Below are 71,793 nucleotides of genomic sequence, written 5' to 3'. Positions count from 1 at the left end.
TAGTCACATATGGTTGCATTCATGGTGGGTTGTTTGCACTTTCAGAAGTCATTACTGACTCATGCACAAGACACTGTACACAGAAACACTTTTTCCTCTGTTTTAGATAGGCGTGAAAATGGGTGGCTGTTTTGCCTGTGTTAGATTGCATGGTCTTGTTTTAAGGCCTTTACTGTGAGACAGAATTGCTCAGAAAATTGCCAGCTAAAAGGAGCTGAAGAAAGGATGCTGTATTACCTCCCACAAACTCTCTCACAGTGTTCATTTGCATTTTTTCAGCTGACAGAGGAGGCAAAAAGGGTGAAGTAGGATGAAAATGCAAGTGTTGCAGTATCCGTAAGGTTTTCCAGGACTCTTGCATAAATACACATTTCTTTTCTAACTAATACATTTTAACTATTAAACTGCTAAATCATCACTTCCAGTTGGAGGACATAAGAAAACAGTTCCCACAAGTTCCTGAATATGTTCACTGATCTAGCTTGATGTCATTTAACCTGCTGTTCCTTCTGTCTCTATTTCTGATTTTATGATAGGGGTCTTCCAGCTTTCAACTGCTCTCCCTCTAGAGTCAAACGTTTGTTAAGTTGACATTGCATCCATGATAATTCTATGATCTGGATTTCTTATTTTAATGAAAAAAGATTTGCAGTTATAAAAATTACTTATGCTTTAACTTTTGCTTTATGTTAAAGAAAAATATAAAGAAAAATAAGACAATATTTGGGACCAGCTTAGCTGTTTGGTTGCAATTAAATCATTTCCTAAAAGCATTCAAAAGTGATTCCTAATAAAAACGCCTGTTCTGAACAAAGTATTTTGCAGCCCGTGGAGAAACCTTGGGGAGAGTGCTGCTGCTCAGCATCACAAGGATTCTATTCTTGTGCTAAGGCTTTGAGATTGCTCAGGAGATGCAGAAGACATTTTGTGGTTGTAATGGCTGGAATTGCACATTCTCCATCAGTTTTTTCTGATCAATGAAATTTTTCTAATTCTGGCATTTCTGAGGAACTATATTTACTAGTTGTATTGGTAAAGACACTAAGGTACTCTAGTTCTGTCTGACACAAGGAAAAATAAATACCTCAGAAACAAAAACAGTTGCAGTTGTACCCACATAAAGTTTTGCTACCTTCTACCTCAGGGAAGTAAAGTGTTTGCATACTGTGGTCTCGGACTACTAAAAAGTACTGCTTAAAAGACCAGACAAAGTCGGGTTCCTCAAAAAAAAAAAACCAACCCATTACAGTGGCTCTGCTATGGAAGCTTATTGCCTTACAGGAGCTGTATACTGGTTTGCTTCCAACTCTGAGTTACATTTTTTTTCTTTGTAAAAATGTCATGAAATTGGCTGTTACATGATTAAGCAGTGAGTCCTAAAGATGTAGGCATCCTGTAGAGAACAAGTCTCTTCTTGCGATACATCCAGTGCCCTGCAGGCTGGGCATACACCCAATCTGCTTGCATAAAGTCACAGCACTTGTAATACTACTTCAGGAAAAACACCTGAGCAAGGCTAAAGGAGGAGTGAGATGACAGCATGGGCATGGTACCACCACACTTTGCTGCGGCCATCAGGTCCCCTCTGAGCCCTTAGCCTGGTGAATGCTGCCAGCTGCTGGATGGTAACTGTCAGCAGCTCCTCAAGCAAGGCTTTGGAGGTCAGCTGAGGTGCTCCTCTTCCAAGCTAGACCTTGCTTTTCCAAGCTGTGTGCTATACCTCTGTGCCTTCTCTAAACTCCCCAAGAAAAGAGTTGGAGCTAAAACACCAAGCTAGGTACAAAGATACAGGCACAGCTTTGCTGTCTCTTCATTTTTTCTCAGGCAGCTGACTGTGTACAAGAAGAATAATACAGTTGACAGGTCTTCCAAAGCAAATGGAAACCCTTTGGCATAAGGAAGAAAAGAGACATAACATAAAACAGAAAATGTAGTGCAGTGGCTAGAAGGGAGCAGAAGTCATAGAGCAGAAAAGAATGTTGAAAAGTCAACAGAAAGATAGATGGGTTTGATGGGTCAGTGGAAACAAAAGTAAAGATGGAAATTCTTTAAACAAAAGGGCCGGGGTGGCATCAGCACTGCCAGCCAGGTGAGGTAAGTGGTTGTCCCACTCAGCTCTATGCAGTCTGACCTCACCTCCAGCACTGGATGCAGGCTTTGGTGCCACCATACATGAAAGACGTAAAAATATTAGAGAGCATCCAAAGGAGAGCTATGAAGAAAGTGAAAGGTCTGGAGGATATGATGTGAAGTGCAGCCAAGGTCCCCTGTCTTGCTGGAGCTGTGTCAGGGGATGGCCAGGTGTTAGGAAAAGGTTCTTCGCTAGAGGGTGGTGGGCATGGAACAGGCTGCCCAGGGCAGTGGTCAGGGCCCCAAGCTGCCAGAGTTCAAGAAGCATTTGAACCGTGCTCTCAGATATGGGGTTTCAATTTTGGGTGGTGCTGTGTGGAGCCAGGGGTTGGACATGGCGATCCCTTTGGGTCTCTTTCAACTCCCAACAAACCTGTACTCTATGATTCTATGACCTCCTTAGGCCTACCTGAGGAAAATTCTTGATACAAGACTGCAAGGGAAGCTCTGCTGGACTGGAGACAATCTTTTGTGTGGGAGAAGTTGCACCACAACCATTTACTACTTATGACCAATGCGGTTGCTATTACTGAGGATAAGACACTGTAAAGTATTGGCTTCTGCTTCAGTCCTGAGTGTCATCAGTGACATTTCCTTTGCTCCTTGTGTAGTACAAGTTGAATTACAAGCAAAGGGAAGGCTATTTATTATGTAATTAGCAAATGATTTAACCTGAAATATTACCGATGTAGTAAGAGGTTCTATTGCAGCATAAACAAGCAGCCATGTTTCACGTAAAAGACACCAAGCTTTCTGTTCCTTCCACAGTTTTTGGCTTTAAAGCTGTTGGTTTTAAAGCTTTTCCAAGCTCCCCTGGACCAAAGGTCAGACGGAATGGCCAACGGCTCCATAACTGCAAATCTTGCAGCCATCAAGCAGTCAAAGAGAAAGTAGGGAAAAGAACAAATAACACGCTCAAAACAAGATTCTTCATTCCACTTCAGCAAGTTAATGTTCACATGCATTTTTGTCTACTCCTACCTGATTATTCTTGAAATCTTTAGATGGCAGAAATTCAGGATAGCTCATTCTTCCACAGTGCAAAGAAAGCTTTTGCTAGGTATGCTAGGGAACGAAGACCATGAATTCTCATGCAAAAGATAAAACAAATTAGGTATTACTTTTTTCAAGAAATTCTGAGTGATTGTGGGTTGGACTCAATGGTCCCTGTGGGTCCCTTCCAACATGATATATTCTGTGATTCAAAGAAGATAGGTGCTTTAGAAAGTTGAATAAATCAAAACTCTTGTTTTATTGTCAGCCTAATGGTGCTGGTCAAGCTGCTAATCAGTACTTCTAATGTCAGAAGTATGAACAGCACTGATGGAGTATGTACTGAGAATGTGAATTGGCAGTGTTTGGCACATTCAGTACAGTCTTCTGATTGAAGCAGTCAGCTTAGTAGGTTTTTGAATACTAGAAATTTCAAGGAACTTGGTTTCATAACTAATCTTTAGTGAAGAATGAACACCACATTTGAGTTATAACAATCACCAGGTTTGTTTGGGCTGTGGTAATTTTACAGCCTTAATGTTATATGCATTTGATTAGAAGCAAATACCCTGCAAACACATAGTGTAGGTGAGGGGTGAAGTCCATAAATGCCCAGCAGAATTTAACTGCTTATTCTATTTACATACACAATTTTAGAAGTGTCAAAGTAGGCTTGGTACAATTAAGAGGCACTTGGATCTTTTTGAGCAGTCGTCACCCCTCAAGATGTAAAATATTGAATAAATAGTATTTTTTTCAGTTGTTATTCCAGAGCCATGTGCTTAGCTCTGACATGTTGTGACATAAATATATATAAGTTGAAAACGAGGTTATTTCTATCCTGAACAGGTTTTTCAAAATAGAACAGTTCTAATGTTGGAACAAAAGGAGAGGTTGAAGTTTTCTACAAAACAGACTAAAAATCCTTAGGTTCTCAGAGTTAGATGAAGGATAAAAGGGCAGAAATTTCTGAATCTTGATATTTATGGTGTATTGCCATACTTATAGATTTGCGTGCCAGAGTGATAGTGCTTGTATTTATTTTTTTAATGAAGAACGTAATTAATTTCCGGGATGGTCTAACTCTCCTGGTTCGTGCAGAATGCTGCTGGTTTTACAGCATCTGCTGAGGTAATGATATTTATTCTTGGAGTGTCCACTATTTAATCTCTACAGTCAGTTTTTGCTTAATTCTTAATGGATAAACCTTAATAGGAAGCGTATATACAAGCCCCATTTCTTTCTGTAGGAGAGGTCAAAGATGGTGTGCTTATAGACTTTGTGCTTTTTGAATGATTTCTGTTGGGTCTAAAATGTTCATCTCCAAGAGGAAAGAAAGTTTCCATGCTTTTCCTCTTGGGACTTCCTTTTTGTGTTTGTTTAAAATTAGCATTTCATTATAGGCCAGAGAAAAACACATCTTTTTTTTCATTCTAATATGCTTTCCTTCTGATTTCAGCTTGGGGAAGAGCTGCAGCTGCCACATACCTTGTTGGCTTCATTCTCCTTGTCATCTGTTTTGCTCTGGCCATCATAGCGTTTGCCATTGATACACTTCGGTTCAACTTCATAAGAGGGATTGGAGGCTTGCTTTTTGTTGCTGGTAAGACAATATGTGAAGCAAAGTTTAGCTCATGCAGATATACTAGAACTGATATTTTCCTTATCTGCTTCTATGCTCAGTTCTCTGTCAGTATGCATTTGAACTCTCAATGAAAGATAACATAAAATCAGCCGTGGCAGTGGATCAATTTCCAAATCCTCCAAAACATGGGTGGATTTAGCTGCAACTATTATGGAGGTGAGCAGTGTGATTGGTGTAAGCTTAATCCACTTTTTCCCTCCTGTTTCTTCAGCTGTGTTCTCCATCATGGGCCTGGTCATTTATCCAGTGAAGTTCTCCAGTGAAATTGAAATGACAGGAATCAATATGTTCAGCTGGGCCTACGGCTTTGGCTGGACCACTGCCATTATGGAAATATGCTTGGGATTCTTCTTCTGCTGCCTTCCTAACTATGAAGATCAAATCTTGGGTAATGTGAAGCCCACGTATTTTTACTCTTCCCCATAAACACCAGGAAAAATATATTTGTATTCAAGAGATATCTGACTGACCATCTACATTTTCCAGAATAGTATCATCAGATGGAGTAGAAAAGGTTGGAAACTTTTAAAATACATACAGAAAAAAACAGTACTGGCATTTTACAATAAAGTTATTTACTATTTTTCTGAACCTTCGTATCTGATGTGGATTGCTTAGAAGATTAATTCTAAAAATTAAAAAATCCTTGTGTTTCCTCATTCATTCCCATGAATGTGGGTGCATATGGATTCCATTAAATCTTATATGCTTTTACATTTCCAATTAAATTCAGAAAAGAAACTATCAGTAAAGAAAACAACACATACCGTCTTTCTGAACAAAATTAGCTCACAGAAATCCCATTTTGTATGTTTCAATTTTCTCTAACCTGAAGATTTTTCAAGAAACCAAATGCCTTAATCTACTGACTGTCAGAGCAGCAAATTAGTCAGCCAGCACTCCATGACTTTCCTTCCAGTTTTGCATTCATTCACTTAAACTGTAGGGCTACAGGTCAAGAGAGACCCCCACTACCAAAGGCAGCATCCTGATTTTCACCCATCCATTTAGAATGTAAGTATTTATTTCTGAATGTTAGCATCAGTAAGCTAAGACCACCAGTAATCCAAGCACCCTCAAAAATTCTGGCATTCTGTTGTCGATGCCAGCACAGAGCAGGCAAAAGAAAGGGGATTTCCAGACATTTCTACAACCTACAGATCTGGTTTGAAGAGGCTCCTCATTCAACTTTTTTTTCATGGGCCTCTGCCAAAAGGCCCTTTTCATTAATTTGATGCTTACAAGTATTCTAAAAGTAGAGATTGCATACTGTAATGTGTATAAATACCAACTAATACTAAGACTGTCACATATAAGATACCTTTCAGTATCTTATATTCAACAGCGCTGCAAGCCTGGGTATATTGAAAGCAATGAGGTATACTCAATAAACTGCTGGCTTCTGTATTGCTAACCCTAGCTTTATAATACTCAATGTCTTGCTTTCTGTAAAGAGAACTCCTACTGAAATCTTTAACTAGATAGAATTATTATCTTGTAATACATGTGCAATTTTGTAACTGTACTTTGGAAAGTGTCCTGCCAAATGTTCTTCACTGCAAAGAATGAGAGAATTTTTTTTTTAGTAAAGCCTTTAAGTAGCTAAAATTAATAAAGACACAGGCTTTTATCTTCTTTTTTCTTTTTTTTTTAAAATATATTTTATTCATCCTCTTTTTTTTTTTTTTTAATGCAATTAACTCCATTTAATTTTATGGGGTGACTCCTGACTTAGATCAATAAATATGAGAGATGTATCAGGCTCATATGGAGTGCCTTTGTGACAGGGATAGGCTAGAAAAAAGCTTGCAAATACAATAAGAAGATATTTCCTAGTTGTAAAAAAAAGAAAATAAAATAAACACAGTTGGGATAACAGTTTGAATAAAATGTCTTCCAATTCTTTATGTAATGTTACCTGTCCAGGAAAAGAAAATCTTAACTCTTTCCATTATGCTTATTATACCTAATAAATGATGGTATCTATGTATTGTTTCAAAACTGAGTCTTAGATTTTGTTGTCTGCCAAGAAGAAGAAAGCATGGAGTCTCCCAGGGTATTCTCTTCTAAGGCACCATATTGGAGCATCTGTGTGTGCTGGCTGGATTTGATAGGGGAGAGTAATTTAAAGATCTTATATTAAGACATCTTGTTCTGCTCTTCAGTTGACTGTATCCTGGGGCCTCATTCATATTCATATGAGAATAGTGATTTTGCTCTGTTGAATTGATGGTCTACATGGAGACAAGTAACTATATGCATGGTTCTGTACTACAGTGTGTTACAGCTTGTTTTAGTGTGGGAGACAATGTTCTCATGTTCAGCAAATAAGAAGGCTGTGTCCTGTGGTCCTGCTCAGTGCTTTTGGATGTGTCAGTCCCTTGAGGAAGCAAAGGTGAACTTGAGCAATCACTGACTGTATTTATAGTTTCTTTCCCATTAGCTGAATGTTGACCCAATATCTGGAGGTGGAGAAAGATGCACAGAACAAGGTTTAGGAGTATGACTCCAACCTTGTTGTAAGAGCAGAGCATAATTAAAAGGCAAAGAAAATCTTAGTGACAGATCATGTCCCCTCCTCCCTTCTCTCCTTTGCTGCTCTCAGCACCTTCATCATCTCCTCCTTCACTTCCTCTTCCCTAAAGGCAGCAAAGCAGTATCAGGGCTGGTGATGATGGCTCTGTGGGATGCAGCCCCAGCATCCATTCTCCACTGCCATTTTCAGGAGGGCTGAAGTGGCTTTGCCAACTCCAGCACAGCCAGAGGGAGCCCAGTTCAGTTCCCTCTACAGAACCCAATGTCCAAATACAGAAGGACTTTATTCAAGACAAAGGAGGGGGGGAAGTGGATATCCAACGTGCAGAAGCACTACAGGTTGTAGAGCTCAAGTGCTTGTACTTAAAACAGTTTGTTTTCAGTGATTGAATAGAATCGTAGAATAGTCTGGTTTAAAAAGGACCTCAAAACTCCAGTCTTTCATGGGAAAAGGGAATGTAGACAAGATTATATAGTACCCTGTCCAAAGTGCCCCTGCCACAATGGTGGAACCAGATACTTGAGAGAGCATGGTGCAAGCAGAATGCAAAATGCATTCCATTTTAACAGAAAAAGGTGCTGAATCCAGAAGCCAAGGGGGTGGCTAAACTAGATTATCAAGAAACTGTAAACTGAATAAATGATCATCTAGCTAAATTATCAACTAAATTGTTAAATTAACCTTCAGCCAGGTCAACTAAATTATTAGCTAAGCAAAGTGGTGAATGATTTTGAACAAAGTCAACATGTGATTCTGGATTTTGAAACCAAGGAGAAATAAGAGAAAGGATCCCCTGATGTTCTGGTTCCATTTCTTAGGGTTCTTAATTAATGTCTCACCTGTAGGAAAAAAAAAAAGGTGCCTAACCACTAAAATAAGTAAAATGAAAGACTTAGAACTTCTTTGTGCCCAATCACAGCGCTGAAGAGATACCAAGTAAGAATAGATGACTGCAAGATTTGTCTTTTGAGATCATGAGCTCTGCTACAGCAACAGAAGGAAAGACATCACTGCCAAAGGCATTGCTGCTTCTCCTGTCAAATTAACTGCTGGGGAAGCAAATTCCAAAAATGCATTTCATTTAATTCAACTATATTACTAATAGAAGAGAAAGGCAAAATGGTGCTGGAAACGAGCAGATTGTCAAGCAGCTTCCCAGGTACAAACTGAAGCAGAAGAATTAATGAAATCTTTCTAAAGGTAAGTTAGTATATTCCATTTAATTTACGGTGTTTCTTCCAGAGCATGTGTGGCGTGTTGGTGTCTTGGTCTTTGTGATTCCTTTTGCAGATATTTCCATCTTTCATTATGCATTTGTCAGGCACCTGCCATTGGTCTTAAAATGTAGCCTGCCTAATCAATAATTAAAATGTAATCTAGTTTGCGACTGTATTAAAGTTGTGCATATTTTGTTGTATGAACTAATGCTATGAGTGATATTTTGACCCTGTTGACATCACTTGCAAATCCATTATTGATTTTCTTGAGGCTGACATTTCATTCTTGAAGAGCAAACACTTTTTCCTACATGTGCTTGGAATAAATGAATGTCTCTGTGGGCAGCTCCATTGATTTCAGCAGCTGTGTTCACTTCTGGAGTGCAACACCAGTCCGTGCAAGGGAAGTTACTGGAGTTACAGAAAGCAGGATGGTTCCTAGGAAAAATGACAATTCAATATGTGCAATATCTTGCAAAATCTGGATCATAATTGAATAACATTTTTTTGATACACATGTTCACAGTAAAAAGAAGAACCTTCTTTATTGGCAGATTTTAGCTCTACAGCAATTATTACTTCTTATAATTTAATTTCTTGGAATACTTTCTTGCATGTTTTAATAGTCAGTGAACTCTGTGCTCTGAAGATGAGTAGATTCAATAAAGGAATGGAATAATAGAGCTCGTGGTTAGGAGGTAACTGATCCATTTGTATGCTGTGGCAGGAAGCAGTAATCAAACTATCTTGCTGGAGAGATACTGAATAGAATGACCATAGTTTCTTCTGAGTTGTATTGGAAGGTAAAATAAGACAACTGAATCAAAAGGCTGCTACATAGTTAATAAGGGAGTTAGACGGAGGAAGTCACACAGATCTTGCCTTACTATTTTCTCAGCTGTTAAATTACTGCTATTGTCAGAAATTTTGGTTTTGAGGGAAAATTGCTATTCAGGTGCAGCTGTGTTGTAACAACTAGGCCTAAATTTTATCTCCAAAGTTCTTCAGTGCCCAAACCTAGGAAAATGGATGGATAACCTTAGGATTGCAGATATTTCTGCTTGATCCTTCCATAGGTGGTTCCTTAAGTGACTTAAGGATTTAAGATTAAGGCCTGTGTGCTTGTCTATACACACTGATTAGCTCAACAGATTTTTTGCCTATGGTGTAGAAACACTTTTCAATTTTTTTCATTTAATCAGAATGAAAATGTGGATGGATCCCAGAATTCTTTGTGTAACTTCTGGGTGTGAGGAGAACTTGCAGGAACAACTTTCAAAGCAGCTTTACTGTTTAAGATAAGAGGTTGGATCAAAATGTCCTCTCCTGATCAGCTTTATAACACATCCTTTTACTTGTGCTGCTGTTTGCCTAAGCCATCTGTTTTTCTGTAAAAACAGTTTTGCAAAAGGCTACTCTAATGAGTCTATCATACTGAACTTACGTTAGACATCCATGGAGGGCCCATCATAAATCACTCTAAATTGCCCTTGACTCTTCAGATGCAGTTCAAGCAGAGAGAATGGCAGGTTGCTTGAAGGATTTTTCCAGAGAATAGTGGAAAACCAGTGGAATTCACTCAATTCTTGACTAGGATTGCATGCCCAACACCCAATTTCTTATGAAAGAATTAGTTAAGGAGAATTATTACATGAAGTTTGCTCTATATACGCATACTTTGTATCACCAGCTTTTCCAAAGTTGATCTCAATGTAAGGTATGTAAAACATGCTTGGACTTTCACTGATATTTTCAGATTTTTGTTCTCTTTTTTTCTCCTACACAGAAATCTTCTCACCTCACTTCTCTAAAACTTTCCTACTTCTTGGTAAGCTGTCTATTTTACCACACCCAGTCCTGGCAAGCACATCTGTGCTTTTCACACTCATATCTGAAGCCTATATGAAGTATTAATGCAACCAGGTTTTATCCCTTAAACCCTTCTTATTTCTGCTTAAAAAATAAGGGTTTGAAGTAATAAAATCTTGCTGACATTAGGCAAATTAGAAGAAAGGGATATTTTCCCAGCCATTTTAGACTGAACTCTTACAATGGCAAGGATCAAGGTTCAAGAGAAAAACCCAGTTTAGTGTGAAAATGGTATCCTCAAGTGTATTTGCAGTCCTGACTGTAGAGTAGTTTGGAGCGATAAGCAACCAAATTACCCTTGCAGCCTGCACCCTCACATCAGTGTGTAGTCTCAGCTGAGAGGGTTGTGCGGTTGGTAGACAGATGTTGGAGACTTGATGACTTGTGGATGGTGGTTAGCCAAAGACAAAAATATTTTCACAGAATCAGCAAATCCTGTCATGACTTCTGCCTCTCTTGTCATGAGCGCCACTCTGGATAATTTAGAGAAGTCCCCTGGGCAATCCCTTGAGTTCCTTCTTTCCCTTGCCCAGTCTAGGGCACAAGTTATGAGAAGTGGCCCTGCAGCAGCCTTTTAAGGAGCAGCCCTCATCACTGAACAGGTCGGAGGGGAGCTTTGCTCATTTCTGGCAGTGCATGGTTAAACAGCATCTATGCTAGCATGAGGGAGCTTTGCAGAAAGAAAACGTGAAAAATGAGGTGAAAACAAACTTCTTTAAGTCTCCATCTGTGCAGTCAAGACAAATAAGGACAGAAAGAAGGAGAGTTTCTCCATGCACATTTCCACTTCATCCTGGCAGTAAACTCAAAGATTGCAATGGAAGTATAAATAACACAAAGCAATCAAAGCAAAGCATCTCCAAAGGGTAAAGATTGCTTCAGGTGGCATTGTGGGCTGTCCCCTCCTGGGTAAGTTATTTTGCATGGAATATTACAGATCACATACAGATCATGTACTATGCCTGTTTTGGGAAAGCTACTTCCTTCTGAAGCGTTAAGAGTGCTCCAGATACTGTGGATTAACTTTGGAAAAGGGAACTGATATTTAGCAAACTCAGTGTTATCAAAACAGTTCCACAATTTTTTTAATTTTTATTTTTTTAGTTTGTCATAGAATCCTAGAATCACCAAAATTGGAAAAGACTTCCATGATCATCCAGTCCGACTGTCCACCTATTACCAATATTTCCCACTAAACCACATGTACAAAATCAAGAAATTTCATGCTAAATTAACCTAAATTATTGCTTCTTTGGACAATTTTCTTTCTTTTTTTCTTGGCTACTTTTGTGAGTTCAGCCCAAAACAATTTTTTGTTTTGTTTTGTTTCCTTTTGTCAGCACATAGTTTTCAGAGTCCAGAATAATAAAATTTTGAAATGAAATATTTTATCTTTATTTCGAAAGTATGCAGGTACAACATTTCGACTATTTTATTTCTGTCTATGGTAGATGAAAATATTCACACGCAATGAATCCAAGAGTTTAAAGTCAAACTGAAATCTGATTTGTTTTCAGTGAGCAATCTTTTTCCCCACACCACCCTGGTTCTGCTGTTGTAAATACAGGAGCTGTTTTGCTATTAGAAACAATAGTACAACTAATGCAATCTGTGCAGACTCTTGCTTTCAGCCAATACTGATAATTGAGTGAAATATAGGGAAAGGCAGGGCTTTGAAGGTTATCTGATGAGAGATCACAGAAGACTGAGCAAAATTACATATGACTGGGCTTGCACACAGCTCCTCCTCACTCACTCGCCTGGTTTTGAGAGTCAATGCCAACCCAAATACAAACACTAAGACTTGTTGACAGCCTGTGAAAAGAGTTTTGAAGGCAGGGAGGAACTGCAGATAAATGCCAAATAATTATAGTGCTGCTGCCATACACTTTTGCCACTGAAAGCTTAATTTAAGCCTCACTGTACTTCTGCAGGTATTTACACCTATAAATATAATACTTATCAAGCCTCACTTAATCTGTATTAACAAAATGAAGATGTACAGTGAGTTATTGATAAAAATTAGCAGGTTAATGAAAAAACGAATGTGCAAGAACTATCCTAAAAAAGGAAGTGCTGGTATCCTTCTTACAGAACTTCATCATCGTGCTTCCTCCTCACTTCACTGCTATCATAGACAGTGCTATAATCCAGCTCTTATAAAAAATAAATATAATTTGATACCCTTCAAATACCAGTTCCCATCTGGCTTTGGGAAAGTAACATGTAAGTGCAAATACCAGGCATTTATAATATCTATTAATTCAAAAGTTAAGCTTAGCATGAAACAGTTAATCAAGGTAACAAAAGAAAGCCTCTGTTTCAGATACGGGGCAGCCAGTTTATGTCTCCTGTCGCAATAGATTAAGAAATACACAGCACAGCTCTGTAAAGCTGAGTCAGCAGAAAAAGCTGGGCTGAGATGCTGGCAGTGAGACATCCAGTATCTGTTCTTGGGCAGAAAATGTACCTCAGGCTAAGGATGGGCCACGCCAAGCCTCCTTGGTGAGGCTGCATGAGGCACAGGCTGTGCAGCCATCTTCCACTCATATGGGAGCAACTCCTCTGTGATTGCTTGAGGGCAGTGAGACAGCTGGCAGAGTACCATCGCAGCACTGAAATTAAAGTTACAAGCTGCTTTCCCATGGCAGTGCTGGGACATTGCACAGTGCTTTGTAATTATGTTTGAGGAGCCTCCGCCCTCCTGTTCTAATTTCCAATTAACAGTTGTGTCCTTCCAAACAAACGGTGATTGCAAACATCCTGCAAATAGGGTAAGGAAGCCAGGAAGGACCATTACCCATGGGTCAGTAGCAGGCAACAGTCTGGAAAAATGACTTTATGTCACCACCAGTCACAGTTTCTCAGCTGTGTGTCTTAATTCATTGACTCTTGTAGTCACACTGATGGTATGGTTAGAGCCATGGGGGAAAATGGCCAGAGGGGAATGGTTAATGTGGTGGGAATGGAAGGAGCAGGTTAACACGTGGCAACAGCATGGTAGTGGAACACAAATAATTCAAAACTATTTACACATGTTATTTACGTATAATAGTATAATAATAGTTTATCTACCATTTCAAATTAAAAATGTGAAATTTCGATTTTTATTTTTTGGTCATTTTCACCTCTGAATGTTTGCCAGCAAATATTTGCTTACAACTTTAAATCACCAGCTCACCTGCTCTGAATGCCAAGCAGCATGAATGAAATCATGACATTGCTTTCATGATGGAGGTTGATGTCACCCACTTTAATGAGAAAGGTATAGGTAACTGCCAGAAGTGCCCTTTTTAACAAATCTGAATGGGTAAGGTTTCCGTGCTGTGTTGTGTTTTTTGGTCAGCCTGTTGCAGCTGTAAAGGAAATGCTACTGGTCTATCAAGAGATGCCTCCTCTGAAGCTCTCTGCTGCTCATTTGTTCATGGAATGAGAAGGGTTTCATAACAACAGGACCTTACTCTGCAGAGGTCCACTCTTTTCATGTGGGCATAAATTAAGGAAAGACCATAACCACATGGAGTTAATTCAAAGCAACAACTTTACCCATCTTCATAACAAGAATTAAACGCATGCAAATATGATATTAAAAGGATGTTTCTCCCTTCATCTGCGTAATAGTTTCCTTTTAACTTCAATAGTCCTTGTTCTAGCATTTGTCACCAGCAAAATGTATTATTAGCAACAAATATAATTTATATAATTAGAGATTTATGGGCTTACATTGAATCATTTCATTGCCTGTTTCCGTTTCTACACTGAGCAGTTTCCTTGTTTGTTTTCGACTGGGTTCACCACTGAAACAGGAATTGTGAAAAATTTTCATTAGGAAAGCTCTCACACTGGAAACAAGCAGTTATAAAAAACTAAGTCAATACAATTTTTATGAGTCAATTCTATTTAATAAAGCCTTTCAACCGAAACTGGGGCTACAGCCTATTTGGATAGGCTTTGTGTGAAGCCACACTCAAATTGACACTCCAGTTGCGCTCCCGCTCTGCTCTGCACTGTGTGACCTCACCTTCAGCACTGCGTGTTGTTTGGGTGCCGCAGTATAAGGAGGACACAAAAATATTAGAGAACATCCAAAGGAGAGCTATGAGGGTGGTCAGGGGCTTGGTGGACATGTGAAGAGCAGCTGAGGTTCCTTGATTTGTTCAGCCCAGAGCAGAGGAGTTGAGTGGAGCCCTCATGATGGCTGCAGCTCCTCACAGAGAGCGGAGGGGCAGCGCTAAGCTCTGCTCTGTCACAGCAACAGGGCTCGAGGGAATGGCATGGAGCTGTCAGGGGAGGGACAGGTTGGGTGTTAGGAAAAGGTGCTTCACCAAAGGGTGCTGAGCACTGCCCCAAGCTACCAGAGTTCGAGAAGCATTTGAACCGTGCTCTCAGATATGGGGTTTCGATTTTGGGTGGTGCTGTGTGGAGCCAGGGGTTGGACATGGCGATCCCTTTGGGTCTCTTTCAACTCCCAACAAACCTGTACTCTATGATTCTATGACCTCCTTAGGCCTACCTGAGGAAAATTCTTGATACAAGACTGCAAGGGAAGCTCTGCTGGACTGGAGACAATCTTTTGTGTGGGAGAAGTTGCACCACAACCATTTACTACTTATGACCAATGCGGTTGCTATTACTGAGGATAAGACACTGTAAAGTATTGGCTTCTGCTTCAGTCCTGAGTGTCATCAGTGACATTTCCTTTGCTCCTTGTGTAGTACAAGTTGAATTACAAGCAAAGGGAAGGCTATTTATTATGTAATTAGCAAATGATTTAACCTGAAATATTACCGATGTAGTAAGAGGTTCTATTGCAGCATAAACAAGCAGCCATGTTTCACGTAAAAGACACCAAGCTTTCTGTTCCTTCCACAGTTTTTGGCTTTAAAGCTGTTGGTTTTAAAGCTTTTCCAAGCTCCCCTGGACCAAAGGTCAGACGGAATGGCCAACGGCTCCATAACTGCAAATCTTGCAGCCATCAAGCAGTCAAAGAGAAAGTAGGGAAAAGAACAAATAACACGCTCAAAACAAGATTCTTCATTCCACTTCAGCAAGTTAATGTTCACATGCATTTTTGTCTACTCCTACCTGTTTATTCTTGAAATCTTTAGATGGCAGAAATTCAGGATAGCTCATTCTTCCATAGTGCAAAGAAAGCTTTTGCTAGGTATGCTAGGGAACGAAGACCATGAATTCTCATGCAAAAGATAAAACAAATTAGGTATTACTTTTTTCAAGAAATTCTGAGTGATTGTGAATGCCCAGGTCGGTAAGTGAATTAAGGAAGTAGTGAACAGTGAGGAGGAGGAGGTGGCCATTGTGGAAGCATCTGTAAAGGATGAAGGTACAGAAAGAAAGCAGCTTAAGGATGCTGGAAATGACTGCTAACCCTGATGTGAAATACCAGTATTCTATGTTCTGGAATGGATTGCTCCCTTTTTTCAGTTACATCTTGTTACTGCTACAGTTTGCAATGCATTTGAGAGTAGAGCAGAGCAACATTTTAGTGACCTGTATGTACGAAAAGTACTTCAGTGATAGATTTTGCTTCAGGAAGGTCTCCACCTTTTAATAGTTTCTTGTGTATGAAGTGTTAGGAGGAAATGGAGTTGAGCTTAACTGTGATTTTCTTGAATGGAATCCTCAGTTTTTCCTACAAGCGTGGCCAGTAATCCAGAGATTACTGGTATGGAGCACTGTAATCTTTCAGAGCCTCTCACCTTCTCAGTGCATCTGTTTCCACGTAAAATAAAGTCTTGTAGAGTTGTTGGGAAGGTGAACATTCGAAAGGTACATTGAGTCTGCAGATGTTTTTGCATTTAGCTATAACTGATAGCTAAAACTGGCAAATAATCTGAGCCTGTTGTTCTTCAGGATGCCAATGCAGCCACTCCTCAAAGACAACACCCAATGCAACACCACCACCCTTATCTGGAAAGAAATGAAGAAGCTGTTTTCCTTCCTCTTACTCCTCAGTGTAAGTAACTCCAAACCCCAATTTGCTCACGTCAGCCGCCACTGTGATTGAAGCAGATGAAGCAATGCTGTTCTTTGTGTACTTTCCCATGCCCTAGAGAAAGAGCAATTGTGGTAGTACAACATAACTTCAGTAGGTGCACATTCAAGATACTCAGAATATTTTCACTAACTTTGATGATTCAGAAAAGCCTGCAAACTATTAGGGAGTCATATGTGTCCTAACAGAAAACAACATCACTATTTTTTTCTTGCCGTTTTGCCAGGCCTAGTTGCAGATTTAAATTTGTACATTAGAGACTACAAAGTCTACCACCCTGTCACCTACAATGATGGCACTTCCCCTCCATTGATTATAGGGGTTACTACACTCTGCCAAGGGCAGGGGGATAACTGCGATCATTGTATTAGCAGTACTGGCATTGTGATTCTCCTCCCAGTTTATGGTGTGGCAGCAGTTGGCTCAGGTGCTTTGGTGCTGTTTCTGCAGATGTCAGTTTGTTCTGGTAGCTGAGCAACACATTACTATTGCATGGAGGGGATGATGAATCATGAGGGTGTTGGTCCAGGTTCAGCAGACCTCAGCTTGGAGAAAGCCCTCTACAAAGAAACCTAACAAAGCCAGTACAGAGCAAGGAAAACACTAATGTTGTCACTGTCCCACTTGGGGACTGAAATGTGTGACAAATTGCAGGATGCACAAGAGTAAACCATGCCTTCACTGCCGGAGGTGCCAGGCAGTTGAGCAATGTTGCCATCCTCATGATCATAAAACAAATTATATTGACTCTGACTTTTCCCCCCAAAGATTACTCTGTCTTGTACTATATGAAAGCAAGGTCTTAATTCTTGTATGAGTGTGAATACAGAAATGAACAGCATTAAGATAGCACCTTAGGAGAGATAATGGATTTTAGTGCTTGCTTCTGACAGAACCAGCACCTTTGAGATTCAAAAATAGAAGCAGACTTAAGGAATGGACTTGTCCAACAAAGTTTTCTTTTAACTTTGAACAGATTAATGAGAATTTTATGTCCCATGGCTAGCATTTTCTACTAGTAAAAAAGGTAATAATGAATGACTAGGCTGTATCAACTATGCTGTTTGCTAAGGTTGGTAAATAAACAAGCAAAACAAACCATGAAACACAGTTCTTGTGTGAGTAGGTGTGTAAAGCTACAGTTTTACTAACCAGAGGCTATGCAAACAGCAGTATATTTTGTGTAGGTTTAGGTGACTTGGAAGGCGAACGTCAGTATCAGGGAGTATGCGTGCGGGAATACTGAAGGAACAGACTAAAAGTTTGTTCCTTTCCCCAAGGAAAAGGGCTGTATCTTGAACAGCCAATTCCTTCTGTTCCTTTTCAGACATAGTTTAAATTTGACTGAGCTTCAGCGTAAACATCTAGGAATCCCTGTTCTACATAGAACTTTCTTAAGTCACAAGTATTTTTGTTTGCACTAGAGGCTGTCTGGTTTTCAAGTTTTCTCATTTATCAACATTGGTCAACCTTGTCTCATGAAAACAAGACACAGTGAGAGCTCTTGCTTTCCCAGACCTAGCGATAGCCATGGTAGTCTTGGTATTCAGACCTGCAGTGAAGGATACTCTTCTGATTTAATTTCTTACTATTCCCCTTCATTTTTTGTCATTGTCTCCTGCCATATCTTATCCCTCCACTGACATACCTACAGAATAAGGTGTGTTATTTTTCCCAAACTTGTTCCAGGCACAGTCAGTCGGATTATTTCAGACTTTTTCCCACCAAGTCCCTATTTTTTGTACTTCTGAAATTTGGCAAGCTTGAATCTGAACTCCCATGTAGATGTGGGCCCATATTACCCAGTACTTTGCTGTCATGACTGAGCACCTCTGTGAGATATCCTGACCTAGGGAAGCCCACACAAGCCAAAGATTTCCCCTCCTGGAGCAAGCTGTGTGTGACCTTTTGGGAAAGGGGACTAAGAGGTAGGAAAGATGACTCTTGCACAGTGGGTAGCACACCGGAGATCCCTCATGAGTTCCATCAAGTCTCGGGCATAGAAGGTCTGTGAAATAAAGCAAGAACAGTAAAGGTTTGCTTCCCCCCACCAGCTGGGCCAAGAAAGCCAAATGGGCAGTCAGGAAGTACAGTAATGCTAATTACTGCATCTCAGCATGCAAAGTTTTTTACAGTTGTAATCCCTGCAGCTTCTTGTAAGAATGTGCCTTGTGAAAATGAATGGAACAACCCATATGACTCAATTTTATGGAAGCTAGTTCAAATGGTGGGTTCGTATATGCTTTTCTGCCCCAATAAACTAATGTGTTAATAGGTTCATTAACATCTTCCCTTCCCAGAGAGGAACTGGTTTTATCAAATGGAGTAAATCTCCCATAATTTAACTAAAGTCTAACCCTAATCCTAAACAAATTCAAGTAAACATTATTTGTAGATGGGTTTATTTTTATTTTTTAATCAGAAAACATAATGGACTTGTTTATTAATGCTCCAGTAGCAGGCAAGTTTATCTCCCAAGTAGAAAAGTGTTAGAACCTGCAATGTCTGTCTTAAATACATCTGAAGGATTTTACCCATTTCAAACTGTTCTAAAAAAGGCATCCTGCTTTGTCAGACTGAATAAGACCCTCAGGATAGTAGCTTCTAAAGTAAACCTTGATCTGCTGATAATCTGCCTTGGGCGTTTCATTCATTTTCTTTATACCTCTACTTGCTTATTGAACAACTGCAGCAGTGCAAATCTTTGTCCGTGGCTAGGAGGAATATCTTCACACTTCTAAAAGCATTTTGCAAGTAAGACGTTATTTACTACATAGGACAAATAATAATTTGTTATGTAAATCTATAATAAATTTCAAAATTGATCAGTAAGTGTGTAAAACCCTGTTACTGTCCACAACTTAGCTTTTGATCTGTTGGCTGGTTTATTTTTTTCAGTTATACTTTTCTCAGGTGTTTGACTTAGGAAGCAACCTTAGCTTTCTGTGTTATTAGAAGCTAGGGCAACTTCAATTTATTTCAGTTCTAGATACTAAATTTTTTCTGATAAGCAGGTTTTCGTTGCAAGGAGGTTTTATTCCCTGGCATGGATTATCTGGTAAACTATAAGCATGTGCCCTTAGTTGGCTTCCTCAGTAGGCAGAGCTCGTTGAACATCATGGCTAAGAAGGCATTAGGAGGAAAAGCTGTCAATGACAGTATAGATGGTGTGATGGTCTTAGGAGTTTCATCTGTTTCCGATGGATATATGTCTAAAATAGGTTCTAGTTCCTTTCTAGAAAACTCTTTGGTATTATGACTTTGAACTTAAGGAGTAAGTCTAGTAAATAGTTGAGATTTCATAGGTGTATAAGGTAGGTTTGATTCCTTGTGTGTAAAAAAATTCACTTCTTACCCTATATAGGAAGAGATGGAGAGTATGTTGTAGCAATAGTACCAGCTTCTCTGCTCCTGTGCCCCAGCTGCAGGTTCAGGGTTTTTAAATGTGAACAAGGTAAGCAAGGAGGGTGAAAGTTCCCAGAGAGCTAAAATCTCTCAGAGATAATGTGAGTAATACATCTCTACGAAGTCTTACACTGTCAACACTCAAGCCCACAGCAAAAGCTCAGCTGATTCGTGCAGAAGCAAGCCACAGCTTAGAAGAAGCTTAGCACACATTACCTGAGTCCTGAGATTCTGCCTTTTCCTACAGTACTAGATACACTTTTAAGAACCATGATATAAACACAGGTATGTGTTCATAGTAACTGATAGAGGAGGCTGTAGTTTAGTTCCCCATGTCTTCTTCCTTCTCTATCACGAAAAACATGTTACCTCCACAGCCCAGTGAAAAGCAAAATCATAAGATTAAAAATCTGAGGGAAGAGAATGAACTATAGCCATGTTTTTATGGGATGCAGCTGAACCCATAGACTTGTGATTACTCAGCTTGCTGGTATTTGTCAAAGTTCAAGGCAGCTGTGGCACTTAGAAATATTCAGGAGCAGCCAGCAGCTGAGCAGGAGCTTGTTCTGAACTTGTGTTTCATTTTGACAGAGCACCGTTTCATTCCCTGTGTCTTTTCAAGATCTTTATTTTATCTGAAAGCCCAATATTGAAGCAAGGAGGAGAATATTCTATTCATGGGGAAACTGCAGGCATAAATATACTGAAACATTAAGAGATTACAGGTATTAGAATAATGGGGAAAAATGCTTTACAGGTCTTGTCCTCTGAGTTAGGGATGAAGTAGTCGCCAATGTGATTCCTTGCAAACCAATGCAAGACCAACACTAATAATACACAGTCAAACAATTCTAGCTTGTACAGATACATTCTGGCTCCAATCCAGCTACTGCATTACAACTGCATTTTGATTATCTGTTGCTGAGGCCTGCTGAAGACACAAAGGAAACATGGATTGTCATCGGTACTTTGACAGTACCTTTTTTCTGTAAAGCGCTTTAAGGTCCACCATAGGAGTTTCCATCACACTCAGATGCTGTCTTTGAATGCTCCCTCTCTCTTGCAGCAAGCCTTTTCTCCAGCTGCTGCTCCTGTCCTCAGCAGCATCGTGCAAGCTTTGCTGGCGGGAGAGCCCGGGGATAAGGAGATGGTCCCATTTTTGTCTGTTAAGTCCACAATGAAACCTGTGGATTTGGGAAAAGAAATCGTTGCTTGCATGCTTGCAGGAGGGGCAGTAATCTGCTGGAGATTCGTGATAACAGCTGAGTAATAACTAGCTTGGTGTGCAGGGTGACATTACGGAGTTAATCAGCACTGAGGCAGAGATTAATGCCTAATTGTAACAACTCCAGGCAGTTTAATTTTCTTCCACTGGCCTGGTGACAGAGTGAAACTGTCAGTTGGAGCTGCGTGAAGCCTGCTCCACCCAAACTGGGTGGTTTCAGCCAGACAGCGCCTGCCAATCTGCCTTCCTGCATCCCAGCATGCATGGAAAATCATAAATTGTGTAAAACTCTCCAACTGTAAGCTGTTTTGCACCGAGGGAATTACCCATGATTAGGTACTTGGTGGAAGCTGCTGTCTCAAATTGGTTAGGCACGTTTGTGCACGGAGGGAAAGATAAAGTGTCTGAGCAATCTGAGATTAGTTTCTGTCTTCTATTGCTGAAGCTGCATTTATAGCGCGTGGCCTCAGCCTACACAGGGGAAGGAGGGCAAGATCAAAGGGATTATTACAGAACGTTGCAATTCTGCCCTGAAATACTTTTTGATTACTCCTGTATTCTGAAAGGCACGCTCCACTGCAGTCTCTGGAGTTATACCACAACTCCATAATAGGGCCACTTTGTACTGGCACATCTCTTGGAAAGGGACTTAAAGAAGGATGCCATTTTTTTTGTCAAATGATGACAAATAGCTTTGTCATTTGAATAGCTTTTTGTCAAAGGAACACCATATCACCTCTTTGTACAATAATTTCACTCCCTTGTTCCTAAAAAAGGAGCTGATTTCCATCACACTCAGCTGTGCATAGCTGCTTGGAAAGCATTTATTGCATTAGCAGCAGCTTGATCCTGCAGAGTAACTTCTAGTTAGACATCAAACTGGAATTTGGCAAAAAAACAACAAAAAAACCCCACAAAACAACAACAACAAAAACTAGATTAGTTCTTTTACCTTAAGAAACATATGATGGAGACCATGAGGGCTTACACTACATGAGAGTTATCTTGACTAAACCCGTAGTACTCCAGCCAGTTCCCTAACAGGGTAAAATTGGTTATTCCTCAAAGCCAACTGAACTACTTTGCAAGTAATTCAGTTTCATGCAAGGCCTCACTTGCTTTAGGAGAGTTTCTCAGCCACCCTTAGTTCTGATGGCCATGTTTACTGGAGAGGTAATGCCTTGGAGCTCCCAGGTCGGAGGGCATACAGCCAGCCAACCAACCTGGCACAGAAAGGCACTGAGGTGGTGAGCTCAGCCTTGTGTGCCCCAGGCTGGAGTTAAGTGCTGCTTTCAGCCTTTGTTGAGGCAGCTCCTAAGCTATGGGGTACATCAGGCCATCCCACACCTGCTCCCTGGTGGCAGTCAGAGGTGTGCAGGCAGTGCCAGGCAGGCATGTGCCAGCAGTGCCGCCTCATAATGAAGGTAGATGCAGGGTAGATGCACTGCTATGTTGCTGGGTGCCTCTCAGCTTCCAGCCATTGGGAGAATGAGCTTTTCTCCCAAGCTGGATGATTCTTTTTCTGAGAAACGCTAACCTTCAGATACATGAATCAATTTAAATAAAACCTTAAATATGTGTGCTCTTCATTTTTGTTTCAGCTTGAATCAGCTTTTCTCTGGCCCAGAGAAAAAAATGCTAAAATAGCTTTTTTAGAAAGTAAGAAGAAAAACATATTATTTGGGAAATAAACCCATGTGTAAATAGATTTCTGAAGAAAAAGTTGCCAAAAATACACCAGGAGGTGGTTTGGGTATGGAATTCCTGTAGGCACATAAGCACATGAACACTGGATTAATATGTGGAGCAAGGTAACTGCTGCCATTTCTAACAGGAATTAGGTATTTGGTGTTGGTGGGAGTTCAGCATCCATGCTTCACTTTGCTTGCTCTTTAGCCACAACCAAAAGCTGAGATGGCTAAGTGGCCTCTTCATGTCAAACATAAGACTAATGCTCATGCACTGGACGAAGCGGAAAGGAATTTTCTTGTTTGTGCATCCTCTTTCTCTCTTTTACTCATCAACAGTAAAGAGTAGCACTGTACGTTTTCAAAAATTGTAAGCAAGAAACAAGAAGGAACCACTAGATGGCTGTATTTAGTAACAAAAGGCTGCTGATGCACTCTTAGGCTGCTGAAATTCATAAAAATACATTGTTATTTTGATCTATGTATCGATTGTTTCATGAAGAAATTAATGCTGACAGGATAATAAGTCAGGAAAACCTATTGAGACAGGATTATTGTCTATATCAGCAATCTTGATTATTCTGTGTATTAGTATTTGGGGTACTGCAGATGATGAGGGCTGTGGGGTGCAGCAAAGGGCAGAGTTCTGTGCAACTGCTCTTCACAAAACTGTGCTGAACAGGATGGCTGGGTCAGCACTGAACCTGAGCTAGTAAATCTTCATCTGACCTCTTGTAGCAAACCCTTACTTACAATGAAGGCTGAGGTGTTCAACGAGGCGTTCCCTGCTGGACTACAGTGAGGCATTCTTGGCTTATTTGAGATGATGCTGTGATTCCCAGTTGCAGCATACATACTGGTCAGCCTGTGGCTGTGTCCAGACATGCTGTTTGGCTTGGAGCAAAAGTAGCATCTCTCTACCCTTTCCACCAAAAGAGAAATCCATGGATACCAAAAGAGGACAGTTCTGAGTTAACTTTGGCTAACTGCTACATGTCCACTCAGAGACCTTCACCACCTCCTCCTCCCTCCTTTCTGCCTTCTCATTTCCCTGGGATTCAAATGAACACAATAGGATAAGAAAGCTTGTGGGCCAAGGTAAAGACAGGGAGGTTGCTTACCAGTTACTATAGCAAGCAAAACTGACTCAACTTAGGGAAAATCAATTTAATGTATTGCCAGTTAAAATAGATTTGAGCAGTAAGAAACAAAATGACAAACATTAAAAGAACGCATTTCCTCCCTCCTTTCCCAGGTTCAGCTCTATTCCTTCACTCCAGACCCTTCTACTCCCTCCAAGTGGTACAGGGCAGGTGGGGAGCATGGTCAATGCAGGGAGTACTCTCTGCTCTTTCTTCCTCCTCACACTTTTCCTCTGCTCTAGCATGAGTTTACCCACAGGCTGCTGTTTCTATCAGGAAAATCTGTTCTGATGTGGGCTCTCCATAGGGTGCAATATTTCAGGAATATCTCTCTGCTCCAGTGTAGATCCGATACACTGACAAGTACCTTCTCTTCCTTTCTCTGACCTTGATGTTTTCTCTGATGCTTCCCACTCTTTTCTCCCTCTTCCTCAGTCTCTAGAAATCACAGAAATGAAATATTTACTATGTCTACCTAACTTTGAGTTTTCTTCCAATGAATATTTGGGAAGGGCCTGTTTTTGGCTGTGCTGGGGAAAAGCACCCGAATGTTCTCTCAGTGCCCAGAGTTTCTGCAGCCCTGGGAGCATCCTGGACACTTTTGACCTCTCTTCAGCATCTCTAAAAGAATATCTGGAAGCTGTAGACTGGAAGATCTAGGTTTGTGTGAAATTTGGCAAGGCCATGGTACACAGATCAGGAGCTCCAAGCATCATGCCAGCAGGAGCTAGCTGCGGCGCTCCTCGTGGGAGGTACAGTCTGGGCCATTGGGGTGGTTTGCCACAACTGCTGTGCCAATCACACTTGCTGATGGTAGTCCTGAGCTGATGAGGAGCTCATCCAGCATGTCTAACAGGGCAAGAGAGCTACTGGACATCTCTTAGTGAGGGCCTACTGTACAGTCAGTAACAGTGAAGTGCCACAGAGGAAATGAGATTCCCTCTGTGTGTGTGTTTCAGCAAATAGTGACCAAGAAAAATTTTGCATGGCTTAAGAATGCAAAAAGCAGGCTTGTTTCCTGAAGGAAGGCTGGTTGTCTGTATATTTGTTTATTGTACTTCTGTGGACATGGGCAAACAAAAAATTGTTTTATTTCACTTAGTAATCCCATGTTGATCTTTGTTAGCCACATTTCAAGGTGTGTCTGACTTATATCTCTTGCTATATCCAGCTATGGATTCATAGTCCAAGTGATAAAATGGCAAGGTTGCATCTCTATTTGCTAATAGGTGTTTCTATCTGTACAGTAAGGTCTCTATGTTGAGCTGTTTCTCTGCTCCATGTTCCTGAGTTTTGTACACCACCACAACAGAAAAGGCAGCCAGTGGGCTTTGTGAGACATGGTGTATCTCTGATGATGTGGATAGTGGTTATACTGTGTGGTTAGCATGATAGAATAGTCTTTTCAAAGATGACAGAAGGGAATTTGGAAATGGGATAACATTTCCCTTTCCACCTTAGTGTTGCTGTATCTTGGAACACTTATTTCCCAAGCCTGGTTGTGGCCTTGTCTCACTATCAAATCAAGGTAATGATAGTTTTTTGGTGCTTCTGCATATTACAGTGAAGTAATATCTCTTCTTCTATGTAGAAAATCCAGTAACTCATGCCTAGAAAATCACAGCAAACTCTTGTTCTCAAATAAAAGGAGAAATATTTTCTGCCAACAAAAAAGGTATCACTGTGGTCAACTGAGACTACAGTGAAAGACAGAAACAGAATATTTGTGGTCACTACAACCTAGAAAGTCCGACTTCAGTTCATTTACTTTGTTTGTACTTAGCAAGCCTATGAAATGCTTTTGAATGTTACTTATCCTGTCAGCCAATCAATTCTAGGTACTTTCTGAACCAGGACCTTAGTAACCTAAAATGTCTACAGTGAAACTTGAAATGATGCACTGAATCCAGTGAACTGTGCAAATAGAAAGTAAAAAAAAAACAAAAAAAAAACAAAAAAAAAAAAACCCACAATAAAAATGAAATCTTATGCCTACAACACATGCAAGTTACCTGTAGGTGAGTTACTTTAATGGTTTCCCATGACTTGGCAATGTGTCCGTACCACTTTGAGCAAATGTGAAGCACATGCATCCCAGAGCAAAGGAGGTGACTGTTGGGTAAGGATCACACTGTTAAGAATAGGGCCATAAGTTATGATGGTCTCACTCATCTGTACTGCAGTCCAAGCACAATAGTAACACCATATCCCAGAACAACAGGATGAAAATAAAATCTCATGCATGCTACTTGGCTGTGCAAGATGTTGCCATCTAGCATTTTCTGAAAACTGTTGTGATTCCCATGGAAATAAAAAGGAAGTGTTACTTTTGGAGTGACCTACATAAAATATTTATCTATTAAAAAAAGTTGTAGAGTAAATACTGTTTTGTTTCTTTTACCACTTAGAAATCAAAACTTTTTAAAAAAAACTTCAAGAAAGGAGACTGAAAATCATTTAAAGGGGCTAAGAACTGCTTTCATAAAGAATACTGAAATTGTTGAAACCTGAATGTTTGAATTGTCACCAAAGAACACTATGCAAACAATAGGAATTTGGCAAAAGAAATCAGACCTGCAATTGGCCTAACTTGGACTTGCAACAGATCATCTGATAATGTCAGGAATTTCTCCTCTCCTTTTTATCTAAAATAGCATTTTGGCAAAACTGATGTGATATTGTGAAACACTGCTTTGACAGCACTGCTTTTTTAGTTCAGAATGTTCTGTTAAATGTTTGTTTTTTTAATCAGTCTGGATGTGACTACCTTTTTTAATGCATTTTCGTCATGACTCTAGAAATGGGAAACTCGCCTCTACAAACAGGTAAAGGAAAATCTGTTATTTTCTTGAGCAAGTTTTTTCCACCTGTTTTTTTCTTGGAGATATCTAATTCTTGGATAGGCCATTTAATCACTTGTTTTAAGGCCTTTTTTTTTCCATTGATGAGATTTTTTTTGTTTTGTTATTGTTTTTCTGTAGAGCAGCTTGTTTCTAAATAGACTAGATAATTTTGTTGTTATTATTATTGTAAATATAAAGTATTTTAAAGTTCATTGTGCATTTAGAATGTGAAAATTGTGGCTAAATTTGAAAAGAGGAAAAATACAAGGCAGTTCTGAAGTATTACTGCACCCCAGTTACTAAGCATTATTATCAGAACTCAACAATATAACATTCTTACTTCTGTGTCCATATCTGATACAAACTTTTACACAGGTTCTTACTTCTTTACCTAATGCAATTAAATGTAAATACTAGTTAGAGTGACAGGTTAAGCACTGGTGCATTCTGAAACAGTACTGTGGTACCAAAAAACCTCTCTGCCCAATCAGATTGGGTTTCTGATTACCTGTAGAAAATCTGTTATGTGCTGCCATGGATTAAGAAAAAAGCAGTGATGGAGAGTGGCAGCCAAGCTGCACACTAGCCACCAAAATAACTGGCCCTCAGTGGGAGAATTGGTGCACCTTGTCGACCATGACATCTGTCTTCAAAATCTTGTAGCAAATTCTCACACAGTGTCTAAGTATTTTTCTACAGCTTTTCGCTACTCCAGCAGTGAGATTTGAATGTTGATTATTGTATATTGTATATTATTGTATGTTGTATAATACATTCAAAACGAAACTATTGGAGTCAGCTGAGGAAACCTGATTTTTTTAGCTGAGGCTGAAGTAATTTAATCAAATTTATACCTTTGTCTTAGTCTTTCAGTAAATGTATGGCTGTTCTTCCACGGTAAGTCACGTGAAACTGGTGACTGCACATTTATTTATAAGGCTTCATAAATACTTGTGCAAAACTCTTTTTTGTTGTTGTTCGGCTTAATGTCATAGTGATAGAAATCGGTATAAATTTCCCATGAAAGAAAGAATTACGCAAGCGTACTCCAGAGACTTTTCTTATGCCGCACAGTGATTTATTTACTAACTTTTTGAGTACTTACATCGATTGCCAGTAAGTCTCAATTCTGTATGTATTTTCTAGTAACATGACCAGAACTCATACAAATTCGGAGAAAACACGTGATTGCAGCTTTCTCAAATAGGGAAATGAGGGATTTCTTAAGAGTCCCAGATAATCTTGCATCCCCCTCGATGAAACTGCTTGTTCTGATGACAGATAGAAAGAGAGCTGTGATTATGAACCTCTCTTTAGAGCTTGCTGATCACCACCCTAGCTCTGACCACCATTTTCTCTTACAGAAACATCTTACCTTCAAAGGATAAGGGTGTCTTTTGCTCATCGCACCAGCACTAGGCGACATCATTAGATAAATATGCTTCCATGTGACGTCTCAGACACCTTGTCTAGTTTACGAAAGTCTTATACAAAGCAGTGTCAATGTGAACACTATTTAAAAACAAAAGAAAATAAAAACAACAAACAAAAAAACTCCAACAAACTGAGGCGTTGATAGGTCAGATGTTCTGTATAAGATATGTGGGAAATTTGTGGGAGGCTCAAGAACAGAATTAATCTGTCTGGAATTCCCACATAACCCACAAAATTCTCTTATTCAGATACAAGACTCCAGAAAAGATTCATAGACAATCTGAATATGCGGAGGTGTTGGGGCAGGTCTAAAGGATGACCATAAAGATGATCAGAGGGCTGGAGCACTCCTACTATAATGAAAGGTTGAGGGAGTTGGGATTGTTCATCTTGGAGAAGAGAAGGCTCCAGGGAAACCTAATTGCAATATTTCAATACTTGAAAAGAGCTTACAAGCAGGAAAGGGTTCGACTTTTTACGCAAGTAGATAGTGGTAGGACCAGAGGGAACAGACTTAATCTGAAAGAGGGAGGTTTAGGTTAGATGTTAGGGAGAAATTCTTCACTCAGAGGTTGATGAGGCACTGTCTCAGGCTGCCCAGAGGGGTTGTAGATACCCCATCCCTGGAGGGATGGCCAGGCTGGATGGGTTCCTTGGCAGTCCAGTCTAGTTGTTGGCAACTCTGCCCATGGCAGGGAGATTGGAACTAGATGATCTTTGCAGTCCCTTCCAACACAACACATTCTGTGATTCTATGATTCTATGAATAGTAAGTTGTTGTAATTGAACTCCAATGTCCTTGAGTCCTCTCTTCACATAGTGCATATTTTGTTCACCTTCTTCCTGTGTACGTGGCTGTAAGTAGTACACATTCAATGTACTACACAAAATGTACCTTGCTGCTCATGGATACAGACTGTTGTGTGTACCTTTAGCAACTGGCACAAATTGCCATAGGCAAATTCTTGTATGAAATTATGTATGTTTTTTTTTTAAAGATGTGGCACATAACGTCACTGATTAAAACAGATGAAAAAGCCAGCTGTCAGACAATGATTCAACTGCTCATCTGGAACCCAGGGCACAAGGTCAAGTACTTCCCCTCATTCAACCGCACACAATACCCATGGTTACTCTGTATTTTTAGCTTCAAGAGTTTTCTATCTTTGGTACTGGTTTGTGTGTTGTTTTTTGGTTTTTTTTCACCAGCAATCCCAGCATCAGTAAAGTTTCGAAGTGAAGAGCTGCCAGGAAGCTCTCTTGGAAGGCTTCTGGTGTTAACCCATATGCTGACGTACCTCCCACACTCAGATCTGCAGGGGTGGTAACAAGAGATTTCAAGCTGCTGGCACAGGGCACCCCTGTGCTCCTCTGGCAGACATGCAAAGCCATGTAAATCTATATGGTGTTCCACAGGCAGGTAGAGGTGACACCTCCCTCAGGGAAGCAGATAGCAGTGGAATTTTCTGGGGCCTTCCTTTAAGGGAGAACTGCAGGATATTGATGAGCAGCATCCTGCCTGACTCGTGATACTCCCAAGAGTGGTAAGAATTTTAATGGCTGCTCAGGTCAGTTTCAGTAACAACACTCTAATTTGCATGAAGCTTGAGAAGGGGTTCTTCTCTGATCTTCTCATTTTGCTATTTTAATCAATTCATGAGTACGCTTTAGTACACAGACCCTTCTCTGCTGTGCTAGTAACTCAGCCTTCAAAGCAATGGGTTTAGAACTGTGCACTGCCAAGGCAGAACTGGAGGCAGTCAGTGCTCAGGAAAGTATGAGTTGTTTATCTGGTTCATTCTAGTTACATTATCTCTCTTTTTCACTTGTAGAAAGAAACATAGGTCAAATCTCTCCCAAAGGTCTGAAGAGTACTCCATGCTTTAGTCCTTCTTGGAGTATTTGTATAATGCAGAGTCAGCTACTGAAGCTTGTGCCTTTTCTCCACCTTCAACAGACACTGGATTCACCTGGATCTCCTTTTATGAAACAGAGAAAATTACTGAAGAGGGAGGCAACATATACACATGGTACCTATGTGACACCTCAAGCTGAAAACAAAAACAGTGTAGCGTAACGGCAGGAAGTGGTTCTTGGGGGAACAATTTTCCCAGGCTCTTGTGCCATTTTAAACCTTGCTCACCTAAGCAAAACACTGAAAGTCTTGAAGAATCCTCACGGGCTGACAACTCTGTGAGACAGTGTAGGGGCAAACTGCCATCTGTTCAAGGTAGAGGAAGAGAAAGGGCACATGCATACCTCTGTGGAGGTGCCTCCTCAGCAAAGTCAGGTATCAAAGAAGTCTGCGGAGGACTACAGATGACTGGGTAGTTTCTCTGGAAAACCTGAGTACCTCTTTTCATTGGCCATTTGGTAGTGTTCTTTAGTGAGTTACAAATCAAACTTAATCTTGTGCCAGGGTGGCAGCAGGGCAGCTTGTTCTGACTGGCAGGAGATAAGATACGGCTGTACGCCCACATCACATTCTCCAAAACATAGACACCTCATATGCCAGACCTGCCTTGCCCAGCTGAGGGTCTGACTGTGTGAGGCAGGGGATGGGTGCAGCTCATGCAGAACAGCTGTTTCTGCGGCCTCCCTTGGCTCTTCCCAGAGGACAAGCAGGTCTTCAGCACTTTCCACTGAAAACAGATGCAGCAATAAGTGAAAATAGCTCAGCACAAAGCCCAGTGCCTGTGTGTGCTCCCGAGCACAAAGTGGATTAAAGCTACTTGCAGCTGTGTAGGCTGCTAATCTCTTGGTGGAAACATTTCTTAATTCTGCAACAGGTGGCCCTGAATAACCTCCTAGAAAAAATCAAGAACTTCTTCCCTCTTGGTGTCACTCTTTCTTAGAGGCAGAGAAGCAATACAAGAGAACACAGGCGAGCAGCCACAACCGTGTCACCTCTTTTCCAACTAACAGTGACTTGTCCCCATCAGCACATAAACAGAAACATGGGCATCTGCAACATTTCATCCTTGGTCTTTCACCCGGTCTTTGACTACAGAATGGTGGTCAGTTGAAGACAAAATGCTGCTGTTGCTGTAAACCGTGTTTAAATATACTTACACTGAGCACCTTAGCAAATCACTAAAATTAAAAAAAAAAAGAAAAAAAAAAGACATGGCACAAAAAAAGTCTGTCCCTGTTAGATATTTTCAAACATTTAGGCTCATTCCTTGGGAGCTGTGAAGTCCTGCAAATTTCTCAAATCAATTGTGGTGCTTGTTTGCACCAGAGATGACAGCAGGCAGCAGGCTGCTGGCCAAGCAGCCAGGAGGCTGCGGTGAGAGAGAAGGAGGCAAAAAGTTGCTAAAAGAGGAACTGGGAAGGGGAATCTGCCCACAGGGAAACTTTTCACAGCTGGCAGTGTCACAGCACTCTCACTGTGAGACGGCGGCTGTGCAACCACAAACTAATGACTCGAGGTCCACAGTACTCACAACACCTTCCCGGCATGGACAGGCAGCAATGAGCCTCTGACACTGGAAAGCGCAGAGATGAAGATATCAGGACTCCAAAACAGATGGGAGACCATGCATACAGGGAAACTGTGGAGATCTGTCACCCCGTGGAAGATGGTGGAGTGGTGGGAACAGAAGGTACCTTTTGGGGATATCAGACGGATGTGCATGGTATGCTGACTCCAGCCACAGGCTTACTTCCCGTCTGATGTTTTTGCTTAAGAAATGGATGGAAGTACCCTGTGACACTTTGGAGAAATATGAGAATATTTTCACATCGCTTGGAGAGATGTGGTTGGAAATGTAAGCTACATCTGAGTCAACTCAAGCTGAACTGAAATAAAGAACAATTGAGATTTATGTATAAACATTTGATCCTCGCGTATATGAACGTGTGAGAGACTCCTAAAGTGTCTGAGGAGCAAGAAATATTTTCACGTGGGAAAGGAAGAGGTTGCATGAATCACACCATGCTTCCAACTTAGATTTTATAGTAGTGATGGTTTAGAGAGGAGAGATACAATCTACAAGTTGGTAGAATTTATTCTTGAAACATGTCTGTGGAAATGCTGTACCTAGGACAAACGAAAGAAAAGAAGTATAAAAAAAAAGTTATCTAAGTCTGAATAAACCACTTTGTTTAGCAAAACATCTGTATGATCTATTTAAGTCAGTATTGTAATGATAAGCCACATTAAATCTGTGCAGATAAGTCAGCACAAATGGTTTGTTTCCCTCATGTCACTGGGGAGGAGGAGTCTGTATAATTACGAGGCCAAGGACAACTAGGAGACATTTGTCAAAATCATCCTTGATTTCTTTCACACGGGTATTGAACAAATGACATCAAATCTGTTTTTGTGGTCACATTCCCCCGGATAGCAGAGTATGGGCATGGTCCAAGAAGAAGAAGTGGAGGTGCTGCTAGGTGGCTCAGTGGTACACCACAGCATCCCTGGGAGAGTGAAGGAAGACAAACAGAGAAAGAGCCCCTGTACTGCCTGTTGGCACAGCGATCAGACTCATCCAGCCTGGGTGAGTATTTAAATGTGGATTTATTATTAAGATCTTTTATTTAGATGTGTGGGTTTTGATCAAGCCAGAAGTGGGAGGACAAAAATAACCATCTGTAGGTTGGAAAAAATCACTTGTCACTTGTTGAGGAAAGTCAGGTTATTCTGTGACAATGCCAGCATGGTTTCTGGGTGTGGTATGACTTTTCCTGTTTCTCACCATTTTCAATGAGATGATGCCTTTTAGTTTCAGTGATTAACTTAACCTGATAAACTTAATTCTGGTGACAAAATAAACATAGCTGCAAGCAAGATCTCATTTTCCTCTCACTACTTGCTTTGTTTAAGCAACCTGTTATTTGTAGAGGAAAGCAAGGTAGAATGTAAGTGTATGCTGTCCCTTGCTTTTACCTATGCTTTCAGTAACATTGTATTGTGCCAGGCAACAATTCTATGTTAAGATTTTGACATAACATACAATGATATTGAAAAAAATCATATGTTGTTTTGGTAACTTTACAAATGGGCAGAAGCTGCGTCCCTTTAATAAAAAGTCAGCAAAACCCCTCTGCTTTCTCTCTTCATTTTGATCACTGTTTTTGTCGGCTTGTGTGGTTCTTCTTGGCAATTAATTTTGTTTAAAGAGACAACATGTTAATCTCATGTAGTCACAAATACAAACCTCTTTTTTTGCAAATGCCCAAACCAGCAGTGGGCCTCTTTGGAGCCAGCTTGAACAGGCTCTTGTCTGCTATGGGCATCTGCTGAGCTCTCTTCACAGAGACCACCCCCCTGCAGCCCCCATGCTAACGAAACCTTGCCATGTGAGACCAATAGAAGAATGAAGAGACAAAAGTTACTGTTCAGACCTACTAGATAAAAATATTCTGGTGACAAATGGCCCTGAGGTGTCCTCAGTCCTGAGAGCCCCAACACAGAGTCATTGGAGATGAGAGGGACGTGGAAATCAGATAAATGGACATTGCTCTTGAAAAAAGGCTTTCCTTTGGTTGTTTCCAAGCACAGATCTGACGCAACCCCACCACTGAGCAGGACCAAAGAAATATCCACTACACAAAACGTTAATAGAGAGAATGTGTGTAAGAATAGGAGTTTTTGTTTCTACTTCAGGGATGCACTATCCTCTGCTTTATCCACATGGGAGTGGAGGCAGAAAGCCCTCGCTGTTTTGCTTATGCTCCTAGGTAAACCTCAGTGCAAATACATGAATTACTATTTCTTAAATTAATGCTTTCCTGCTGAAAGTTTTCAGTGTCCTGGTGGAGGAAATCCATAACACATCATTTTCTCCTATTTAACACAGGAAAAGAATAATATATAAATTGCTTTTAATCATGTTTGTAGTTTGTTTAGCCTTGGTACAACACAACAATTAAGTGGAACTACAAATAAAAGCCATCACATTTTCCAGGCTGAAAGAAAAGGAACCTTTTCTCTGCTGTGTGGGAACAACTCAGCAGCAGGAATATGGCAGTGGAGCTGGATGAATTGTGCAGACATGTAGGAGGAGAGAACTTTCTGCATTACCACATTTTGCCAAAACCTGAAGGTTGAACTGTAAGCTAGTACACACGATGTGTCATCCATTAGTTCATTTGACATCTGAGTTGTTTCTTATAGTGTGACCACTTCTCACCCACATACAGGGATTGAAACTCCCCGAAGTCTAGTGCAGGATGGCAGAAGATGTGGTAGTTTACACGTTTGGGACAGAGGATAGGTAAAAAATTTGCCTGGTATGAAACTTTTCTAAGGCCTTCACTTTGTTTATGTTTCATGGGGTTTAGATGGGTATACAGGGACTAATAAAAGTTAATGTTATTGGTGAACTTTTACGCTGTGTTATACCACTGTAGGTCAATTTTGACCTGTGTAAAATGATTAGATCTTTTCAATATAATTTCATTTTACAAAAACAGCATGTGGACATTTATAGGAGGAACTTAGCAATATTTTGGACTTCTTCGCTTGTCCAACCTGCAATCACGTTGAGAGAAAATCAAAGGTTAGCAAAACTAAAGGCAATCAAGAATTTTTATCATCAAATTCAACTCAGAAGTAGTAAGCATCTCCTCTGGAGGTAAACAATTCTAAATAATGCAAAGGTGAAAAGTGTTCTGTAAACTTCCTGGTTTTTTTTTTTCTTTTTTTTTTTTCAATTTGTCTTACCTGTAAGTGTAATGGGAAGTGCTGTTCTTATGTGATATAAGTAAATAACATCACTTTTCCTGAATCCAACTTACACCCGCAAATCTTGCAAAAGTTACTTAAAGCACAATTGCTCCTGTGATTCCACGTTAATTAATAAAAAACATGCTTTTCTGACATCAGTTTCTAGTATGATTTGTAAAAGGAATAATGTAGACTTCTGTGAGGTACTTGCTTCAATAGTATACAATGTTGTGTCAGAAAAATACAGAAACTCTCACTGCAAAAAAACAGCGTGCACTTTGAAATGGAAAACTTATAAGTAGGTTGGCAGTAAGTAATCTTCAGCACATGGCTTCTCTACTTATTTTCTACAGAGATCCTTGCCAGATTTGGTCTAATTCAACTTTTTCTTCTGTGGGAAAGACTAACAGAATGGTAAAAATTAAAGAGACGGAAGAGTCTGTAAAACAGTATAAAGTAGATGGATTAGCAGTCCAGACCCGCTGGAACAAACACATTTTAATACAGGAGAATTATAACCTGAAAACAACAAAGAGGGTAGGAGGGCACAACGGGCAAATATCTTAGCATGAGTTTGTTTGTTGCAGAGGTAAAAAAGAATTATGCAGTTTGTGGATGTATAAACAAGCTAGGAGAAGTGGTTTTTCCCCTGTATTTCTCATTGCTGAGATCTTTTTTCCATGGTAGTAATTCTAAGCTTTTACTGGTACTTCCCAATTCTCACTGAGATTACAATTTTATCTTTATTAGGAACATTTTTCCACTGCAAGGAGGGTGTTTCTTCTTTGATTATGGCAATAAATCACCACAGTAATAGCTAACAGCCAACTAGAGAGGAGATGAACTTCTCACTTTGCTTCCTTGTTCACACCACAGTGGTTTATTTTCATCTCCCTTGATAACTTTGAAAACCTCAGAGTAAATAAATGGTCAATTATATCCCCCCATTCATAACCTTTATCATTGCATAAGCTGGATACAAACTCTTGCATACATCTCTATGATTCAAAGAAGCTGAACCAACCAGAAGTAATTCGCAGAACTATGCCCAGTGCTCCAGCTTGCAGTTTGACACCATTTTGCTCTGTTAGGAGGAGAACTGATGATAGAGACATGTGGTTCTATGATGCAATTCCATCTACAGCAAAGGAAAAGCCTGTTTCTTTAAATGTATTATTAATGCAAGTGGAGCAGACTTTGTCCTTGGTAACAGTACCAAGTGTCTTGCAGTTAACACTCCGTCCAAACAGTCCTGCCTTCATATTACTGCACTTACACTGGTTTCCTACACTGGAAACATACAGGGCCTGAGCTGGGAATTTTTTGGGAATTCAAATACATTTCTTCAACACTCAAAGAAACTGTGGAAATGGTACGTAACTGTTTAGTGCAGGGACGTGTATCTTGCTCCACATGCTCCATCTGGGCAAATTTCATCCTGGTTCTTGTATGTCCAAAGAATACCTGGAAGAAAACACAACAACTTAACTTCAGAAAAATGAAAAATTTTCTAAAGTTGAGCCTCAATTGGTCCCAAAATTACATTGTTGGAGGGAAGCAAGCACATCATCAATACAGATAGAAACAGTAAGTATAATTATTTAAGTACCAGACATTTCACCCCAGGATTGGGTGGGGTTGGAGATTCATGAGCCTTGAGGTCCCTTTCAACCCTGGCCATTCTGTGATTGTATGATCTTTGATTCTGTGGTGTCAGCGCATATTGTAATCATTAATCAGTTAAATGTCATAACTATTGAGAGGAGTTATGTGTTACTCCTTTAATTTCTTGCAAAACAAATATATATTCATGGATGGTTAAGTGCCTCAGAGACACAAGGAATTTCATTGATTTTGGGAGGCACTAGTTGCTATAAGTTATAAGCATTTTCATGGCTTGTTCAGCATCAAAATCTGATTAGTTAGTGAGTTACAAAGTAAAAGATAATCTGCATATTGCCCTAATTTTATAGCTTTCTTCAAGGAGAAACATCAACTTCGACATGGTGTGTGGGATTCATCTACTCCAGCGTCACCTTTGCAGAGTAAACATCTACATCTGAGCTAGTCATCTGTGTGCCCCTTATAGTCAAGTGAAGGAAAGGCAGCTGAGATTAATTCCACCCTGGGTGTCTGCACTGCAAAAGCAGAACACCAAAGTGCAGCCTACACCAGCCGTGGTCATCCACTTACCCTTGCCTTTCATATTTGCTATCCCGAGATTCACCGGAAAAAATTACAAAGTGTATCCAGGGGATTTCCATGCAGTCCTTGATGCTATCTTTAGAGTGCTCAAACGGAGTTGCAGAATAAAGAACTTGTTTGTACTTTTTCTTGTGTCTACTTGTCTCTGCTTCACTCAGCTGAAAACAAGAAAGTTTATAGATTAAACACTTACTGGTTCCACATGCCTGTGAAGTTACCATCTCCTGTTTTTGCTGTCCTCTCTGATGTCCTGCAATTATTTTCCACTTATTACAGGCTTTGCTGGATTCATACTATATATTGATGATATTTCCCCTATTGCAGTATTTAAACAGGTTTGTTCAATTTTTACAAATTAGCATGTACTTTCAAGTATCTCGTTCCTTTTTAACTGAGCAAAAATAAGTCATAATCAATATGGTTTAGATATGCTTTCCCTAGCAGTGATAATGTTTAGTTACACCCTGAAACATAACAAAAAATGCATACTAATAAAAAGACTTGAAGAGCAAACATTGTTTTGGCAGCTGTACGATAGATGTTATTAGTGCAAGCTGAAACTTCATTGTGGGGAAGAAAAAAAAAAAAGAGAGAGATAAAGCCTATCTTTATTTGCAGCTGAATTTGATGAGTTTAATTCAAAGTTATTTCCAAATAGGAAGCATTGTCAGCTCAAAGAGGTATAAACTGAAATATGGAAGGTCAACCCAAAGCAGAGCTCAGCCAAACTTCTGCATTCTTACAGAAGAAGCCGTCTACAAGATGAAGAAGGCAAACCCAAGTAGGAGTGTTTGGGGCTGGATGTTTCCAGCAAGCTGCACTTCACACTCTCTCACCTTCTCTGAAGTGACAGATTGGAGGAACACATCCTCCCCCAAAAACTGACCCCAGGAGCACCCTGACTGTTGTGGCAGTGGGAGACAGCAAGACAGAATTCACCAGGAGAGAAAGGGAGACCACCACAAGCACTCTGGGGAGCTGAAGCTGGAAACCTACAGCATGTGTAGGTGCTTCTGTAAGTGCATGTGTAGCTGTGGTGAAAAGTATCATGAAGCTCTGTACAACGCAGATCAGCTTGTCCTTGGTCACAGCTGCTGGTGGGTTGCTATTCTGGTAGAGGAAAACCAGCCTGGATCAAAGTACACGTGAGGTAACTTAACACTGTAGTGACCTTACAACGTGAGGACACAAGGAAAACAAAAGCCTCGAGGAGGACTGAACTCATGTAGCCCAGAGTGGATGTCTGACCTAGGCCCAGCGCAGGAGAGAAAAGCAAAGCTCACGTCTGAAGTAACAGCAAAGCAAACTGAAAGTCAGTGAGTTATATAATGAAATCCCAACAATATGAAACTCTGCTTTAGTAAGTCTTCCCTGCTGAGCACCCAAAAGAAAGAGCGAGAGAAAGAAAATTCAGGTGATGAACATGTTAAATTTGACATTCATGTAGCCTCGAGTCTGGCAGAGCCCAAGCTATGTGCCTGCTCTGAGTAATGCATTGTGAACTTTAGTGGTGCACACGACTGATATGACTCATGCACAGGAGCACTGGCAAGTACTGGAGGATCCAAGCACCTGCCCCAGCACCAGTCTTCAAAGAGATCTGCTCTGCTGAGGGTCAGCATTCATGGCTTTATTACTGCCCCCAAACTTCCCCTTTTTTTTTTAAAAAAAAAAAAAAAAAAAAAAAAGTCTCTGGAAATGATTTTTTTTTCTTTTAGGCAGTAGATGTAGGCTGGTCTAGACATGCACGTGATTGTGAAACAGCGTGCAACATCATCTTTTTTGCTGGCTGTGTATCAATAATATGTAATTGAAAAATGATGTGATCTGTTCCCTCAAGTAAAAATGCTTTATCTTCATTGCAGGCTATAAATTAGAGGGTAAGTAAGCTACAAGCTATCCTACTGGAACCTCGGTCAGGCTACTTTTCTTGCTTTTTAAGTGACTATGCACTAAGGACCACAGAAAAAGATGAGATGCCTAATTACCATTACATTGTAATGAGCAGCTAGTATAAGGTGTGTCATTATTTACAAGAGGACTTAACAGCCAGGTCTGCTTACTTAGGGATGTCTTTGCGGCATGTGGGTTCCAACAGCAGCAACTGAATGCCTCTTTTTTCACTCCAGAACACATAAACGGAAGTAAGAGACTGTTTGTGTAAGATACTTGGCCAAATTCCCATCCTAATTTTCCTACAGAAAATCTAGAGTAAAGTTGCTGAAGTCCTTCAAATTATTAAGGGTTGACATATACAGTATAAATGTTAACAGATCTCACAGCAAAATGTTTACCAGCCATCACTTTGGCACACCCTCTTGTGTCACGAATATCAGACAAGAGGAAATGAAATGATTGCTTCAGTCATTCATTTTAGTAAGTGGGAATTCTGGCCACGTGTTCTCAGGCTGCACAGTGCTTCATGCTACGGCCAGGCCTTGTCCCACAGTACCTGAGAGCAGCCAGTGGCAGAGGTGCTTGTTTCAAAGTGAGGAACACTGCACAGGGCTGCCATGCTCGGAGCAGAGCCCCAGCTCACCAGCTGGGCTTTACATTGTAAATGAGAAGGGAATTTTGACCCCTTCTTGTGACGTGCCACTGAGCAGCGGCTTTGAAAAAAAGAACGGGGTGGGAATTGGATGAACTCACCATATGCAGTTGTATTAGATCATATGAATCCCTTGAAACAAAGCCATAAGTAGAGGATAAAACCTAAGTTTCCCCCACGGTAATTCACCAGGGGAAATCTTACTTCCTGCCCAACATCATGTATTTGTACCAGGCACTGACAAAAAAAAAAAAAAAAAAGTGTGGGGAGGAAAAACGCGAATAAATAACAGAAAGAATCATTGCTGTCAGAGATCAAGGGTAGTGGGAGGGGGAGAGATTACGTACACAGTGCTCAGTTTAGTGAGGCCGGAGGAGGGGGCAGTCTGCATAGCACGCCGTAGGCTGTCTTTCATTATTAGACACAGGGAGTTTTTTGAAAATTAGCATCAGTACAAAAAGATGTCATCATAAAACTCCCAAGCAAAATTACCTGCTCTTATTTCAGGTTTCTGTTTGACCAACATTAAAGACATTCTAATATATGTACATGAAGGATTTTTTTTATCTTTTTAATGACTGTCTTGGTAACCTGAGATGCTGCTGCACTGTGCTCATCAGGTTGCCTATAGCAGCAGCTCACTGGCAGAGGGAAGTGGCAGAGGGCATAAGGGGACTGCAGGGGACTGACCAGCTCAGCTTCACTACTCCTTGGGAAGACTATGGTGGGCTTCTCCAAAATAACCACAGCTGACCAAGGCAAGGGGAATTAACAAAGTGGCAGCTCAGTTAAGTCTCTTCTGAGCATTTTCTCTTTCTTCCTGTGCTTCCAACTCTTCTGAACAAGGCGAGCGTTGGTATTACCAGTGTTTATCACCAATATGGGAGACAGCAGCAGCACAGAGATTACTGACCAAGCTCATGTGAGCACATTGAATCTGCTCCCACCAGGAACAAGTTTGCTGCACTGCTCATTAAATACAGGCAACTGAAAAGTGTTCTTTCTTATTTCACATTTATTTTAAGCTGAAATCTTAACTGCTCAGCATTGTGGTTTTCTTTTTCGGTGTTTTGCATATTATACTATTGTGTCCTATTCAAGTATGCTGGATAAAATTACATAATTGCTCTTCCCCCCCATGCAAAACTTGCATCATATCACTATGCTAAGCCACTTATTTTACAAGGATTAAACAAGCAAGCATTTTTACTTCTTTCAGTAAAGTAGGCCTCCTTCACACAGCCACTTGAAAGTCCCTGTTGCACCTGTATGGAAGAGAAGGTTAGAGCTTTCTCACCCAATCCTGGGTGAGAAAGATTCCTAAATGTATCCAGAGAGCTTCAGTCTCACTGGGATCTTTTTAATGTGTGTATCCAAATTGCTGAATTGCCTTTTCTCCTATTCCTACCATTGTCAGTGTATGGGCCATCCTATGGGATGTTAAAACTGGTTTTTGGTGCAAAAAGTTGCCAAACTACAGCTCCAGATGAAGTTACTGAGACTTAGCTGAAGAGCTGTGTAGCTGCATTTGCAACACTGAGCAATGTGTGAGCCAAAGAAATTGTTACCAATGCTTTATTTTAGACACTGAAAATGTACCAGTGACACGCTGATCCATAATCCAAAAACCTTGGGAACTACTGCTATAGGAAAAAAGAGATGGATATCAATTCTGTTGAGCAGCTGGGGTTTCTTTCTCCCAGAAGAAATGAAAGCAATTCCCAAGAATTTGCTTTAAGCATGCACTTCCAATTTACAACCAAAGCATTGAGGTATCTTAGGGGTGCTGACCCAAGCTATGGGTGCTGAGTCCTAAGACCACTTCAACTCACTGGTTTGTGTCCTTGTGAACTGCCCTGGTGCCTAGCCCAGGGCCATTCCCCATGGGAAGTTTGGAACATGTTAATGTAGATCTGTGGCCAGAATATGGCTTCAGCTGGCCTGTCACTCTTCAGATCACAGGCCACTGGCTGTGTCACTGTGCATTACTCCTGCTCCAAAGGCCCATGTTTTGCCTAACAGATAACATCTAGATCATCTATCTTCTCAGTCAGGAAGAATTACTGAGTCTATCTACAAGTATTCCTTTATTTAGGGATTCATTTTATTAATGAACACGTAAGCACAGCCTGCAAAAACGTTCCATTCCTGTACCATGTCATAAGGAATTTCCACTCAAAAAAGAATCTAGGAAACACTGGTGTCTCAGCAAAGGGGCTTCTTTCTCTAAGTGGTCTCAAAAAGGGAGAATCCAAATGAAAGCTCCCTCTTACAGAACAGGAAGGAAAAAAATACTTGAGGAGCTGTGCAGACAACAGAAAGCACGAGAGGGTCAAAATCCCCTCAGGGCATTAGGGAAATACCAAAGTATTAAAAAAAAAAAAAAAAGGCACTAATATCTTTAAAGTTCCCACACGAGTCAGTCATAAGAGACAGGCTGGGCACTCATTTACATATGAGCTTCAGAACGAGATGAGCCACACGTGACTTCAAAGTTATGACAAAGAGGCCTGGAAAGCAGCAGAAAATCAAGGGGATTCAGGCATTTCAGGTGAAACCCTTCTGTGCAGAGGCTGCAGTCAGTGGCAAGCAGAGCTAAACAACCCCCTCCTTCCCAGCTCCCCTGTCAGAATCTGAAGAATAGGAACACACTGTAGAGATTGGGTTGGGAGGCCTGAGAGGCTCTGCCTTGAGGGAGTAGACAGACTTCAGGCTGTCTGCTTTGAAAGGACGTGGCACACCATCCAAAGAGAGGTGAGCTAAACTATGTGTGAGGAAGATTGGCAGAAACTCAGGAATGTGAGTGAGCTGTGAGAATTACAAACACTAGCTGAGCTATCACAAACGTACCTGAGAATATAGCACCTGTGTGGTTTCAAGTAGGAAGGTACTGAAGCACGTGCTAAAGAATGCTCCTGAATGAAGAATGAAAGGTCAATGAGGGCAGAGAGCAGCCCACTAGGAGACAGGGTGGGCAGGATCACCTCTTAGGAGAGATTCCTCTGTCAGAGCACACAGAGAGGCTTGCAGCCTCTTCTACTTTTCCCTTCAGACTGTGGGCAGCATCTAGAATTCAGGGTGGGATGCAGTACTGCCTGTTTAGGCAGAGGCCTGAAATATTGGAGCACCAATATTGCAAGCATCCTCAGGCTCTGCTGAGGGAGTGTTACAGCTCAGAAAGCCCCTGGAAGCCTGGCTGGGTTTGGATGAACTTGCAATGACAAGAAAATAACCCTTTCAGGTATTTTTCAGCTAAACAATTAGCAACTTGCTTATCAGGAGCTTCTGAGCAAGTCAGATGCCAAGACCAAAAAACTGAAGGCCTTCCCTGCTTCTCCCAGAGAGAGGAGATAGCAGGGCCAGCCTGGGCCTTTGCTCCTGCACACATGGGGAGCTCTCATGACCATCACCACCTCCCAGAGTGGCACTCAAGCCAGCTGGGAATCCTTGGGGTAACTGGAGGATGAATGAAGACAGAAAAGTTAAATCTGCCTGGCTTAGCTTCCCCTGCAGCCTGGTCCAGCCCCATCCTTACTCGGCTGCACTCAGCTCTAGGAACAGAAGACTGAGTACGCACACGAGCTAAGTCCTGATGTACACTGACTGCATGGTGTCCCACAAAGTACCAAGAGCTCTTCCTAAGAGGACAATGAGGTACCGAGAGACTGCAGAGATTCACAAGCTACTGCCTTCTGAAAATACTTGGCTACACAACCTGAAACAGAGGACATCAGTGACATGCTCATTGGTCATCCTAGATAGAAATCCTTTTGCAATGGGTGACGTGCTCAACTGTGCTCCCTTCCATCAATATAAAATACCAAATTCAATCCTTCAATAATTTATTTCTTTATATCTGAGAATGTTTTTCAATCATACATTTAAGTTTGCAAATTTCAACACAAGAGTAAATATACGTAAAAAAAATCCTGGATGTGCAAATTTCAAGTTGCATTGTTTGAAATAATATAAATATTTTAATAAACATATGTTCACATTAACATTAAAAATATATAAAATTTAACAGAAACAAGTTGAGTTATTTTAATTTTTTGCTTTTTTTTTTAATATCTAGAAAAAAAGATTCTAAGCTTGATAAGGAAATTAGAAAAGGTATCACCCCCAAAACAGCAGCAGCAAAATAGATACTGAAAACTTAAAAGGTATGAAAGGAGATAAGAGGGTATCAGGCACAACAGTAAAGGTAAATTTGCTGAAGTACTGCAGATTGAGACGTAAATGCGTGAACTCCAGAAGTAAAGTCTCGATCCTAAGGCACCCCATTGCCAAGCTCCAAGCTGTTAGGCACAATGTCAGAATCACATTAAGGATAACAGAAAGAAGTGAGAGAGAAATAGGGAGTGGGGGTGTGAACAGCAGCATGTGTATTTCTGACAGTGACAGAGAAGAAAGTTGCTTTGGCTTCAAAATTTGAAGATGCCTAAGATGAACAGCTTTTGTGTCTGTTTTTTCTTCTACTGCAGACAATTCCTTCCACATGTGAGGGGAACTGCAGGATTCTGACTTTCCATCACAAATGTGTAAAAGTTACTTCTGTCATCACTTTATCTTTCCAGCTGTCTTTGATTTTGGGAAAGGATCTAAATGCTGACCACTACTTGTCTTGTTTAAGATTGCAGTTTGCCAAGGGCTCTGCAATCCCAGAACCACTCACTGATACCATACCAAACGCCCGCACAAGCTCCAGCCTTGCTGAGTTCCACAAAAACAGAAGCAAGAAGTGAGCAAGCCAAAGCAAGTTTCTTCAGACAACCTCACTCTGTTTTGACTGCAAGTTACACCAGTCTGTCCTGGGGGATCTCTCTCAGCAAAGACTCGCCTCTGACCAGCATACATCAATACAGATTTCTCACACCGACGAGATGAGCTGTGAGTCCTCCTTGTATGGGTGCTGGGGAGGTACTGAGAAAGAGGCAGAATCAGGAAGCTCTTTGGAATGAAATGCTTCAAACTTCCAACTGAAAAGTCCAAGAATTAAATACAGCATGACAGGAGCTTATTCATGAAAGACAGCTTTGTGCAGAAAGCAACTGGCCCTGCTTAGCAGTTCTTGTATGCAGTGTTTAGAGGAAGTACGTACTTATTCCCATTCTTGGGAATAAACAGGAACATGGGCAGACAGGTTACATTTCCCCCCTAGCCCCTGCTCCCAGGACTGATAAGTGTTTTGGACATAGCACCATTTCAGTTTAGGAAGGAGCTGGTATCGCTTTCTTCTTCTTTACCAACTCTTCCTCTCTGCTAGCCGTAGATCTGTTTGAACTGGTAGCATTCATTGCAATAACCATTGCACTTGTTATTACCATAGTGGTCGCAAGCAGGGGCTCGACAGCGTTGCTTCGGAGGCTCATCTGTGGCTGGCTCCCTGGGACCCCCCAGCTGCACAAGCTGGCCAACGCGCTGGCACTGCTGGCACAGCTCACTGCTTCTGCAGGCCAGGTTGTTTCGACACGAAGCCACAGCACACTGTCTCTTCTGGCTAGTCAGTGCTGCTCGCTGTAGATCTCTGCGCTGTCCTGTTCTCTTGAAACACATTAAAAACGCTGTCAGTTGTCATGCTGGTAGCACAAGTGGCATTTCATTTACTTTCACCTGTGCTAATGTATTGTATATGGGACCACTGGGGGGTTGTTAGCAATCACAAACAACAAACACCACTGCAAAAATTGCAAGGGCTTTGGGAGACTGCTTTGCAAAGTAGAAAATTCAAACTGAAGCTATTGGGCTTTCCAGATCCTAAGATGACACATACTTCTTCTGAGGAGTAAAATACCAAGAGACAATTCAGGCCTTACCAAAGAATAGCATAAGTTTTGTCACCTCCTAGAAAAACAGTTTTATATCTTTGCTAATTCTCAATTCTAAAACCAAAACAAACCAAGTAAAAAAGCCTAGAAAAGAAAATCTGTAGTATGCTCAATGAAAAAAGGAACATGAAGCAGACTAAACCTCTTGATGCAATTACATAGCTCTCAAGGGATGAATGAAAATCCTTGTACAAACAGCAAACAAAGCAAACTGTGGGTACAGCTGCTTCCACTGAAATTGCTGGTCAAATTCCAGGTGGGTAAAACTAAGAACTGACAGCCACAATAATCCTAAATTGCGAATGACCATCAGAAGTACTGCTCAGTTGTAGCAAGCGGAAATCATGAGATGCCTTACACTAGTCTTCCCATGACACTTAGAAAATTCTCATGTTGCTGCATCCTATTACACGCTCTGAGTCACCCTCACAAGGGAAAAACATGCTAAACAAAAGGAAGGTTTTCAAAGTTCATACTTACTTCAGGCTGTCTTACTAGCTGCTCTTCTGTCCTTCTGGCTTCCTGAAATCGCTGGCTCTGGGCTTTAATGAAACAGTTCTGGCAGTAACCCTCCAGCATGGTGCTACCCAGGGTGCCACAGTTCTGCTGCTGGCAAGACATATTGTGGAAAGCGGCAGCTGAGCTCCCCTGTTGACCAGCTGCTGAGGAACTCCTCTGAGATCTCCTCTGATGGCGTAGTGAAGCACTGTCTGTAATGCAAAGAAAGGACAGGGGAAATGTGAATGAGCCCAACAGATTCTACGGCCCAAAGCGACTACAAGAAGCTCCTCAATTTGCAAAGAAAAAAAGCAAAAAATTGGCTCGCCCCAAACACTGAATTTGGACAACCCTGATACCTCTCAGTCAAAGCACATTCCTTCAGTTTACATAAACAAAGGGCTACTATAGACTGATCTTTACATCAAACAGCTGATTCAAGAAGAACCTGCTCACAGCGTGGAAACTGGATCTCACTAAAGACAAGGAAAATCACCATTGGTTTTAGAATGTCATCTGTGATAGATCCCAACTCTTCCCCTCTGTCCTCCTTCATTTCAGTCACGTGGGGTAGTGGAAGTACAGTAACACAGAGCTTAATAGGTTAATGCATCCTATACTTCTTAATCTAATGAGGCAATCATATATTCCACAGTCATAACAGTTTTCCTTGTGAACATTCAAAAATAAGCTTTTGCAAGCTAGTGTAATAGGTCCTTAATGTAAAAGTACATGGAAAGTGTAGCACTGACATGCCTGTCAGCAACAAAACTGTTTTGTGAGAGGAAAATACTACTTATCTCATGTGCCTTCCACCTTCTGTACCCAAAGGCACTTGCCTGTGTAACAGCAGCAGCATAGAAGTTGAAGATTTCACAACGTGATTTATTTACAGACTATTTTAGGGCTCAATTTTAAGCATGTATGTGGACTATCAAGAAACATTTCAAGGTCCATTATAACAATATACTCCTATGTTACTATAAAATACTTATTTTGGATTATCTACACATTATATTTGCACATTAACTACAGACAAATTCTGCTTGCTCTGTTTATCGAGGAGATTTCAGTCATTACTCCAGCTCATATCTGTTAAATCCAGAATGGATATAGATCTTCAAATTCATGCCAAGTTTTTAAAAAACTTTCCAAACACAATTGGTTTTCAATACAACATCACTTCCTTCACCAATTCCTACAACTGGTCTAGCTATGATGATATTTAATCTGAGAAGATTTATATCAAAACATGTATGGTTGCAAGGCATCAAAAATGGTGCTTGATTGACCAAGTTTTTCTTTCATGGAAGCCAATGGAAAGTTTTACAAGATTTCACATATCCCACACTGTTATTGCACACCTCTCTTTTGGGATAGTAATAGCCAATAAAGCACATTTTCCTCACACTGCTGCTTTTGCTACACAGTGTTTGTCACCTCTTGATCTTCTAGAGCACAGCATGTGCAAAACTTCAGTTTCACCATCTGCACCACATCTGACAAATCTCACATCTTCACTTACCATGGTTTTCCCTGTATTCAAAGAAGCACAGCGTGCAAAAGCCCTCATTCTGAGCTGTTCCAAAAAACTTGCAGCCAGGCTTCCTGCAGAGCTTACTTCCCTTCTTCTCTTCCAAAGTGTGTGGGGCATGAGGCAGTGCAGCCAACGGCAGCTCATCACAATTGTTGTTGGGAGCTTGCTGGCAGGAATGCTGAAGGAGGCTCTGTGGGATCTGGGATGGGTCAGATGTAGATCTCTGATGGCACGTGGGTACAAAACCAGGGCTGCCATTCGAGGAGCGCTCTGTAGTCCTTTTGAAACAAGTGCTGCATATGCCATTAAATGTCCTATTGGCCTTCTGAAGGCAGACTTTACACGTGGCATAGTCCAAACATCTCTGGTCATCTAAATTATTACAAGGAGCAAGCTGTCTGGCATTGTAGCAGCGTTCACAAAGTCCGTTGTGTTGCACGTTTAAGGTGAAGGGGCAGTCTGGAGTCCGGCATTTCATGGCAGTGGTTTCACTATAGAGGAAAAGGCTGGGAGCAGTTGGGGGTGCAGAGCGAGGCCCTGTTACAGCCTCCTCAGACATCCACCCCCCAGGTTCACAAGCTTTACCACAGCCCGACCCAGCTGCCTTCAGTTTCTCAGGTGCTGCTTCAGAGACCTGCTTTCTTCCTTTGTTTCCTTGTGACCTCCGCTCATAGCACTCGTGGCAGTAGGGCTGGGTGTTCACAGACATATAGAAAGGGCAGTTTGGAGTTTCACATTTCACCTGTAAGAGGGAGAGCTGGGAAAAAGACAGTTCCTGTCTGTTCCTGGAGCAGGCCTCTTTTCTGGCAGGTTCAGCATGCTCCTGCCATTTCTTGTACTCATGCTGCACCAGTTGAAAGTAATCTTCCACAAGATTTATTTCTTTGGGCAGGTTGCCTTCATCCAACCTGACAGACAAAACAAACAAATAAATAAATAATATACACATACACAAAAAAAAAAAATATGGTTGAAAAGGCCAGATAGTAGGGGTGGAGGCAAATATAAGCGACATGGGGAGGAAATTGAGATTTAATATACATCCATGTTACTCAGCTAGAAGATCCATGATGTTAAACTGTTGCTGTAAATGGAAATAATTTGAAAAGCAGGTGTTCAGTGATGTCAAATAGAGACTTTCACATCTAAAGAAATGGTCTCACACAGTGCTAAACGGAAGTATTCTTGAAAGGATTTTCAAGGTGAGGCTTTTCTGTCTCTGAATGCTGTTTGCAGGAAGAATAGTCGGATAATCTTTCAGAAATAAAAAGAAAATCCCCCAAATTCTAAATTTGTCTGAAGACCAGTGCTTAGTAGAGTTGAAACTAGAGTGTCCTCTTCTTCAGCCCATGCTAAGAACATATCTTCCATACTCTAGACACAATACTTCATGATAAACTTCATTACGAAACCTGCTCCTGTTTTTGCCTCTGGGGTCTGTAGCTACTAGTCAAATTCTTCAAACAAACTAGGTGGTGTCAGTTCAGTATGTGCACCGCTAGTACTCCTAGCAGAATCCCTACCCAAACCCTGACAGCAAGGAAAATCCCACATTGCAGCTTTACCATGCAGTAGTTTGGAGGATGAGGAGCTAGTGTTGCTAGCATTACTCAAGAGCATATTGGGGCAGCAGGAGAAGCTTGATTACTACTGCATTTATCCTTTGGGTATTAGGCGACCAAAGCAGAACAACTCGACAGCACAGAGATATCTCTGCAGGCTGCAATGGAAGTAATGACAGTCATAAAGGGGCAGGCAGACACCACTGCCAGAGATCCCCACATGCAAGAAGCTGGCGGTTGCAGTCAGTTGCTCAACATGTTGCTGACTGCCAGGGGCACGAGGGCAGATGCCAGCTCCTTCACTGGCCACAGCTTCCTGCCTGCTGCACTACCACAGGAACACAGCCTTTCAAGGCATCTATGCTTCAAAAAGATTGCCAAATATTTTCCCCAGCATAAACAGAACTACACCACGTACACTTCAGGCAGTTTTCCCTTCCATAAAGTGCAAGAGTTCTGTGTAACCAGTTCCTGGTCTTAACTGCTTTCCAGCCACTTTCCTAAGCAATCTAAAAGTCAAAGAAAGTAAGAAAGTAACCCATTGGTTTTACTTTTCTAAAATATTAGGCTCAAGCTGCTAAGTCTGAAAACATTTTTGCCTTTGAATATGGTTAGAGCTCAATACTACTTAGAACTGTATCAATAGAAATGCCAGTATTTTTTATTGCAGAGGATATATACTGCCAAATATATAGGAATATACTGCCAAAGTAGGAAAGATGAAAAGCACACAAGGCTGGATCCTACCACTACCTTAAACAACTGTGGAAACAGAAATGACACTCACTTTGCAGCATTAATTAAATGAGTTGTGCCATGATCCCAGCCTTGCACTGGAATTTCTATGACTATCAAGTAGTCTTTCAGCAGCTGCTCCTTCTCCCTCTCCTCTGCATCTGTCAGAAAGTGCACGTTCAAATCCTCGAATCTGCCTCGTTCGCTGGTGACCAGAGGGACAGCCCGGATTTCTGTGTGGAAACATAAAGGTTTAGCATAGATATTTTATCAGATGAGAGTAGGAGATACAACACTGCTACTGAACTTCGGGGAGACAAGAGAAGGGCTGGCAAGACCGATTGGTTTCTAAAGAGCACAAATGAGAGAGGAGACAGACAAGCCTCCAGACTACAGATCAAACCTCATCCCACTGCAATTCTAATGTCCCCATAATTGTCTTCTCACTGTTGGAAGTATCATAGATCTTACTTCACTGCATATTTTCATGGAATGACGCCCTAACCTGAACCTAGAGAACTGTTACACATTCAGAAGAAATACATACTTTGCCATCTTCAAAACATCTCATCACATCTGCTAGGCAGCAGCACACAGGTGTGAGACCATGTCCTTCAAAGCTTTTCATGGAGGGGCATAAAAAGGAGGCCAGAGCACTGCAAAGCAGAGGCCACCATTTGTCTTGTCCAAGCCTTGATGCAGGTGAGCTGTGCTCCCTTTTCAGCTGGCATTTTGAAGACAATCTTTAGTTTCTTTTCAGATTTACAGACAGCTGTTTCTGTTTTAATTTTAACGATGTATTCCATAGGAATCTTCTACATCAATTTTAAGTTTCAAAAAGCAAATATAAACCAGGTTGTATTTTAAATTCTTTAGCAGCATAACAAAATTGAAGGCCCTATGCAAATACTAGATAATGTACATGAAAAATACCTGGCCCACTGTCCTTCAGGGTCACAAGTGGTGTAAAATGCATATTGTCATAGCCGAGCACAATTGGATATCTGTAGCATTCTTCAGCTGGCCAGAGGAGTGGCAGGTAAACACCACCAACGTTCAGAGGAGCAAAACTGGAGCCTGATTCTAAACTTCTCACAACTTTATCTACATAAGGGAGAAAAAGAAAATCTGTTAAGTTGGTGCAGTTGGCAAAGAGAAAAAAACATTTGGGGTACATCAGAAATACTGCCAGTTCTGAAAGATGCCTACCTGAAAACAGCAATTAGCAAGCTCAGATTACTAATAAAGCACAGACTAATGCAGTCCTTAATGAAGGATGACATGCTGGACAACTCACCTGCAAGGACAACGATTGGTCTTCTGAGGATATTAGCAAGAACAAAGATGTGGATTTCTTCCAGTGCATTATAAGGAAGTCTGTTTCGAGCGCCAGATGTTTCCGGGGAGGTCATTTCAATGAGGTACTCCCACTCCTCCTCCCAGTTCTGAGAAAAAAAACATCCATCAGTTCAAAACCAGTCCAAAGACACAGGGGTCAGGAACCAACCGCAGCACTCAAAATATTTACGTTTTCCCATTTTCTCCAAAAGAACAATATTTCTGTTCTTCAACTAACAGTGGAATACGTGAAGCCAAAAATGAAAGAAAATCAACAAGGCAACACTGACAAGCATTCAGGAACCAGCGTGATCTCCCAGGCCTCCTTACCCGGGTGTCAAAGTGGAGTCCTGTTTGCACAAACTCCTGGGATTTAATAGCCTCCCGCTGCCAGCGCAGCTTGAAGTTCTGTGTGTCAGTCTCCCTGAGTGCACTAAACAACGTTTTCCTTAAGACGAGGTCAACATCTTCAATACCCCACATGTACTGCGATGCAGCGTGCATGAGGCAATTTCCATCACCTGCATAAAAAAAACCAACATTGTTTTTAAACAGCTATTTAAATACAACCTCACCAACACATGAGATGTGGCAATACACAGCAAATACACATATTCCATGTGCACTTCTCACTAAGGCTCTGCCAGAAGGCTTTTCTCAAGCAGATCACAGCTAAGAATGCTCTGCTCAGGAGAATAAAGCAAGTTGTTTCCTTTCCTCTGGTTGTCCCTTCACTGCTCAGTAAGCTGCCACTCAGCAGTGGCAGGAAACTTGCTATTTATTTAACTTGGACTGATACCACAAACTGAATTTTGGGTTGACTGCCAAGGTCAAACATAGTTGAAATTGCTTTTAAACATAATTGAGTCACTTTAAAAGTACAACAGAACGTGTAAATCTCCTTCACCAACGCTTACAGTAATGTATTCACTCAATGGCATAGGGTTGAGGTAATGGAAAACACTAAGAATATCCTATAGTAACAGCAAGCTTCACTTCCTCTGACAAGGGCTGCTGTGGTAGGCCTTGCTCGGTGGAGGAATTACAAAGACTGAGAGACAGTATGAGATTTCTATGAAGTAATTGTAGGAACACCTCTTGCCTTCCTCTCAGTACTGACAGCTGTATGCTGCACTGCTGAACGTTTAAGCTTTGCTTTCCTAAAACACACAATTAACATTAGCTAAATGAAAAACAGTGATTTGTTTTCCATTCAGACAATCCCTTTAACTGAAAGAGTCCTCCCTACATGTAGGAAGAAAAGCAGTGTTCTGCAGTTTCAGAGGGGAGGAACTGAGAATCAGATTGGTTAATTAACTAAATTAAAAGGTGTGACAAACCATGCCTACGGCTGGAGTTCAAATTCTGCTTCTACCCATCCTCTTCAATAGCCTTTTGAAAGGGAAATACCAAGAATCATTATGGTCATAGAATGGCCTGGGTTGAAAAGGACCACAATGATCATCTGGTTTCCACCCCCCTGCTACGTGCAGGGTCGCCAACCACCAGACCAGGTTGCCCAGAGCCACATCCAGCCTGGTCATGTCATGGCCCCAGATGCAAAATTAGGTCTGGTGTTTAATACAGGGGGAAGCAGTTTCATCAAAAGTTAAGAAACCACAGTGATTTCCTTGGAATAGAGTACATTAACTATCATAGAACTGCAAGATTTTTCTCATACTGGAGTTAAAAAAAGACTACCACCACACACACACACTTGAAACCATGCATTATACGTAACGAGCTCAAGTAAGTCACTGGATGAACACTTCTGCTATTTTTTCTGATATGTCAGAGAAAAATCTACGACAAACACCAAAGCAATCACTTGAGAGGTACTTCACATTGTATAAACTGTTATGGACTCCTTGCACTCCAGGCTTCTTACACTGGCTTCTTGTTTCTGAATGACATCTTGCATAGCTTACCTAAAGTCTGCAGCCTGCCTGTTTGAGCTAAAGAATTCAGGGAGCAACATATAATATAGAAAAACTGTCTGGGTTTCCTTCTGAACAAGAGAGATGAGATATTAATCCCAGCAAAATTTTCCCTTTGCAAAATCTAGAGCAAAGATAAGATTTATTTTTTTTTTTTTCTTTCAGAGCTGACTTTCAGTTCTTTATTGAGAAGCACCACACCAAATTCCTTACACAGCACTTGGAATTCCCCAGCGCTATTTGACTAGCAGTTGAGCAACAGCCGTACTTTTTGTTCTGCTGCCCGCACAGCTGAACAGCAAAGCCTCCCTCGGACTTTCCCGGGGGTGTGGCTGGGTGAATTGGAATGAATGCCTATTCATTATACAAGTGAAATCGCAGCAGCCAATAGATGATGGAATTTTTGGTGTGTGTTGTTTTTGAAAAAGCAGTTTCCATTTTTGTGCCACCTACCGCCTTTCCTCCTATTCTCCCTGCACACGTCCGCAAATAAACGTGTAGCGATTCGAAAGTTGGGGTTTTTCTTATGCCATAAGCTCACGTACGTGTGAGGTAAAAATAGACATTAAAAGATCCTACAGGAGAATCGCTTTCTTTGTTTTGAACAATCAAAACTGTCAGAAAGAAAGAACACAGATTTTTCTTAGAAAAAACCCATCAGTGACTGAAGGAACTAATGCATTCCTCCCACATCTCCACGTTGTGCAGTTGCATGCTTTTAAAATATTCTTCACGCCATGTGGAGAAAAAAAATAGCTCACTTTTTTTTCCCCACTCACTTGAATAACATTATTTTACAGGCTAGCACAGGGATTCTCCAGGCTTCCGTCCTGTTTTTCAGGGATCACTCCTTCAGCCCAGTTTACCTTCCCCCTTGTGCAAAGCTGTGACTACTTTGCATAAACCGCAGGCTCTCAGCGCCACTCCTCCCTCCTTTCCATGCCCTCAGCGACCTTACAGCACCGAACCCACACCATGTGCACAGCACTGGCTGCGTGAGGTATGGAGGGAATACAAATCAACCTCTTGACTTTGCCATTCCTAAGCCAGCCCCAGTATTTCAGCATCCTATATACTGGAACACCTACTCACTAGATGGAATGCCAGTCCACAAGTTTGTAACACCGTTGTGCATTCCTGACACAAGGACCTGACACAAGGGACCCCATTCATGGAGTAACCTGTAAGCAGCAGCAACTGCCTGCCCAGTCAGTTATTGAACCCTGCAGAACTCCTACTACTATCAGATGTGGGATTCCAAAACCCATGCACTTTGCTGCGGACAAAAGCTATGTACATTGACCATTTTCATGGAAGATCTGTTAAAGCATATCCAAGAGGAGCAAAACTTTGAAGGCTCTATATATGGAGCAATGCCACCCTCCTGGGACTTGCCAAGCACTGGCTGCCCTAGCTGAATTCCCAGTCCTCCTGGAAGTTCAAGATTATGCAGCCTTTAAGGGCGCTCAACTGCAGCCAAATGCAGATGCAGCCCATAAAGCCCACCAAAAGTTCAGTGCTTCTGTTACAGTGACAGATGTGTACCTCTGGACTGGGCTCTTCAAGGTCAGAGCAGTTGCATCTACATGGTGGTTCTGTCTTTATGGCTTTTGTGAAGCACGGCTGTGTACAATCAGACAGGGAAGAAAAGACTTAGAAGAAAAGGTTTAGAAAAACAAGGACTATGTGTACATAAACAGATCAGAAAATAAACACCCAAAGAGCACGATGCTGGGACTTGAACCAGGCTGAAGGCCCACCACGTCCAGTGTTTCTACAACCAGTGTCACCTGCTCCCTGAACAAAAAATCTCTATTTCCCATGTTCTTGGATTCATCACTCTCCCAGTCTACGTTCCCAGTTTGGGGCTCTCTATACAGCAGAGAATCCTGAGTCTGAGTTTGCAGCTGCATGATCATAACTCATAACTGTTACCAAATCTTTCCTGCATTGAACGTGAAATCCTAGCAATTCTCACAGTCATGTGCTAAATTTTCCTGCGTGATTATATGGCTTCTTGTACCCTACAAAGAAATATTTGTACTACCTCTATTTCATTTATAGCATCTGATACAATAAGCATAAAGTAACCCTACAGAGAAGTCATATAGCCAGCACCAACCTTTGAGAGAAAAGGCCATTAATTTTTGCTGCCCGAGGCACGTGGAAGAATGGCTGTCAAGCCCTAAGGAAAGGCAGAATCTCGCAAACCCTGCTAAGTAGCTGAGCACCAGGGAGCTGGCTGTGTGTAGAGCTCAGCCTGCTGCAAGCGAGGTCAGCTTGGCAGAGCTCCACAAGGGTGCTACTATCTGGCCTGTATACAAGGAACAAATCCCTGCTGCTCAAAGCATCCCAAACCTCCACCTGCCCAGCGTTAAGGGCTGATCACTGCTTCTAATAGAAGAGCTGACATGTCAAGAGTCAGGTCCATGAAACAATGACAGAACAGTGCTCTCGCATGCTATTTTTCCTCTGACATGCCAGAAGTTACTGATGTTATGAAAATACCTGAGAATTTTTCAGGCCACTCATCATGCCATGAGATGGGCGGGTGATTGCTATAGACTCCAGACAGCATGCCACCCGGACAGAATTTAAGCTTACACAACTAAGATAAAACAGATCCGTATTACCTATTTTAAAGTGAGTGCAAAGACCTGCTCACAGCTTACCATTAGTTTTCAAAGGCACAAGTCTCCTGACCTCCATGCACCAGTTCAGCTTCCTCTGGCGCTCCAGCGAAGTCTGGGTGGCTTGGTCAGTCAGGGCCTTCTGAAGCATTTCCCGGAATTGAGGGCAAAACTGGCACATTCTGAACATTTCTATAGTGTATCTGTGCATAGTCCTGAAGTGGTGAATTATTCCACTGGGAGGTCTGACCAGATCTTCAGGTGTCCTCTCTCTAATCTTCACAGCCTTCAGCATGTTGCTCTGATACAAAGCCTGAGGAAGGATGTGTTGGCCAGCCATGTTCCTAGACAAAATCTGAAACGAAAAGTATTCTCTTACTGACTTGTTAATTGCCCTTGCTCTGCAGCGCTATCAGTTTTGCAGAGATTAAGAACACACTTCTATATGTGGAATTCTAGTTGCTGTTTTGACTGTAAAGTACATAGAGTGGATGCCATCCACTGAGACTTATGCAGACCATTATTTTTAAAGTTCACCTCCGTCAGCCTCTCTGCATTACTCAAAGATAACTACTGAAGAGCTTATCCCACCCATTTATTGTGATCATTTGTTGAACTACTGAAGGGAGTTAATTCATCACTAAGGAGATTACGTCATTGTACAAAAAAAGGCAATCAAATGAAAGCAAGGGTAGAAAAAGGCAAGATCAAGGGAAGGAAAAACTATCTTGGAAACTTAACTAATTGATAATTGCACAGTGTAATACCATATGAACTTGCTGAACTTTCAGCACGTTCCAAACTCGTGTTTTGATGACATGCCAAAAAACCAGATAATGTCCATTTCAGATTTCTGCAGCCCATGCATTCTGATGAGGATGGTGGGTATAGCATAAAAAGAGCCTGGATATCACATGCCGTGCTAGATTCTGTCCTATACTTACATTGGCTGAAGATGGTAAAGGAGGTATTAGTGGCAGACCAAGCACCCAGGGACAGACCTGCGTTACCCTTCTCGAGGCTCCTTCTGTTTTGTGAGCAGAATAGCACTGCAGAGGTGCTCGTGCAGTGTGTGGGGGTGCAAGCTGTGGTGCCACTATTACTCAGCGGTAAGTCAACATCGCTGAAAAAGCATTTCCACTTGGCTCAAAAACCCCAATACTTTTCCATAGTGGGACAAGCAGTGTTTACTGCCCCGTATCCCTTTCTTCAGTACCTCTGGCTTGATGGGCTACAGCAGGAAGAACAAAAAAAAACAACCCATAACCTCAAAGTATCTGTAGTCTGATATACTCATTCTGGGCATGCTAACTCTGTGGCTAGCTGCAGGCAGACGCAGGGACCACACTCTCACATCCCACCTGTGCACTGCAGTAACACCATGAGCTTTTGTTTTTATATGGAGAGAGTACATGCTGTCCACATGGACTACTGCTCTGCTCACAAAGCCAAATTTCTATCAAGCAAAATAAAGGTTTGCATACCTAACATTTAGAATTCAGTTGGTTACACCAGCAGCGAGGATTATGAATTTAGGGACAAATACTAAATCACAGGTGTATATCAAGACCTCAATACATGCCACACCAAGTATAGGGTGACCAGAAACAAGAGAAAGCTTCCCAACAGCTGCTTCTCATCTTCCCCTAACCAATATATTTTCTTACACACCACTCACATAAATCATCCATACATTTAAACATAGGATTGAGGAATGACATATAAACATATTAACCTGTCTAATAACCACAGCTCTGCTTTGCACAGAGATGGCCAGAGTACTGAATTCCTAAGTTACGTAAGTAGAGTGATTGAGTCAATGAGGTTTTTTTTACCCAAATAAAGACTTATCAGATGATTAATCACTACTGGCACAGACCCTTGAAGTGGTTATTTCCAGCTTTAGGTAACAAAAAGTACTGAGTTTACAGAAGCGTTCACTGGAACTGTGAATTCAATGTTCTGTAATATTCTACGGACGTTTTCCCCTTCAGAAGTGGAAACTACTGTTTGTGCCATTTACATCGAACATCAATCAAGGCAAAAAAAGAACAACCCTGACTGTGAGAAACAGAGCAGTGAAGCAGCTCAGCAGCCACAGAAGCTAACAACTCAAAGCACATTAAGACTTTAGAAGCTGTATTGGCTTTCACTGCACTGTACTTCTCTGCATGGCCACGCTACTATCACCTTTTAGCATGTAATTATTGAGTTTGCAGAAAAAAGAAAAAAAAAAAAGGAGGAAAAAAAAAGCTGGGAAAAGTGCAGCATATAGTTCTGCAGCATATAATATGGAAGATGCTGGACTGGGGGAAATCTGCGTTCTGTTCTGAAACGTGGCAGAGTCACGCTCCAGCTCTGTCCCCTAAACCAAGAAGCCAAAGGTAAACTCCTGCCGGCCGGACCTGCAACGAGGCTAAAAGCGTCTTGCAGCCTCCAATCTCCGTCACTCGGAGGCGCGGGCTCCAGCAGCCCCAGCCGGGCCTCCCAGCCGGCTGGACGCGCCGCTGCTGAGCGCAGCCCGCCGCCCCACGCTCTTCCTGCAACCCCGGCCCGCCGCCAGTCAACAGAGGGCACAATTCCACCGCCCGCCGCGGGACCGATAACAAAACCTCCAGAAATGCGTCGGGCAGCTTCTCCCCGCCTTAGCAGCGCTCACCTCTCTACCGGCGAGCTCCTCCGGGCACGGGATCGATCCGCCGGTGAATGCTGTTCAGCAGCCGGGCCGCGGCGAAGGCACGCAGCCGGGCTCGGTCGCCATCAACGAGCGGCCGGCAGCAGGCCTGGGTTGACCTGGCCGCGTTCCCGTCCGCCGCCCCCCTCTCCGATGCGGAGCTGCTGCCGCCGCTACCTCTGCCGCGGAATGAAGGGCTGAGCTCAGCCTCTTGTTTTCTTTCCCCTTTCTGTTTCAGCGCCTGGACAGGAAAAAAAAAAAAAAAAGAAAAAAAAAAAAAAACAACAAAAAAAAAAACCCCAGCGGGGATTTCCACCGTCAGCGCTTGGGACTTTCCGACATGTGACAACAGCAGCGCCGGCACCGCCGGATCCTCGTGCCGCCGGCAGGGGGCGCCGCAGCGCTCTCTTCGCGCACAGCGGGCTCCGGGTGCCGCTGGAAGCGGGGCAGCTTGTCTTGTGGACGCGGCAGCGAGGCCAGGCTGCTGGTCCAGCAGAGTGGCCTGCAAGGCCCTCGGGCATGAGGCTAGTGCAAGGGAGGGAGGCGCCATGCTGGGCCCGCGGCAGTGCCCTTACAACCGCACCGCACTGTAACGGCAGTGAGAGAGGCTCAGTGTTGCCCTGCAGTTGTTTCTTCTCTCTCCTTTAATTAAAGGTTTCGCTCTCGGTACATAATCGCATAGCTCTGTGTTAACAGGCTCTTATCCAGTCCTGCTCAGGGCAAGGGTCAGAACTGCAGACTGAGGCTATGGAGGTCTTCCTGCTTGAACTGCTGACCACCTTTAATGACTGCAAACACATAATTCACATCTTTAAATAGCATCCTAAAGCCTGTACAATGGAAAAAGTCTGAATAAAACACTTAACTTAGGGCCTCTAACTAAAACCTACAGATGTGATCTCAAGTGCAAATGGGCAGCTCCTTGCTTACAAGGCTTGTAACCTGCAGGCAGACAGAACCAAAGTACAACAGTATTTTTTTCAGTCCTAAAAGGCTTTCTACAGATGCTGAACGCCTGCCGATACCATAGGTCCCACTGACTAGATGAGAAGGTGGGGTTGCCCCATGCCTTGAAATCTGGCCTGTCACAGAACAGAGGGATCTGGGGAGAGCTCACATCTGAGCTTCCTTGTCTCCATTAGCATCAGCTGGCTCAGTCCATGCCCTTGTGGCATCTGTGCAACTCTGTGACAGTGTGCTCCTTCTCGCTTCTGAAAGCCATGCATTTGGCTCTGTGGTTTGCTGTTACCCTTTCTCTGCCTAAGAAGAGGTAGGAAGGCTCTGCGCTTACTGATAGTCTGAGGGGCTGACAGATCCAGGAAGGCTGGGTGCCTGAGGAACTGGGTCTGAATGATAACTTACATAACTGGGGCTGCATCTGGGGTGTGGTTTACTAAGTGTATGTTTCCTGCAGCAGTGAAGTCAGTTTAAAAAAGAACTTGCCATTCCCTGTTCCTGGGTGTTTTTCTTTGTAACCTTCATTTGTGCTGAGGTACTGGATTACTGAAATGATCTGATTAGAAACCAGCTATAAGTGTGTATTTACGTATATATAAATACATACACACACATATATATAAACAACCAAACCATTTTCCCCTGGTGATTTGATGACAGCTCACTCATTCAGTTTTAGAGAGAGCATTTAAAGCAATGGTGGGTTTCACCGTGTAGTGGGAATGAGGAGCTAGGGTAAGAAATGTATAATGGACTGATGTATGTGCTGCTTTGTGTAAAACTGCAGCAAACAGATTAGTAAGTGGTTCTAGACTCTTCTGTTGTTTTTTTTGGGAGGGGTGGAAGGGGGGGGTTGTTGTTACAACATATTAAAAGGAAAATGAGTGTGAGTAAAAAGTTCTGCAGGTAATAGCTGTGAGCCTATGAGGGAAATACATAATCTAAGGAAAAACTGAAAAGACAACAGCTTATTTTTGTTATCCTAAGCTCTGAGCATATATGAATATTCAATTACTATCTACACCTTGATAAACTAAATGCTGATTGCATGTGGCTAAGGCTAATGTTTATCATGCAGGTCTGAGCAGGATGGCAGGAATTCACTTGATGAGTTTGCACAGCACAAGACGAAGCTCAGTCCTATCAACCAGATCTCCTAGGCAATATAGCAATACACATAAAAGCATCAACTTCATTGATAATTATTGAATAATGCATGAATATATATTCTATTTTTCAGATTTACTCCTCTGAGCTGTAATTATGCTCCATAGTTAATCCCACCATTTTGCTGAATATAAACATTATATCAAAATATAAACATATATATGTATGAGAGAAGGACATTTTCTTCTTTGAAGTGTGTTCATGTACACACATACATGTATTTAATACATATTTTTATGCATCTATATATGTAGACGTGTCTATCATAGGGAATGGGGAACTTCCCCTTGTCATCGAAGATAGGTGAGAAACAGTGAGCTTAAGTTGCAGCTACCTATATTCTGGTAACGTATAAGGGAAAAAGAAATGCTTACATGTGGCAAAGTTAGCATAGCTCCAGAACAGGCTATGCATAGCAGCTGCAGAATATCCATCGTAGGAGAATATTGAAGTAATTTGTTTGCACATCAGTCAACTATTAGTATTGTACCTGGGAAGAGGAATTAATCTCTCAAGAGGTCTCATTCAGCTCTGTTTCTTTATATTTTATTATTCTACTTCTTATTGTTCAAGAGGGAGGAACTCATGCTTACTAAATTATACCAAGCCTTCAGTGTGTTCAGAACACTATCACCAAATGTTTTAGAAATTGCATTAGGAAAGATTGTCATAATGGGATTTCTATAATATTCTATCACAGGATGATGACTATGATAATATTTGTGGATAGTGCCATTCAGGCTTTAATAGTTCGATAACCAGCCAGGTCTTTTACTATCAGGTAATTCTGTAAGATGTGTGATTCATAAAAGGATCATAAAAGGGAAATCCCTACTATTGCAATAGCAGTGCTTGAGGTCATGCTGGAGTTCAGCACTTCTGGCTTCCAGAAGCTCTTTCATTACTTCTTTTCCTGGTGGAGGAGTGATGAGAAGGTCTTGCCAGTATAGAGGAGAAACAGAGAGGAAAATCCCTTAAACCTGTAGGCAGAAAACTAGAGCTAACTACTGAATTAAGTAGTGATGGTTAAAGAAAAGAAAAAAAAAATTACTTAAACTCATCTCTGCCATTTAGAAAGAGCTGAACTGGTTTTATTAATTTTCCATTACACTCATCTAAATACGGTAAGAAAAACTCCAGATTCCCAGGGAGACCTCTAGTATATTTTGTGGCAAGGGACAGCTCTTAGTTATGCCACTGGACCAAGCTTTCCTTTGCTTTTCTTCTGCTTTGTGAGTGTGTGTGTTCTTATTAATCTCCATGCTAAAAATATCAGAAATAGCAGTGCTGGTATTGCAGTGCTGCAATGGATTCCAAAGAAGCTGAACGTTCAAACCTTGCTTTAGCGACTTCTGTTGAGTTGTAGGTTAAAGACCAAGAATAATATCGTACCATTAAGGCTGGTGACGCATTCCAGTATATTACCTGTGGAGGCAAACATTTGACATTCTATTAGCTAGAAGTATCTGCCTTGTGGCATGAAGGTAGTGGGCAAAGTAGAATCTTGAAGTGTTTTTCCAGCATTGTGATGTGACATTCTGTGATAAGTGTGAAAAAGTTTGCAGTGGTGATAGTAATATCTTTCCAGCTTGATCCTTTTTCTTTTTACGTTCCTCTGATATCTATCTGGATATCTGCTGGATCAAGCCTCAGGGCCTGTGAAAACTGCAGAGGCAATAAGCTGTGTACATGTATAAGACAGCAGCAAAACTCAGTGTGACTGACCCTCTGCAGTGCATGATACAGAGAATTCTATTAATTCTATTCTATACAGAGAATTCTATTAAGCCCACAAAAAGAAATAAAAAGAGACCAAAAATATTTTTGCCTAGGAGAGCAAAGTGCTTTCAGTGGATATTGAAACAGGCTGAGACAGAGCTTGTGGCTGAATTGAAGAAAATTAGAACAGCTGTAGTAGGCCAAATCAAAGGTTCATGTAGCTTAGTGTTGCTTCTCACAGTGGTTAAGAAGATGCCTAGGAAAGAGTGAAGAAATTGCATGGGTTGTTCCTAATAATTTTCCGACCTGCACTTTGCCACAGTTTTTCTCTGGGAATTTGGTCTGTCGCTTTTTATTCTAGTGCCTCGTTTTCTTGTTTGTACAGTAAGTTTAAGAATGTTGGTTTTTATTTCTCAGCTTTATGTATACTATTGTTTTGGCTACAAACTCTTCAGGGGAGTCTTCTGTTGTATTGTGTTTGTCATCTCTTAACAATGAGACGCATGGATGCCACACACATTTAGAAAGCATGTTCCCTGCTTCAAGAAAGTTACTGACCAAGTCTCTTGGATGTGAACTATTAACATCATAATGGCCTTTGATATAGGTTGAGGGTTGTAAGCATAAAGCACTGCATAGATAATGCTTTGAAGGAATGAGTCCTGCACAGAAATGGTCTTCTCTCTCTAAAACATAGTAGTCAGCATGCCTTAAAGCATGTGACTGTCTTTAGGTAGTGCAAGCTCACTTATTTTAGCCATTACCTTGTGCACCACAGCAGAGGGATCTGAAGCAAAGCCTGAATTTCTGAATTGTTTCAGTTGACAGTTCAGCATCTGTAAATCAGCAATTGGTTAACAAATAAATAGTCAATGCCTCGTGTGTATTTTGATGGGAACTACTGTTGTTTTCCTTTCTTGTAGATTCCCTTCTGTTGTGGTCACATAAACATCTGTTCTAACTTTAAGTGTGAAGTAAGCATTTAACAGAGCTGTGTCCTCTGGGAGTAAATGAGGAGGGCTGGGGGGATGGAGCTAGCTAATGCTTGCTCACCAGTTTAAAGCCCTTACTCCTCCATTCTCTGTTCCCTGAGCAGTTTCAACGCATAGTTGCAGTCATAAGTCAGCCTACAGTTCAGCAGACTTGTCCATATTAGAGGTCCTTAAAATGCCACTGTATCTTAGCTCCTTTTCTCAGTGAAATCTAGTCACTAGGGAAGTTTTTGTTTTCTCCCAGAAAGTAAAATCTATATAGTAAAAGTCAGTGCAACATTTTCTCATTTATTCTAGATATTTCCAGTAACGTATTTTCTTATGGATGTTTCCACTTATTAAGCCAACCTTACATTCTTTAAAATCAATAAAGCTCTTTTAAACTGTGGTTAACTTCAATGTGATTTTTGAATATGTGAGTGAATGACTCCGTTTCTTCCTCCGTGACTTCCTTACTAACATGGGAGAACTGTAGACACTGTTTTCTATACTCAACAACTCTCAACAGTGGGATTATGTAGGGACTGCTAAGTGAATAAAAAGTGATTGTGTGAAGGTAGTCTTTGGTCATGAATCATAGAGCATGAAACTTAGTCATTTCTCTGTGTAATTTTTTTATTTGCCCCAGTCTTCGGAACATGAAGGAAAGAAGAGAAATGTACAAGGAATATCCATTTCTACAGTACACAGTGATTGTTTCTGATGGGCATCTCTTGTTCATAATTATCTAGTCTGACCTCAATAACAGAGGCCATTGAACTTTGTGTGTTTTTTCTGTATCAGCTTCGTAATTTCTTCTAGAAGTATAGCATCTCTTTCAGGAAGACACTTATTTTCATCAAAGAGACGAGAACTGTATGAGGGATCTTGTAAATCTTATTGTAAATCTTGTTTTAGAATAATTAGTGTAGATGTCAAATTTAATCTCGTTTGTAATAACACCAGCAAAATAGTTTCAATGGGGTTTTACCTCAAAACTATTAAGCATTGAATATTTTTCAGTATTTTGTATTTTAAGAGCTTAACAGTTTTGGATACATTTAAAGCTCACAGCCATTTTCAGTGACAATGAAATGAATTAATTCCTGGACTTTTGAAAGCAGAGGAAAGGCATTTCCTCTGTGCAGTGCAAGTTCTGTACATGGGAAATAATATAAGAGCTTTATATATACGAGTGGCCAGAAATTCAAAGTAGCTTTCCAAGTGGAAAAAAAGTCAGTTTGTCCCTGTACTAACAGTGCCTGAATTGCCCCAAGAAAAGCTCTTTCAAAGAAGAGTGTTTGGTTATGCCAATATGATAATTTACTGGCATTCACTAAATTAAATAGTCAGTAGAATATTAGTTTTTAGGAAGCAATTGGCTCCCACCAGGAAAATGGTAATTTACTCTGTAAACATGGATATTAGTCCGTATCTGTGAAGTGACTCTGACCATAAGTTTTAGTTCAAGAACTATCTTGTTTTCCATGGAATTTCTTTTGACTCATAGTGATTTCACAGAGAAGGGACTCCCCATTTTTGCAATGACAGCACTTATTGGTTACACTAATGTAATCATTTATTCCTATATATGTATAGGGAGAGAGAGCTTTGTAAGATTTCCAGCATGTGCATCAGGGAATGTGTTTTCATGTCACATGCCCCTACTTCTGTTATTTTTGTAGCTGCAGAAAACAGTCCCAAAACTATTTACTATACATTACTGTTGACTGCTGATTTGAGTGGAGAGGAACCCAGCCGAAAAACAACTTGGGGTTGCTGGTGGATAACAAGCTGGACGTGAGCCAGTAAAGTGCAGCCCAGAAAGCCAACTGTATCCCACAGGCTGCATCAAAGGAAGTGTAGCCAGCAGGTCAAGGGAGGTGATCCTGCCCCTCTATGCTGGTGAGGCTTCACCTGGAGTACTGTGTCCGGAGCTGCAGTCCTGATCTATGGAATAGAACACCTCTCCTACAAGGACAGGCTGAAAGAGCTGGGGCTGTTCAGCCTGGAGAACTGAAGGCTGCGAGGTGACCTGATAGTGGCCTTTAGTATCTAAAGGAGAGCTATGGAAAAGAAGGGGACAGACTCTTTAGCAGGGTCTGTGGTGACAGGACAGGGTAATGGGGAAATGATTTCAAACCAAAAGAGGGTAGATTTAGGTTGGATATAAGAAAATAATCTTTCACAGTGAAGGTGGTGAGACACTGGAACAGATTGCCTAGAGATTTGGTGGATGCCCCTTCCATGGGTTCGTTCAAGGCCAGGCTGGACTAGTCTTTGAGCAGTCTGATCTAGCTGTGCTCTCTCTGTTCGTTGCAGGGGAGTTGGACTAGATGACCTTTAAATGTCCCTTCCAACTCGAAGGATTCTATGATTCTGAGTAAGAGTAGTCCTAGGTAGGGAATAGTAGAGACAGAAGTAGCATATCACATCTAGGAGATGCTAGAGCAGTCTTTTCATTTCTAATCTGAGCAATTTTGTTTCAATTCTCGTGATCATGGAACACTGAAATGGAGGACTGCCCGACTTGAATCACCTGCACCAAGTAAATGCACCTCTCTGTGTATTGGCCTGCTTCATATCCTTTCCAAGATGGAGTCACATACTCCAGAATATGCAGGAAAGTGAGCTTCATAGGGGTTGTAGATTTTTGATTTCTGGCATGTGCTTGTAATTGTTCACTGTCCAAAAGTAGGTTGTGCTTTGTAAATGCGCTTTGTAAATGTGCTTTGAACTGCTTACTCTTTAGAGGAGGTGTTTATTTGGTGGACCAGATTTACAGAATGTTGTCTTTTCCACCTTTTTTTTCTTTTCAAATGGGAATGCTGCTGAAATGCTAAACAACTCCTATTCTTGGTGATCAAAATAAGTTTTACCTTTCAAGTCTTTTCTGTATTGAAGAATAGATGTTGTGTGTAAGAAAACTAGCAAGGTACTTTCACAGAAGATTGAATATCCTCCAGTAGACAAGATGAAGACTGAAAGTTCAATCTGAAATTTAAATACAGATTTATCCTAGCTGGGTCATGTCTGACATGTGAAGCAGCAGTCAATCAATCCAAAAAGACTAGTGCACAGCTGATCCAGATATCCTTGGCCTCTTCATTATAGGGTTCTGCAATTTTCCTTTTTATGGTTGTATATATTGTTTGAACACATTCATTTTAAAAATAGGTTAAAGGGAAACACTAATGACTTGGCTGATTCTCATGAAGCTTCATGAAAACATGAGGCAGAAACACAAGGAACTTGTAGTCATTAAATATTCTGTAGAATTTGTTACCACGGTGAAGGTCACTAGCTATGCTGGCTTGACATGTTTTGATAAGGCCAATTATATCTGCCTACATATATTTCTCCTTGCAGTTTCAATGTGTTTATGGCATCCTGTCATTTCCTTGACTAATAAAGCTAGGTGCGCACTGTGGAGCAGCTGTGATATTCTTATGGAGAAATGGCTGCATTATAGAGTGAAGAAAAAGAGAATGAGTATCAAAGACATTGCCTTGTGTCACACCATCTGCTGAGAAACACTGAACAACATGTACAATGAAGTGTCAAGGTGTTTAGAAAGGCCTGATGGAGGGAAAGTAAACTACATCTCACCAGGGGTGAACAAGTGGCTGCCTGGTGCTGACCTGCTGCCGGGTTAATCCACCGCACACCCCTTGAGCTCCTGACTGTGAGCATGAGCAGGGTCTACACTGCACTTAACCAGTCCTCCTCCTACTAAACAGGAAAGCATCTCTTCCAGCGTGTCATGCAGATCTAGCAACACAGAGATCAGCTTACAACTGTGATTCAGAATCCACATCCTGGGAGGGGAGCAATTTTTTTCACTCCAGTGTGATGGAAAGTGAAATGGAGCTTTAAGCCTCGGTCTGTTCTTATAATGCTTCAAGATCATCACTTCTAGGGATAATATCTTAGTGTCTGGCTGGCTGGCTGGCTCAGTACGCTGTGGCGTGGTCACAGCATCTGGTCTGTGTGAGCCAGAGTGCACTGAACAGTTCTGTGTTGTAAATTCCTCCATCTGGAAGAGCAGTCATGAGTCATGCTTACCCATTGAGCAGGGCTGGGCTCCTGGAATGATGTTTGCTTAGAGTCCCTGTAATCCTATGACTGTTTACTCTTCTGGGTGTAGGCACGTGACCTACTGTAGCAGCGGTATCTATCTGATCTCTCTCTTTTCTCTCTCTAAATTTAATCCCTAGGGATGCAGGGAGGAAGTAATCTCTACATTCTCTGCTTTTGTGTCGGATTCTTGTAGTGACTGTAGAAGGAAGATCAGTTCTCCTTCATTGGTTGCTTGACATGTATATCATAATTGGGAATTAATGACAAAACGATTGCCTTTGACCTTCTCTTTTTCAGAGAACGTGTGGCACTAGAAGGGGAAGGATTTACAGCAGGCCAAAGGAAAGCAAAACTGTTACTTCAAAGTTCAAAATGGGAGCTTGCACATTCTGGAGAAACTTTCTGGAATGCAAGCAATCTCAAGCAGAGAAGGTGACTCCTCCAGATGAAGTCCTATGATTCTAACAAAGCTCTGCAGCAGTTTACCTAGTTCCACTGACCTGTGTGTAAAAAAACCCACACTGCTGTTGTAGCCCATAGCTAATTTAACATGTGAATTGTCATCAAAGGCAAATCCCCTAATTGAACACTCAGCATCTCGTGAACATTTTTGCAGAGTAGAGGCATCTACACACATTCACCCATTTCTTGTCTGAGTTCTGTACTCAGCATATCTCCTTGGGGTTAAGCCGTTATAATAATTACTTAAAACTGATGCAGCATCTATCTACTGAAATTAAAGCGTATGTTTCAGTAAGATCAGGCAAAAATAGTTTTCCAAAGTTCTTAATATCATTGGTGTTTGAACTCATTTTCCTGTTTTTTCCATGTTTGCTAAAACACTTCTTTTTTCTTTTTTTTTTTTAATGAAGTGTCTGATTTGGTCTCTGTACGGAATTTGAGAAGGGAATTGAGAGAGAGAAAGCTTCAAGAGTAGTTCATTCTTTTTTAGGGCGAAGTTTGGGGGAAAAAAATGTCATTTAGCCTCTTTAAAAAGAAAATCCAGCAACTTTTTCCTTAAGTTGCTCTCATGACTCATTCTTTGGAGCAGAAACACATGGCAATAGAAAGACTTAGGCTCAGGGGAGACCTTATAGCTCTCTAAAACTGCCTGAAAGGAGGTTGTGTCAAGATGAGCGTTGGCCTCTTCTCCCATGTAGCTAGCGATAAGACTGGAGGGAATGGCTTCAAGTTATGCCAAAGGAGGTTCACACTGGGTATTAGGAAAAATTCTCCAAAGGAGTCGTCAGACGCTGGAATGGGCTGCCCAGGGAAGTGGTTGTGTCACCATCCCTGGAGGTGTTCAAGAACATTTAGATGTTGTACTGAGGGACATGGTTTATTGGGAAATGTTGGTGGCAGCTGAACAGTTGGGCTGGATGAACTTGGAAGTCTTTTACAACCTTAGTGATTTTATGATTCTATAGGGACTTATGTGTCAGAGATGTGCTATTTGCACCTCAAGGAAATGTCCATCCGAACCTATTGCTAGACAACTGCAATTTGCACTTGTCGTAAAGACTTTTTAAGATCGAGCTTCAGGTGGTTATGTAATGAAGGACCGCATATAAATTCCCCTTAGCTCCAGTGACACAAGTTGCAGTTGGCCTTGCCTTTCCCTTAACTGCTCTCTGTGTTACGCAGGGCCTGAATCAGTCCACAGAGCCTCCCTCCCTCCTGGTTGGAGTTGTTTCTGGACGACGTGCTGTAGAGCTCACCACATGTTTTGACTTGTCCATATTGCTTTCTGGGAGCAGCATGCTTGCCTGCTATCCAAGAAATGTTGTCTAGTCAAAATGAAACCATCAGAAGCCAAATCAAATACTTGCACCTGAAAAATCTTTCAGGGTGAATGTGAGTGGAAGTGGTGATTTCCCCAAGGGGACATGACGTGTGTAGAATGTGCTTGGCACTCTGCCATAGAAAGCTAGATGAGGGCAGAGGCAAACCTTTGCCAGGATTTCAGGTCAATGTAAATATTCAGGTTAATAAAAGAAACAGGAATATCTGCATTTTACTCTGGATCAAACCTTTTTCTTTTTTCTCCGTTGATCTTCCACCAAACCAGCTTTAACCACCACTTGAGCAAGTTGCCATTCTGCAACAGTATGTTCCCCACAGTGTGACCAAGCTATGCCATCTCCTCATGGGTCCCATGTCACCCACAAGGTGCCAACGTGCAGGGCAATCCAGAGGGTTTGCTGCAGCTCAGAGCAGTACAGCAAGGCTGGGCCTACTGTGATGACTGCTCCAACTAGTCCACATCAAGTTGGGAGAAAATGTAGATGAGACAAGGGAGCTCTCTTGTGCTTTTAGTGGCTTTCATCTTGCTAGCCAGCCTGAAAGAAGAGAGGAATACCTGTCTGTGATTTGAGATGAGTCTGGTGTTATTGGAGCCTTAGCTGAGATTTGGTGGTGACTGACAGTATCCAAAGTTGAAGACTGAATTTCAGAGTTAGGAAAGTGAATTGGGGCACTGAATGGTTTCTGTGGCAGATGGGGTATCAGGAACTGAGAAGCTGCATAAGGGAAGAGATGCAGTCAACCAACTCACTAATCAATGATACTAGAACAGAATGAGTTCTGGGAAATCAGTGATGGAAAAAGAATAAACTCTTCCTAGGAGCTAAAATATGGGATAAGTTCCCAAGGTGACTGGACTAAAAAAAGGTCAAGTAAAGCAAGGAACTGAGTGGAGAAGTGGTTAGAGGAGCCCAGGGAGGAAACTAAGATGAGGAGTCAGAAAACAGAAGAGGGAAGGTGTAGGCTTTGGCAAAATGATAGATATTATGCATAAATGAAAAGCCAGAAAGGCTAGAAAAAAAAGCTGGAATTTGATAAAGCGAGGTGATTATAGAGTAATATATACTCTATATATTACTGAGCTAATGATTATAGCTCAGTGCAGAACTCTGAGGAATGGAGACTGAAACTTTAAGAGAAGATGATTAGAGGGAAAAGAAAGAAATACAGGGAAGAATGAGGAATAAAAAAGAGAAAAAGGAGGGAGTTGGAAGAAAAATGTGCACCCCTGTGCAGTATGTGGTTGAACCTGGTCTGGTGTTCAAGCTCCCTGAGCTCTGCCATTCCTACAACAGAGATCATCCATGATGCCAGCTGGGTGATGACATGATGACGTCTAATGAAGGCAGATAGTCTGGCCAATAGCCTGAGGGACAGAGATCTGCACAGTGGGCTGGTGACTGCAGTCATCTGAGCCATGTGGAGCAGAGGGTGGGATTGATATAAGTTCAATGATGGAATTCTTTTTTTTCTTGTCCCACACTTCCCAGTGCCGGTGGAGAGTTAAAGGTTAAAGAAACTAAAGTCACAAGGGAAAATCCATGAGAATGCTTGTCTCCTTCCCTGTGCTTAAAACATCTGTCCTGGGGAACTCAGGGTTGTGAGGCAGAGTGAACACATCATTGTCCCCTGTGTGCTCAGGACCTCTCTCTTTCTTGCTGCATCACCTAAGGTGCAGGGAAGTTAACCACAGCCTTATGGTGAAGGTGAGTGTATGCTGCCCTGGAGATCACACTTTTCTTCCTTGCCACAAAATTTCTGTGTGGTACCAGGCACATTTTTGAAACCTACCTTGTTAGAGGTGGTGACTGACTGGGTGTTTCTCATCTTACACATGTGTGGGTGGAGATTTCAGCTCTGATGTGAAGGAGTGTGGAGTTCTCACAGCTGTAGCTGAGGTAACATATACTGTGCTTTTAAGGCAGAAAGTATAGTATCAAGTAAACTGAGAATTCAGGTCCTAGGGAATCCACAGAAGTAATGGAAACTTCTGACCTTAATCACTTTATGCTTCAGTTCCCTATGTGTAAAATGTTGATTGTCCCACCCCCTCACATTGCAGGACTTACAAAGATTAGCTAATATGCAGAAATACTCGGATGCTGTAGTAATGAGGCCAGACCAAGCAACTCCAAGTCAATTTTGAATAGTGGGTAAAACATGAGGCTAGGCAAAAGCAGCTCATCAAATGACTGGCTGCAACCTCTGCAGCAGGGATGACACAGGGTGGAAAAAGTTATTACGAAATTGCAAAACAATTTTGTTCTAAGGCACAGAGCAACTCAAACTGACTTGCAAAGGTGGCAGATTCTGGGATTTCCTACCTTGAGTGTTAGGTTTGTAAATGTCAGATGAACATTTTTGTGTACAACATAAACTTGTGTGAGCAAGTGCGAGGTGGATGTTTCTCTCTGACTATAATACAAGACAAGTGAGGCTTGCTTCATTATATAGTATAGTATGTTGGTGAACAATAGTGTTGTTATTGCAGTAATTTTAATTAATATCTTGCCTTTAATAAGCTGTTTCACAGCAGTATTTGGGAAAAGTGGGCAGATATCACATTTTACAGATCTATAGAGATTTGAAATAAGCACTGAAGAATTGAGACACACCAGAGATCCCTGCATATTGCTATTTCCCTGAAAGATCAAACCAGATGTGCATTTGTTTCCAGTCACACTGGATTAGGAACACTGCATAAATAAACACAACTCTTCAGTTTACTGGAGTCCAGTCATTGTCTTGCTATTTGACACAATTAGGGAAAGCTTTGTGGTGAATAGATGTT

At 41.4% G+C, this 71,793-nt stretch overlaps 2 protein-coding genes across 6 annotated transcripts in view; one reads left to right on the top strand and one right to left on the bottom strand.

Moving 5' to 3' along the window:
• LOC122164412 (p53 apoptosis effector related to PMP-22-like) overlaps positions 1-5,230 on the top strand; it is a 14,990-nt gene extending 9,760 nt beyond the window's left edge. Inside the window, exons 2-3 of the mRNA XM_042826432.1 lie at positions 4,583-4,726; positions 4,980-5,230. Coding sequence (XP_042682366.1) covers positions 4,583-4,726; positions 4,980-5,194 — 359 coding nt within the window. The 3' untranslated portion in view covers positions 5,195-5,230. The remainder of the gene's footprint in view (positions 1-4,582; positions 4,727-4,979) is intronic.
• Positions 5,231-27,782: 22,552 nt separating this feature from the next.
• On the bottom strand, positions 27,783-58,661 carry TNFAIP3 (TNF alpha induced protein 3). 5 transcript variants are annotated; one of them, XR_006171618.1, is made up of 12 exons: positions 58,291-58,661; positions 55,674-55,986; positions 51,395-51,585; positions 51,024-51,171; positions 50,660-50,830; positions 49,779-49,959; positions 47,418-48,337; positions 45,875-46,104; positions 44,891-45,110; positions 37,007-37,176; positions 28,082-36,277; positions 27,783-27,977 (listed from the first exon to the last, which is right to left on the bottom strand). XR_006171618.1 is itself a non-coding variant. In XM_042836131.1 (10 exons), the coding sequence occupies exons 2-10, from the start codon at positions 55,969-55,971 to the stop codon at positions 37,169-37,171; spliced, it is 2,367 nt and encodes a 788-aa protein (XP_042692065.1). In that variant the 5' UTR covers positions 55,972-55,986; positions 58,291-58,661; the 3' UTR covers positions 36,995-37,168. The 5 variants fall into 5 exon arrangements, 3 of the variants coding, with proteins under 3 accessions (XP_042692065.1, XP_042691915.1, XP_042692151.1); XR_006171617.1 differs by having other exon boundaries at positions 27,783-36,277; XM_042836131.1 differs by lacking the exons at positions 27,783-27,977; positions 28,082-36,277 and having other exon boundaries at positions 36,995-37,176.
• Between the last annotated feature and the right edge of the window lie 13,132 nt (positions 58,662-71,793).

Source organism: Centrocercus urophasianus, unplaced genomic scaffold, assembly GCF_019232065.1.
Source record: "Centrocercus urophasianus isolate 14NV4802_14NV808 unplaced genomic scaffold, USGS_Curo_1.0 seq_10, whole genome shotgun sequence".
NCBI classification, from domain to species: Eukaryota; Metazoa; Chordata; class Aves; order Galliformes; family Phasianidae; genus Centrocercus; species Centrocercus urophasianus.
This window is presented reverse-complemented; position numbering and strand designations above follow the sequence as displayed.

What these genes read in the sequence shown, in the direction of transcription:
- TNFAIP3 (XM_042835981.1), bottom strand. Translation starts at nt 55,971, where the DNA reads ATGGCTGGCCAACACATCCTTCCTCAGGCTTTGTATCAGAGCAACATG. An exon ending in TGAATACAGGGAAAACCATG is followed by an intron (nt 46,105 to 47,417) that starts GTAAGTGAAGAT and finishes TTTGCATTACAG; the next exon opens with ACAGTGCTTCACTACGCCAT. An exon ending in AGCTAGTAAGACAGCCTGAA is followed by an intron (nt 45,111 to 45,874) that starts GTAAGTATGAAC and finishes ATGTGTTTCAAG; the next exon opens with AGAACAGGACAGCGCAGAGA.